We start from the raw sequence: 72089 nt of genomic DNA on the forward strand, positions 1-72089 counted from the left end.
CAAGATTGTTCACTTCAGTGAGCAAGTACAAATTAATCGTGCTTACCTTGCTTGCTGGGTGCTACAGTCCTGTCGGGAGTTTGAAAGGGCTTTGACTCCGTAGGGAGGCACTGTGGGATTGGAAGAGAGGCAAATGTCAGCCATACGTAGAAGCAGCATCTTTGATGTGGTAAAGAAGTAGGTAAGCACACGTACATTAGTAAGTAAGCACACGTAGACATGTGCTTCCCTTGTTTGTGGGGGAATATGGCATTGCTAAGGATATAATGGTGAGTCAAACAGATTGGGGCTGAGCTGAAGCCAGCAGGCCCGCTTCCCTGCAAATTCCCGAAGGTCAGCAGCTGCCCTTGAAATGAGGAGACCGAAGAACGAGGCCTGGAATGCCTGACTCCCTGAGAACCGGTCGGCCTGCCTGTCAGCTGATAAATCGTGTCCTGGGCCATACACCTTGCTGCAGCAGCACGGACCGCCCTCTCCCCGCTCTCCTGAAGACCCCCAGGCCCCGGGCAAGCCCGCGATTTCCCTGGGCTCCTTGCTAGACCATGGGGTTTCACCCGGGAGCTCCCCACTAATAAAGCCATTTCTGCTCTCCCTTTGTCCTTTCAGTTATATTTGTCCGCCTCCCTGTGCCTCCGTTTACCTCCCATTCGTCCTGTGCCTCAGTTGTCTTTACAAAAACAATTTGGCGCTTTCTCACATAGAACTTCTGCACCATAGGGAGGGAGACATAGACCTTACTCCATGATGCCTTTCAAATGTGTTCCAGCAGAATGCAAACCTTAGGAGAGGGGAAGCTGTGTTTATTCATTGCAGTATTCACAGTGCCTAGAATGCTCACCAGATCATCAATAAGTGTTGAACTTGTAAAAATTCTTAGCAAGTGAAAACACAGAAAGATTGAGAGTGCACAGCAGGGTATCTCACTTAGCCTCAAGGGTTCAGGGTTTCCCTCAACAAGAGATAATGGAGCCAAGATCTGAAGGATTAGTAAGAATTCACTTGGAGGAGGGAAGGCAGAAGTGTTCCCAGGAAGAGATGAGTGCTCAGGAATGGAAGAAGGAAAGAATGGGGCATGCTTTAACAATGGAAAGGCTAGCAGAGGGCTGGAAATAGCACAGAAAGGGAGGAGGCAGAGGCTCAGGAAGTTGACAATGCTGTGGTATTAGCCTAAGGACAAAGGGGAACTTGTAGGCTCTGAGGAAGCCAAGCCAAGATGAGACAGATTTAGACTTTAAAACAAACTCCAGCCTATGAATTCAGAGAAAACCCATTGTATGGTGGTTGATGACATTTAGATGTGAGAGGATGGTGATTTGGGGTGGTCATAGGGTAAATAGCGTGCAGTGCATGGATGAATCGAGCATCAAGAACTAGGCAAGATTTTAGCAGAAATGCTGAGTGACAGAAGAAAATGATAGTAGATTGGTGCACTACTGAAAAACCATCTGTATGCACCCAACAGGCCACCAGTTAAATGAAGAGAAGACAATGGGGGTGGGCAGAGAAACTAGAGTGCAGATAAGTGAACAATCACAGCACAGTTAATGAGACTGTGGGCACAGTGTGCAAAATGTAATGTCATTGATTTGTGTAGGAATTATCAAATGGGAACCTAACAGTATAAATCCAACTTTCACTGAAAACACAACAAAATCTTAAAAGAGCACCAACCAAATCTAGGTAAAACCAACAGGGTTTTGTGATGAATTAAATGTGAAGAGGGAGATGATGAATCGAGCTTAACTCTGGCATTCCTGTTTCTGGCTAAATAGATGGGGGTATGTACACTGAGAGAAGGGAATTCAAAGGATCTTGCTCTAAGCACCTTCTGACAGGGGAAGCCCTTGGATATGGTCCAGGGATCCCTCTGTCATAAGATCCTGACCTAAGTGTGTTTCCTTCTTGTTAGTCCTTTCATCTTCTATCTGCTTTTATTCTGTTGTGCAATGGCTGCCTTCAGGAGCATTACCAGGCAAGCTATTGTGGAACCCAGGAAGGTTTGTGGGACAAGTTAAGACGTTCCAATCTCATGGTTAATTAAATGGGTTAAAGGCCCACAGCAAGAAGTGAAGGGGAAAATTTCCTTAAGCTCAAATCTGTCAAGCTACTTTACTCTTTTTTGTTTAACACCTCCTTTGTGTTTTATCTCATGTAGCTTACTTCCTGTTTATATTTAACATTTCTTTTTCATTTAGCAGCGCTTATGGACTTCACCCATTCTGCTATTTCTTTTCTCTTTCCTAGTAGAGTGGAATATTATCAAGAATAAAGGAAAGACACATCATCTACTTTATTAAGAAAAATCTTTTGAGTTTCATGCAATATCTAGTGCAGAGCCTGGTGCCTTATAAAACTCACTGCTGTTGCCATTCATAGCAACCCACTAAGACACAGTAAAACAACTCCACAGGGTTTCTGAGGGTATAAATCTTTTTAGGAGCTTCATCTTTCACTGGAGGAGTTACTGGTAGGTTTGAACTATTGACCTTGCGGCTAGCAGCTGAATGCTTAACCCAGTACACCACCAGAGCTCCTTACAATAAATAATAGTTTTATGTCTATATTTTGCATGCAGGCATGTCCTGTTTAAACAAAGGTATGGCTTTTAAAAAGGCACATTAGGTGTTTACTTACTTTACACAGCATTGTTTCATTTGACAAATGATTTTCCATAATAAGTTCTCTTGGCGTATTTAAAACATGATTTAGCTTATAATAATTATATTTATATATATAACCTCAGGAAACACGTATGCAAAGTATAGCAAAGATATAAACTTTGTTATCCTATGCTAGGATAAAAAACACCTAAAAAATGTTGAAGCAACCTTAGGACTGAGCAGAGGCTGGAAGAATTTTAAGGAACATGGTTTAGAAAATAAAAGATGCCTATGTTGCCTTGAACAGATAATTGATGAAAACATTTGTCAAAGACTCTACCCCAGATGAATTAATTTGGAGACTCTATCAATGGTTGTAAACAGAATATTAATAGAAATCTGAACTTTGAGGACGGTGTTGATGAGGATGCTGAAGAAAATCAATAATATGCTATTGGAAACTAGAGGAAAAGAAATCCTCCTTCTATAGTGTCACAGTTTGTGGGAAGCCAAGACTGTACACAATGAACATTAAGTATTCAACTGAGGAGATTTAAAAACACAACGCAGTTTTGCTGTGAATTAAGTGACGGTTTACAGAGCAGATCAGTTTTACATTCAAGTCAACACATTCTGATTCAACTCGGCATTTTAATCTCCCTGTGCCCTCACTTACCCTACCTACTTCCTCTCTGTATGTCAAGTTCCATTTCTCCATTTTTCTGAACCTCTCAACTTTGTCTTTTGTCAAAGGCTAGCCTTGTGCTCTCAAGTGGTTGATTATTCTAACAGGATTGTGAATGCAGCTTCAGACTTGGAGAGTAAGGGCCACAATGTTGGGCTTTCTAGAGAACAACATCAGTGATGCTCATAGATGTGTAAGAAAGAACTTCATTAAGAACTAAATCTCATCGAGGTGATGGGGAGGAGTTGAAGTAGAGACCCAGAGTCCATCCGTAGGTCATTGGACCTTCCCGCACAGAGGGGCTGCATGAAAGGGAAATACATCCAAGGGGCAGTTTAGCACTGACGAAACACACAACACTCCTCTAGTTCTTTAATCCTTCTTCCCTCACAATTATGATCTGAATCCTACCTCTTAAATCCTGCTAGACTGGTGCACATACAGCAGCACACAGGAGAGCTTTCAATACATGGAACTCAGGACATACAAACCCCCTCAGAAACAGTAATGGGAGTAGTGATTCCAGGAGGGAAGGGGAAGGAAAGGGGGAGGAAGGTGGGGAAGGTGGAATTGATAGCAATGATGGTAGAATAACCCCCCTCGAGGGGGACTGATACTAGAATAGTAGGTGTAGGGATAGAATGGGCAGTGTAAGATATGTATAAATAATGATACATACTATATTAAGGGTTCACTTTGGTGGCAGGGGAGGGAGGGAAGCAAAAGAAGAACTGATACCAAAGGGCTCAAGAAGAAAGATAATGTTTAGAAATTGTTGATGCCAACAATTGTACATGTCCTCTTGATATAATGGATGTATGGATTGTCATAATATATGTAAGAGTCCCCAGTAAAATGATCTATTAAATTAATAAAAGGAAAAGAGAGAACTTTATATCCAGGAAGAATTTTGTATTAAGAAAGAGTGTTATGATAGCCGTAAGAGCTCCCAACAAAATGATTAAAAATTAAAAACAAACAAACAGAAAAAAAAGGAAAGCAGCCCAACCCAGTCTAACTCAAGTCCATGCATCCAGTGGGTGGATGAAGGAGGAAGGCAAAAAGGGATGCTGGAAGAGCACCGGCCATTGGGTGCAGAGTTGTGTGGATCCACGGTCAGCAACACATGGCATGGCGCTGACAGCTCCCAGGGATGGCAGGCCACTTGGGCCACCCCCAGATGGGTCCAATGCAGAATCCCAGCAAGAAAGAAGGCAAAGGGCAAGAGATAAAGAAATTCCTAATGTGTCTCTTATGTAAAAGCCACACCCCCAAGGAGGCATATCAGGCTGTGACTTGTTTGAGAGCTTGGATTCCAACCCTACCTCCACTCAGGTACCATCAAGTTGACATAAAAACTAACAACTCCAGGGGATCCCACCCAATATCTCCATCTGACCAGCAAGCCTGGTCTCTTTAGATTTTGACTTTGAGTTCCACCGTTTCCTCCCACTATATCCAAGAGCCTTTTTAGAGCAGTTGGTAGTGGTAGTTGGGCACTATCTAGTCCTTCTGGTCTCACGGTTGTTTGAATGATCCCTTAGTCCACTGAACTGTTTCCATGTGTGTTTTGGTTTTCATTGCTCTTCTTTCCACTGGATGGTTAGAGACCAATAGTTGTACCTTAGCTGACTGCCTATAAGCTTTTAAGATCTCAGTCACTATAAAAAAAGGCACAGGGAGGGAGGGGAAAAATTGAGGAGCTGATATCAAGGGCTCAAGTAGAAAGAAAATGTGTCTTAGAAAGTAGAAAGAGAATGATGATGGCAACAAATGTACAAATATGCTCGACACAATGGATGGATGTATGGATTGTGATAAGAGTTGTACAGCCCCAGTAAAATGATTTAAAAAAAGTCATTATCAGTTTCACAAAAGATTCACTGAAGAGATTAAGGATGCACAGATCCCATCAATCAAGCAAGACAGCTCCCAGGACCCATAAGGATATTATTTTCCATCAGACATCTCTCAAAAGCAAAAACAGAGATGGGATCACCTGGGAAGGATTGGTAGTTAAGCGTCTTGACCAGTGGTGTAAATTCCATTCACATACATGGGAGACTCATAATGTCCTTACACATTTTATACCAATGGAAACACTGCCAGATTAGATTGAAGGGACAGGGGGGGGGGGGGAATGAAAGAAGCCTGTTGGGCCTCAAAAGAATTAGAAACAGGCCGATAAAACTACTCCCAAATGAAAATGTGGGCAACCTTTCATGGAAAAACAAAGGACGTTTTAGGAGGGCAAATGTGAAACAGGAGAAGGGGAATGCTATAGGATGTGGGCTCTGCTTGTATGTGATGAACTCTGAGTAAGTCTACATTCTGTCTGGTCCTGATTTGAGGTTTGGTGCTTCCAAATGCTGTGGGGCAGACTAGACAAGCTTTACTTATAAGCAGTTTATACAATTACAGCTAGAAGTATTGCTGTTATTTTGATATGAGAAGCAAGTGCAAAGATAAGTAAGAAAGGTATTGTTACAATATCACGGGAACACTTATTAAACAAAAAATCAAATCGTGACGCTATTGTTTCTCAACAGATCCTCCATCGAGGTCTATATACCCATGAAGACAGCTTTTCCATCTCTCTAACCTTTTCCAGAAGATTGCCGTGCTCTTCAATTTATACCACATCAAAATGGAAGTTGGGGTGTCATTTTAATATTCTTTGAGTCTCAAAAAAGAATTTGCAAGGGCCAAGGTGATCAGGGCTTCAGGGTAGATGCAGTAATGTTCCCCAGCGAGTCTCTTAAAAGCTCTTGATATATGAGCAGGATGAGCAAATGCATTGTTGTCGTGGAAAAAATTCCCTGGGGCAACTTTTCTGCCCTTTCGTTCATCAATACAGCTTCCGATTTTCTTAAAAGTTCTTAGTAATAAGTCCTCATGATTATCCTGTGTCCTGAGAGACAGATCGATCAAGCCAAGGAGCCCTTCACACAGCTGCCATACCCTTTGCAGCTGACCTTTCTGTCTTGAGTTCAACTGGCCCCGGAGATCCCCTCAGCGATAATGTTTTGATTGGACCTTGCTCTCTGAATCATACCGGTGAATCATCTCCATTAGTTTTACTCTGGCTTTAAAGACTGATGGAAAGATCAGTTCTTTGAGCTAGCTGATCTTCAAGCAATGCTGTTGACTCCTAGCCAGCCAAAAGCTTGTCCAAGCCAAGATGTTCACTTGGAATTAAAAATGCCAAACCATGTGAGGTCTCAGCTTCAGTAGCTCTCATTCCAGTGGCAAGTCTATGGTCTTCTTCCATCCGTTTCTGGATGTCAGCCACAGTCTTTATGATTATCATTATTGTTCTCTCTCTTGGCTAATTTTTGAGGTCTTCCTGACCTCTTTAAAATGCTTGTTCCCTCTAAAAACTGGTGCCTTACATGGGGCAGCCCCTTCATAAGCTTGGTGCGGAGTTTCAATTATTTGGGAAGATGCCCACCCACGTTTGGTTCAAAAATTGATATCAGTCTTGATCTCAAAATCATTTTTTTCCATGACACAAAAAGCATCCTTTAAAAAACAAATGGCACCCTGAGGAGATAATGACAAAGAACTTATTTGCATCCATCCACTGACGTCAGAGAAATGCTTAAACAGGCTTTGTTTGGAATAAGTCCGTGCATGTGTGAAGTGGGACCCTATGAGCAATATTTTTTTACTTACTCGTGTTCAAGACTGGAAATAAAGTTATACTGTGCCTTATTCTTAAAATAGGAATAATAAGAATGAAAGCTATTTATATGCTTATCTATTCATGACTAAAATGTTTCACCTTTAATAACAATTTGAAATGGAAGTATTAACCCATTTTAACATTTATATTTTAGTTGTGTTCTTTTATTCAAATTTTTTTCCTAGCGTGTTTTCTAAAGATCCCATAGCTAACAGCTTCATGATGTAAACCACCAAGTAGATCATGGAGAGGAATACGATGTCGTAGTGAGGTGTTTAGGCTAGAAAAACGTGGATTTGGATCCCCCTTTCTTGCTGTGTGACCTTGGGAAGTAACTGGAACTCTGTACTCAGGTTTCTCCTCTGCAGTGTGACGTGGAGACAAACAGCGTACCTACCATCCAGGGCTTGGAGGAGGAAATTAATAATGCATGTGGAATTGCAGCACATTGCTGCACATGCGGTAAGATTTCCGTCATTGTGTCCATTGCATTGAGGACAAAGACACCGTCTATATTTGTGTCTCCACAAAGTGATCGTCTTCAGCAGACTCAGTGAAATCACAGTGAACGGAGAAAAGGCGGGGGAGAAAAGGTCCAAGCCTAGGTTTCCAGACTTATTTGGACGACTACTCTCCTATTAGGGGAAACAACTACTCAGTGGCCCTATCCCACCACCCTGCCCCCTGCCCCAACCTCCTGCAATACAAGCCTTGTTGGGCTAGAGCTCATAATCCAGGACAAAGTGCAGGCAGTTTGCAGTCCCCTTGGATCCTGCTAGCACCCACCAGGGACCAGCATCGCCCGCTGGGGAACAGGGACCCAAGTGAAACAGTCACAATGTATAAAGGAAGGAATTAAAGAAAATGATCCCACTTAATAGGAGCCTGTTACTAAGACTTGCAAAGGACCCCAGGGTTTTGCAACAATCAGTTCATTATGAAAAGTTTTGTTTGTTCCTTAAGAGGACTTCCGAGACTTTATTAAATTACCTGATCCTACTCTGTCACATGGGGTCACTGTGAGTTGGAAATGACTCACCAATTTCGAACAATGGCCAGGAACACTGTCAAGCAAGCTATCCCAGAAGTCCGAGAACAAAGATTCATAGACCAAATTAAGCTTGCTCAGAATTCAAAGTCAGACGTGAGAGGCAAGATCATGCATAGGTAACACTACCGTTAGCTGGCCGAGAGAGACGCTCCATACAGCCTATCCTGTGAAACCCAGGATTCAGGTACTGTCTGCAGTATTGGCCGGACTCAGTGATGGTGCTGGGGAGGTCAGTGCTGAGGTTTGAGGGAGGGGGCCAGCAGATGAAGGGGTCTGGAGCCAACACACCCTCTTGTTCAGATGAGGACTGGCAGGACAAGAAGGCCCAGCAATAGCTACCCGGGAAGAATGTGCACTGTGGTGATGGAATGACAATTCCTTGGTGCAGCAAAGGACCTTTCTCATCAATACAGTTTTCAATTTTCTTAAAACTTCTCCTTAATAGATCCCTGCAAGTGACCTGCGTCCTTTGTGGAAAATCTATCAAAATTACCCCCTGGAGTCCCCGAGAAGAGGCCTCACCATCTTCAGAGCTGACCTCAGCCTTGAATGTGACTGGCCCAGAAGATGCCTTCAAAAGTCAATAAGAACATTTGATCGGGCCTTTTTCTTGAAGGCACCCTGACATAACTAAGACAAGTATATCGCTGAGAGAACTAGTCTGCAGCCAGTCACGGACCACAGAGACACGTTTCAGCGGGTGTTGTGTGGGATAAACCTGTGCGTGTATGGGCATGAACACCAGTAGCAATACTTTTTGAATTATCTTCATATAAACTGCCCTGGGGGCACAATGGTTAAGCCCTTGACCTCTAACTGCAAGGGTGGTGCCTTGAGTCCAGCCAGGAGCTCAATGACTAAGCTGAAGAGAGATCTGGAAACCTGCCCCCTTAAAGAAAACCCTATGGGGTAGTCGGGCCACACGGGGCCGCTACGAGTTGAGGATGGACTGGACAGCAACGGACAACAACAGAGACTTGTGTGGAGCGTGAACACATCTTTTCAAGACTATGTCAACATCGGTCTCATCCTACTTGAATTATTTAATGTCAGTAAAGGAAAAGGAAGACCAGAGTAGTAAAGGCAGAGTGGATCAACGGTTAGTATTCTAGATTTTAGAAAACTCTGGACGTTTTAATTATGAGATCCATCTTTTTAAAAAAAACGATTGAATCATTTTATTGGGGGCTTATACAATTCTTATCACAATCCACAAATACATCCATTGTGTCAAGCACTTTTGTACATTTGTTTCCCTCATGGTTCTCAAAACATTTGTTTTCTACTTGAGCCCTTGGTATGAGCTCCTCATTTCCCCCCCCTCTCTGTTCCCCCCTCTCTCATGAACCCTTGATAATTTATAAATTATTATTATTTTGTCAAATCTTACACTGTTTGACGTCTCCCTTCACCCACTTTCTATTGTCTGTCCCTCAGGGAGGAGGTTATATGTAGATCCTTGTAATCGGTTCCCCCTTTCTCCCTCACCTTCCCTCTACCCTCCTAGTATCGCCACTCTCACCCCTAGTCCTGAAGGGTTTATCTTTTATCTAGTTTACAATGAATCAACTCTATTTTCTTTTTTTTTCTTTTTTTACATTTTATTAGGGACTCATACAACTCTTATCACAATCCATACATATACATACATCAATTGTATAAAGCATATCCATACATTCCCTGCCCCAATCATTCTCAAAGCATTTGCTCTCCACTTAAGCCCTTTGCATCAGGTCCTCTTTTTTTTCCCCTCCCTCCCCACTCTCCCCTCCCTCATGTGCCCGAATCAACTCTATTTTCAATGATTTGTGTATTCATTTAATAGTAGATTTAAATATTTTCTATGTATCAAACATTTTACTAGGTATTAGGAAGCATAAAGCTCAGTTGCCTACTTGTGTAGCAATGTGACTTTGACTCTCCAAGAAGCCACATGGACCTACCAAGATGCAGCCCTGGGTGCTGGAGCAGTCGTGTGGAGACCGCTGCCAACACTGAGATGCTTATATGTTCACTGATTCGACTTTTCTCCTGCAGTCGGCATCATTGTGTCTGTCTTGTGAGATGGAGGAGGACTGTGGATTGGTGCCGGACATATGGGTTAATGTTGGGCGTGTGGGCTTGGGCAGCACTGGGTCTGGATGTTCTCTTGGATGTGCACGTATCCTTTATATAAAACTCTCTCTTATACATGAGTTTCTGTGGATTTGTTTCTCTAAAGTACCCAGACTAATACACGTGGCTATCTATTGGGCTGCTCACCACAATGCCAGCAGTTTGAATCCGTTTCTCTGAGGTAGAAAGATGAGCCTATTTGCTCCCCTAAAGGTTTAAAGTCTCAGAAACCCAAATGGTTTCTCTGTCCTCGAGGGCTGCGATGAGTCAGAATCGACTTGACGGCAGTGAGTTTGGGTTCTAATGGACCAGTCGCTGTTGAATTGTATGTCAGAGAAGTGCTCCCTGGGGTTTCAATGGTTGATTTTTTTGAAAGACATCCCCAGTTTTTTCTTTTGAGGTGTCTCTGGGTGAATTCGAACTACCAGTCTGTAAGTTGGCACTGAGCACCCTTTTATCAATAGATGAAGTCTAGTTTCTGCCATCTTGAATGTGCGCTGCAACTTGTTCTGTCCTCTAGAAGGTAGCAGAAGAGACATTGTGGGAATTTAAGCTCTGGGAGTCACTGAACTTGCAGCTCTCAGTCTTTCTCTCTTGGAATGATGCTGCTGTCATTGGCGGGAAAAAAACATGGTTTACTTCCTTGGTGACAAGAGAGCACATGTAAAGAGAAGTGACAGGCAGTACTGACTTCCTATTATACAATTGAGGCTATTTAGGGCCATCCAGTCCTTACTGAACTGCCAACTGATAATTGCATAAGGCCAAGGCCAAGTGCAGACCTGAAGAAGAACCACATGTCTGGTCCAGTCAGAATTACAGACCATGGCATTAATTGTGAGCTCATAAAAGACTGTTGTGTTAAGCCATAAATTTGGGGGTTGATTTATTATGTTACAATATATAACTGAGGTTATAATATTTCCCTTCACTATGATTCTGGACTACTTTACCAAGTATTGCAGATTTATATTTGTAGCAATTCAAGTATTTGAGTTTCTCATATTCATATATTGCTTTTTTGTCATTTTAGTACAGGTTTTCTGGAGAGTGTATGCAGCTTCTGAACTTTTACTAACACAGGTTTACTTGAGTTTAGATCCAGTATCTGAAGAGATAGTACTGTTGGGTTTATTTTAGACTCCTTGATAGAAGCTGATTTATATCACAAGTTGAGAGGGAGGGACTTGTATTTGTTCTGAAGTATTTCATCTGAACTCCACCAAAGGCCAATTGCTATAAAGAAATACCTCCACCCTGCATTCTTCGTTACCCTAGTCTGACACCCAGCCCCTCCTCCCATGGCACAATACTTGTCTGTTGGGTCCAATAATTCATTGAAATTGCTATGCAGATTCTTAGACAACACTCATGTGTATGGGATTTCATTAGGGGAGCTCCTCTGCTCTGTCTCCTGGTATCAGTGCTGTGGCCTCTGGGCCTCTGTTGCTTCCACTACATTAGGCAGGTATCTCACATGCCATCCACTGGCGGCTCTTCTTTCTTGATGGTTACAAGATTCCTGTTCCTGCTTCTGAAATTATTGGAGCCTCTCCCCCTTTTTTATTTACTAAAGACGTCTTTACTCAAAACGTCGGCAGATGACTGTGCCTGTCTTAGGTTGTCAAGTCCTGAAATTGCCCGTACCCGTCATCAGTCACAGACCTCCAGGCGACTATGACCTGTCTTAGGTTAGGAGACTCAGACTCGATCTTACCCGTCTCTGGATATCCAGTCTCCGCCTTACCCCTCTGTTTGTGGAAGGGGCAAAGTGAGCAGATGCACTTCATGAAGCTTTGTTCCTAAGGCCATAAATTCAACCATAACCTTGCGCAGTATCATAGGGAGTATGCATAAAATCAACAATATGCCCACTCCTGCTGTGACCATGGACACAGCATGTGAGGGAGGCCTCCGAGACTTCCCAACAAAGGGAAAGAATCTCGAAAGTGCTGGAGCCCATCCTCAGCCACCTTAGCGGCATCAAAATCAAGAGACTTAGCATCTGTTATGGCTAATTTTTCTTGATGGAATTGTAATAAATCTAAAGACTCATTAGCATTGTGCCAAATACCTTGAAGATGATTCTTCACTTTAATCCAGCTCTGCTGACTGCTGCTGTACTGTTCAGGTGTAACACAGATCCATGTATATAGAGCATGACACTGTAGACTAGACCTGGCCTTAAGCCCATGCACCTCGTTTCCTAAATACATGACCATGTCATAAAGAGCATTTGCTTTTTGTTCTAACTTCCTGTCTATATCTTCTTGAGTACCCAACACATTAGTCACGTTTTTGGATAATTCATTTACAAAGTGGGCAGTTTGTATGTTTTGTGAAAGTACAATTGCTGCAGTAGTAGCAGTAGCAACTAAACTTAATATAGCTAAAATACTTGCTATAAGCAAACCTACAAAGTGCTTAGGTCTGGTTAATGCTTTTTCAATCTTCTTCTAATACCTGTAACCCTCTTTCTGAATACCAAGGCCCAGTAATATTCACTGGAAGCAGAACAAAAGAAGGTTGATACAAAATGGCGATGACAGTACCTTCAGTAGTCCAGGTAATACGATTAGACAAATTTCAATTATTACAAGACATGTTAAACTTAGAATCATCATGATGTATAGTAATATTTCCTGCCCAAAGTATATAAGGCGATGATACTCAGACAATAACTTCTCCCTGCGGTCTGGAGGAAGGGCCCATAACCTTCACATCCCTCAAAGCAGCCTCTATTTTCCACCATTGAGTTTCTGGAAAACCCGAGTCTGACCACCCAAGTCCTGCAGACAGCCCCATTTCCCATTCGGCAGGATTTTTTTTTATTAATATTGTCCTGGTTGCCAGACCATTCGATGATGTATCTCTCTTTTGTGAAATTATACCAGATGGGGTTGTCTGTGAGACACGATCTCCACAATACTGTTTTATTATTCTTTTGAGTCTCTAGTCCACAAGGGGAAAAAGACTACGGAGTGGGTGAGATTACATTTCTTTCACTTTGTACAGGGAGGGTAATGCATACTGCTTGTACACTGCTTTGTTGTCTGGTACACCCATATGCATACATCACGGCTGATATTTTGACTCTTACACACACATAGGGGAAGTCCCACGCCATGTCCTGAATAGATCTAATTCGAGATGGTTGTGGCTGCATATGTCTGGTGCCTGGCTGTCCTAAAGGACGTGAGTCATTAACCCACACCTTGATTTTTGGACCTTCCCAGACAGCAGGACGTAAGAGGGGTGGATCAGGAACATAAGCCTAGTACTGCTCACTGTGTGATGTCCCCAGAAGCACTCCAAGGCAAATTCTCATCTGCACGGTTTGCAAACCGCACCAACCAATCCGGCAGCCACCGTGCTCCATCAGCATCCTGCGGAAAAACACAAACATGCCCTCGTCCCCATATTAATACTGGGTCGGAGCCATGCCTTGAGGCAAAACAAGCCAATGATATCTCTTCATAGATTCTTTGAAGTTGGTGGAAGGAACACTAAAGGCAAATCTTTTACAACCATTTGGGTCCAAGGGGATGGCATAAAAACAGTCTTTAAAGTCTAAAATGATCTTATATGTATTGGCTGGAATAGCAGAGGGGGAAGGGAGCCCAGGCTGCAGGGCTCCCATAAATTCCATAGTATCATTAACCCTCCTTTACTGTTTTTCCTTGCAAAGCAGCTGCTATAACAAGCCCCCGAGTAAAGGAAGGTCTAATGTCCAAGCATAGTCTGACATAATCAGACAGGTTGCCCGTTTTTCTAAAAGGTCTCAGCGCTGCCTGGCAGGCAGTATTTGCATTTTCAAAAGCCAATTGTTTCCATTCTGCGGGGGCAAACACTGCAACGGAAAGTGTATTTAATAAAGATTGAATGAAAGGAGCGGTTGGGCCACATTGGGCACAAGCAACCTTGAGTTCTTTTAGTTATTTGAAAGGAATTGGAGTATGATCTCTGACCAGATTACCCTGGGCATCCTATCGCTCAATCACAGGAAACAGCATACTGAACTCCCCTACATTCTCTCCTTGTTCTGCAGCAGCATGCACGGCAGCACTAAGCATGGGTCTTTTCCCTGGAGCCCCAGTCACAACTGGTGCCACAACTGGCAAGTCTTCTGTAAAAGGATTCCTTTCACTGAATGCACTCTGAGGCTTCTGAAATACCTCGGCCCCAGTAAGTTTTGGCACCCATTCCTGGGACTCTATCAGAGAGTGCTTTCTATTAACTTGAGTCGCATCTCCCTCATTTTTGCTGCTAATGATGCATAAGCTTCCTCCCAGCCTGCCACCTTTGCTTCATCCTGGCAGGACTCCTGAGTCTTTTGCACCGGGTAGTGACTCTCAGGTTGAAGCACCTCGGAGGTGGCAAAGATTCCTAAGTCCTCATCATGATAATCTGCCACCTTGTCCTCTAACTGCTCCACATCACCAAGACCAAGGGGTTCCTCATCCTCGCTTTCAAAGCCTTCAAGTTTACCTTTCAGATGCATCAGTGGTGGAGGAGGCAGAGGCTCAAAAGAAACTTTACTTTCACTTTTGTTAAACATGCAAATAGGTTGTTCTCAGGCTGGAGTCCCTCATGCCTAGGGTCCAGGCTATCCCTAACTAAATTCCACAAGCTAAACGTGTCTATGGGAACTTTGTTTGGTCCATTAGCAGTATAGTAATCTTTTTGCCAAATTTCAATATTTACAGTCCCATCCTCAGGGAACCAAGGCATACTTTAACCACAGAATCAAAAAACTTCTCTAATCTTTGATAGCTCACTTTTGCTCCTCTAACTTTTAGCATATTTTGAAGCATATTACAAAAATCTGTTTGCTATTTCCTCGTCCCATTTTCCTCCCAATAGCTACTCACTGCACCACCAATCTCTTCATGTACACCTTTGTAATCCATGGTGTCCTTCACTTTGTCCCGTTTTCAGGTCCCTGTGCTCAGGTGCCACCTTGTCGGAGCCAGCCGACGAGTTGAACTGTCCTGAAAGGGGGAGTGAGGATTAAGGAAAAAAAGAGAGACAGAAAGTATTGGGAGGGCAATAGTGAATACTGAAGCCCCGAGTTTATTCCACATTCTCCTTTTATCCATGCAGAAACAACCCGGGGTTAATTATCTCATTGTTAAGCAAGCACATTTGATACACATAGCAGCTCTATCTTCTGCCAAGCCAGACATCCTTGAGAAAATTAAACAACCTATTTTCCCAGAAGTTTAATACCTCCTTGTTTTTGTTCTTAACAGTCTGTTGAAAACGTTAAGCCACAGAAGAAATCAGCAAACACTGACACATAGGTCATGAGACTTCTCAGCCGTTTCAAGGCCGAGTCTTAATGGCCTTCGACATGAAATGGTTCACTTTAATGCTCAGTGGAATCACAAAACTGACCCATGCACTCGTTAGGACCCACTATACCTTATTTACATGTTCCCACCCATGCACTGGGTGGGAATTACAAAGACTATGGATATTTTTAGGTTGTTAGATGTCATGGAGTCATTCCGACTCATAGCGACCCTATGCTGAGAGCACTATGCTTCCCAGTCTTGCCCCATCCTCTCATTGTTGCAGCGATGGTGTCCATTCATTTCATCAAATGCCTCCCTATTTTTCCTTCCCTTCTACTTCTTTACCAAGCATGGCGTCTTTCTCTAAGGACTAGTCTCTCCTGATAACATGTTCAAAGTATACTAGATGAACTTTCTCCATTGTGCGTCTAAGGAACATTCTGTCTATCCTTATTCCAAGACAGATTTATTTATTCTTTTGGAAGTCTATGATATTTTCAATACTCTTGGCTAGCACCATAATTCAAATGCATCAATGCTCTGCAGTTTTCCTTATTCAATGTCCAGCATTCACATGCATATGAAGTGATTGAAAATACCATGGCTTGGGGTAGGCATACCTTAAACCTCAAAGTGTCATGTTCCACAATTTAAAGATGTCTTGTGCAGCAGATTTACCCAATGCAGTGCTTTGATTCCTTGACTGCTGCTTCGATGAGCATTGGTTGTATATTGAAATGAGATTAAATGCTTGACAAGTTCAATCTTTTCCCATTTAGCACAATGTTACCTTTTGATTTATATGTGAGGATTTTGGCTTTCTTTACATTGAGATGTAATCCATGTTGAAGGCTGCAATCCTTGATCTTCATCAGCAAGTGCTGCAAGTCCTCCAAATGTTCATCAGTACCTCTCTGTTCAGAGGGGTGTGCCCTCTTACCAGGTCTGTTCTTCAAATGGAAATGGGTGAATTTCTAACTTCTAAAGGGAAATAAAGTTTCCAGATTAAGAACATACTCTGAAGCTTAGAAGGCCCTCAAAATATGACTGAGGAAGAGCTGCCTGCTCAAGTAGAGTTGGCCACAATGACATGGGTGGAGGAAAGCTTTTGGGACTTTTCTGTGCTGATTGGACAAGACTAAAGATGAGAAGAAACAACTGTTCCTACTTGAGCCCATGGCTGGAAGAGCCAGCACAAGCAATTTCACTTCCCCACAGAGTGTATGAAGTTGTGCTCTACTACCCTTTAAAAAAAAAAGATTTTATAGTTCAAGCTACCTCTCATTACCCCAAAGAAAATTTTTCTTTAGTGGTGCGTGACAGATTGCCATTCCATGATTATACTTCAGATAAAACTCATGATAGTTTCACAGGTGCTGTTCTCCATTTAAGAAGCAGCATCTTGGATTTTCCTCAAGTAGGAGTTTGTCTTCATACCTGAAGAAGAGCTTTTCCTGATGGCAGAGCGTCTGCTTCTTTGGTGTTAGGGTGGGTGATGTAGGACATCAGTGAAATGAAAGCTAGGCTTGTATCTAGGAGATGAAAATATTTAAGTTTCTTTGTGTAACATGATGTAGAAACTCTCCTTGGCTCTCAGTGATATATTCTTTCCTCTTCTTGAAGCTTGTGTTATATTTCTCCTTGATTTATGGTAAGGATAGAGGCATTGTAATGTTTGAAATTCATTAGCTCATATTTCTACAGTGTGTGGCACAAGAGAGAGTAGATGCTTGCATACTGCTTGTCTTTAGTTGTTTAAATAAGTAATTTATAAGAAGAATTGAAATGTAACCACCAACATATAAGACCCTCGTCACCAAGAAGTTATGTAGTGGTGTTAGTGATTCCTGTGATGGGTGGAAATTTTTTTCCTTTAATCTATCAACCACTTTTCCTATTTTACTTTCAGATTCTCAGAACTGGGTATTTGAGCAGAACAAGGCTAATTAAAACACCAACTCTAAGTACAATGCTATACGGAATAGCATTACAGCAACAGCATTACAGTCGTCATTTTACTGTCACTCTATTGAATGTTTATGAAATGCTAAACTAGTTATGGTTAAAAAATGAAAATAGCTCATATAGTGCAGTTTTCACAAATAGGGTGCAAATTGTATATTATATGGTTTAAAAAAATCCAACTATGCCTCTCTTGTGCCTTGCTCTGAGAACTTTATTCTATTACACTCTTAAATCTTGCCAGTGGCAGCCATATTTGTGCTACATGAACCCCACAGAGTGGGCTTTATAATAATCAATCATTTAAGATCAAAAGGACAACATTTTCCCAAAGACAGAGTTCAGATGATTAGGAAAGGAGGAGGATTGGCAACAGGAAGCTGGAAACAGGGAGAAAGCAAATAAGTGATGATACACTGAGGGAATTGATTGCAATGGATGAGTCCAAATAAAATGTGTAGGAATTGTTGAACATAGAATTAAAAAATCATTTTATTGGGAGCTCTTTCAGATCTTCTCACACTCCATCCATTCATTGTGTCAAGCACATTTGTACATGTGTTACCATCATCATTTTAAAAATATTTTGTTCCTACTTGAGCCCTTGGTATCAGCTTATTTTGCCCTCTCCCCCACCTTCCATCCCTCACGAACCCTTCATAACTTATATATATATATATATACATATATATATATATATATTTTCATGTCTTACACTATCCAATGTCTCCCTTCACTCACTTTTCTGTTGTCCGTTCCACTGGGAGGGGGTTATACGTAGATCTTTCTGATCAGTTCCTCCTTTCTCCCCCAAACTTTCCCTTACCCTGCTGGTATTGCTACTCTCATTATTGGCACTGAGGGGTTTATCTGTCCTGGATTCACATCGATATGATTTTTTTGTTCTGGGTCTCAGTACCTCATTATCACACAGGCTGGTGTGCTTCTTCCATGTGGGCTTGGTTGCTTCTCAGCTAGATGGTCGCTTGTTTATAATCAAGCCTTTAAGACCTCAGATGCTCTGTCTTTTGATAGGCAGGCACCATCAACCTTCTTCACCACATTTGGTTATGCATCCATTTTGTCTTCAGTGATAATGTCAGGGAAGGTGAGAATCATGGAATGCCAGGTTATTAGAACAAAGTGTTCTTGCGTTGAGGGAGTACTTGAGTAAAGCCCCTTGGGTGGGTTATTGCCCTGTTCCCCCGCTACCTAGGTCTTTTTTCTTTTCTTTTCCCTCCTATTTAGTTGGCTGCCATATGTATCCCTGGATTGGGTCTGACCCCTGCCATACTACCTGGACCTCACCCCAGGAATATATGTACATAGTAGCTTTCCCGCTATGCTCCTTTTGCATTTTTAAGCTTACCTCAACAGACTCATGTTGTAGTTGTCTCTTTTTGTGCTTGGCTTACTTTGCTATGCATAATTTCCTCCAATTCTTCTCATGTGGCAATGTGCTCCATGCATTCATTACTGCCTTTTAGGGACATGTAGTACTCCATTGTATTATGTACCATAATTTTTCAATTCATTTGTCTGTTGATGGAAATTTTGGTTGTTTCCAACTCCTTGCAATTGTGAACTGCATCGTGGTGAACATTGGAGCACAGATGCCTGACCGTGGTTAGTTTCTTGCCTCTTCTGGGTATGTGCTCAGTAGAGGGATTGCTGGGTTGCATGGTAGCTTGATTTGCATCTGTTTTAGATATCGCCAAATCAATTTCCATAATGGATGTACATACCTACAGGTCCATCAGCAGTGGACGAGAGTTCCTATCTCACCACAGCCCCTCCAACATTTGTTACTTCCTGATTATTTGAACTGGGCTATCTTTGAGGGTGTTAGGTGGTATCTAACAGTTGTTTTAATTTGCATGTCTCTTATAGCTAATGCTTGGGAACATTTTTCCATATATTTATTGGCCATTCAAATTTCTGCCCTTCTGAAACTTCCCTTCACGTCTGTGCCCACCTCCTCAGTGGGCAATTAGTTTTGTAGATTTTTAGTAATAAGGCCTTTGTCTCATGTGTCATTGCTAAATATGTTTTCCCAGTCTGTGGACTCTCTTATTACTCTCTTGGTGAATTCTTTTGATGTACACAGGTGTTTTATCTTCAGTATATCCCATTTGTCAATTTGTGCCTCCTCTGTGTTTGTGTCCTTCCCTATTTCTGATAGCCTATGTATTGCCTGTGCCAAAGTTCTCAGGTTGGTCCCAATTCCCTCATAGGTGGCCCTAATTGTTTGGAGTTTTACTTCAAGGTCTGTGATCCACCTTGAATTTATTCTTGTGCATGGAGTGAATAAAGGGTCTTGCTTCATTTTTCTGCAGGTAGATATCCATTATTTCCTTGTTGAAAAGGGCATCCATTTCTCATTTGATATTTTTTAGGCCCTTACTAAAGATCAGTTGTCTGTATGCTAATGATTTTATTTCTAGGGTTTCCGTTCTTTTTCATTGGTCTGAGTATCTGTCGTTATACCAATATCACACTGTTTTGACCCTCTGACTATATAATAGGTGCTAAAGTCAGGTAAAGCAAGCCCTCCCACTCTGCCTTTCTTCTTGAGGAGTTCTCTGCTAATTCTGGGCTTCTTCTGCCTCCATATGAAGTTGGTAATCAGTTTTTCCAATTCTTTGAAGAAAGATAATGGTATTGGTATTGGGATAGCATTAAACTTATATAGTACCTTGGGCAGAGCTGTCATCTTTACGATATTGAGTCTTCCAATCCACAAGCATGGGATATTCTTCTGTTTGTTGAGGTCACTCTTGGTTACTTGTAGTAGTGTTAGGTAGCTTTCCTTATACAAATATTTTGGTTTTTTTGAGTCAAGTATATTCCTAAATATTTCAATTTGTGTTTGTTTATTGTGAAAGGTATTACCTTTTATTTATTGTGAATGGTACTACCTTTTTGATCTTCTCTTCCGTGGACTTGTCCGATGTGTATAACAGTCTGATAGTCTTCTGTTTGTTGATCTTGTGTCCTGCTACTCTGCCATATTTCTCTATTGCTCCAGCCCTCCCCCTTTGGAGTTTTTGGGGTTTTCTCCATATAAAATCATATCATCTGTGAATAATGATAGTTTTATCACTTCCCCAGGAAAATAACGTTGTTGTCTTTTCTTTGCCTTATGTTGTTAGCTAAATCCTCCAGTATGATGTTAACAAGAAGAAATAAGAGTGGGGACAAAGGCATCCTTGTCTGGTCCCCTTTTTTCAGTGGGATTGTTTTTGTCTTTTCTCCATTGACTACCACGTTGGCTGTTGGTTTTTCATATATGGCTTGTATTATATTGAGGAACTTTCCTTCTTGAGTCTCTTAAAAAGGAATAGGTGTTGGATGTTGTTGAATGCTTTCCCACATCTATGAATATTATCATGTGGTTTTTATAATTTTTCATGTCAATGTGGCAAATGATCTAATGGTCTTTCATATGTTGAACCATCCCTGCATCCCTGGTATGAATCCCACTTAGTCATGGTGAATTATTTGTTTTATATACTTTTTTATTCTTTTGACCAGTATTTTGTTAAGGATTCTTACATCAATGTTCATTGGGAATATTGGTTTGTAGTCCTCAATTCTTGTGAGATCCTTGTCCACTTTATGTATCAGAGTTACACTAGCTTCATAGAAAGATGTTGAACATAGACTTGATGAGGGTAACTATTCACCTAATTCAAAATAAAAACGTTTGTTTATTTTTTTAATGAGTCTTGATTTCTTTCCTTCTTTTTATTAAATCATTTTATTGGGGGCTCATACAACTCTTATCACAATCCATACATACATGCATGGTGTGAAGCACATTTGTACATCTGTTGCCATCATCATTCTCAAAACATTTTCGTTCTATTTGTGCCCTTGGCATCAGCTCCTCATTTTATTCCCCTCCCTCCCTACTCCCCCCTCCCTCATGACATCTTGGTTTCTTAAAATTTTGATTTTCTGCCCCTGATGCATTGAAGGAAGCCCCCTTGGACCAAGAGATATTGATATTAAAAATAATATCTACCACCGTTTAAAAATATTTTATTTTAAATTGAAGTTCCCTGAGATAGTTTTAAATGTATGCAATGAAGAGCCTGCGTGAAAACATAGAGCCAATGTGGTAGCCTGTATGAAATGTATGTTCTCCGTGAAGCCCAGCTGCAGAGATGGCTCCTTGCCTCTCTTACTTTAGGATGTGGTTGAGTACGTCGTAGCTTCTGTGCAGCCTAGGAGGGGCTAGCAGACACACGCCCCTGGAGAGGCTGATGCACCGATGGACATAACCATAGACTGTGGAACTACGAAACCACTACTTCAGTTTGTCAAACACAAAACTGGAAATTTAATTGAGGATCCTTTTGACATTTTGTCTCGTGATTATTGTTTGCTTCAGGTAGGCCTTTGCAGGGGAGGGGCCATCTCCACGACGTCGGAGGGAAGGAGCCTGTTCATCAGGTTCAGGCCCTTTCCTCCCCGCTGCCCCTTTGGAACCCTGTCAGTGACGCGGTTTGGCTCTCATGTTGAGCAGACACTTTGGTTCTAAAGGTAAGTTCTGTGACTGCCGCGTTACTGAGGTCAAGGACCGTGTTGCTTTATTTGTGCACCCCATGTCTGACACTGGATTCAGGATCTACTAGGTCCCGAATAAAAATTTACTGACATAAAAGATTGGATACTTGTTTTTCTCAGTGGCAATTTGAAGGTACAAAAAACATAGCACAAAATCAGAAACGAAAATAAATATTACATGACACAATTTGTACATTCAAATAGATGGGCTTGTAATAAAGTTTCTTAAGTAATAATTATGATGACGGTGTTCTGTGATGCAATTTCTTGTCTCTCGAGGCATGAATTCCTCATTATGGGAAACAGAGATCACAGCAGTGATTCTCGGGGTCATTTGCTGACTCTTTTCGCACTCTGGAGTGTGCTTTAATTCTGAACAAAAATGACTAGCCCTGTTGCCACCGGAACATGCGTCCACCGCTTTGTCAGAGGAGCTTGCATAGCATCCATATACATTTTTAATGCACGGAAATATCTGTTCCCCATCCAACTGTCACGTCTTGCTTTGGGTATAGGTAGCAACCACTTGGCTGAGCACAAACCATCTTTTGTGTTGGATGCTTGGAAAAAGAATGCAAACAAAGAACATTCTGATTTTATTTCTTCTAAGATTGATTTGTTGGCGGTCGATGGCATACCCAATATACTTGGCCAGCCCTAAGCTTTGAACACACCAATTCATTTTCTGCTGTCTCTTTTTACGCCCAACTCTCTCATGCACATGAGGTGGTAAAAAAGGCCATGACCCAAATCAGGTGCCCCCAAGTCATCAAAGTGACATCTTGGATTTTTAAAACTTTAAAGAGATCTTTTGCAGCAGATTTTCTCCATGCAATTGCTTTTTATTTATTGTTTGCAGGCTCCAGGAATATTGAGTTTTGACCAAAGGTCAAGGGGGTGCATGCTGTTAATTTATTCAGTTATTCAACAGATACATCCTGAGTTCCAAGTTTCTTGTTAGGGGCTGGATTTAAGAATGAGCCAAGTTTATTGTTAAGGGCCCTCCCAGAAGTGCCCAGGATCTTGCAGGATGTAAGCATGTATGTGCTGCTTTGGTGGCCAATAGCAAGAGTCACACTGTCTGCTTTTATTAGCTCATTTACTTAGCTGCCACCCTGGGGTGTGAGGTGAACGCAGTAGGGTCAATATCAATCCTTAAAAAATACAGGCTCATCATCCAGGCCAGAGTGGTAGGAAAAAAAGGTTAGGCTACATCTTCCATTCCCTAGCTATTGTGGCCTTCCAGTCACGGATGGAATTGTGTACGCCCAAATAATTCTTTATTGAAGATGATGAGGCTAATTAATGGAATAATAATAATGTGTTGGGTACTAACATGCATCATGCATAATCTAATTGATAGTCAAAACTCTATGAAGAAGATACTGATGTCATCCTCATTTTACAGATACAGAAATTGACTTCTGAAGAAGAATCTTAGGTATCTAAGCGCTGGTATCAGAGAAGTAGCCCAAGTGAGTGGCTTTAACAAACAGAAATGCATTCTCTCAGTTTAGGAGGCTAGAAGCCCGGAAGAGCAAAACTTCCATTCTCTGTTGGCTCTGGAAAAACTCCTTGTCTCTTGTCAACATCTATGGGCCCAATGACCCTTTCAGATCTCCATGTAGCCTGGTATCAATCTTCTCTGGGTCTAGGAGGTTCATAGTGCAGAGAACCTGGGTTCAAAGAGCATGCTCCACTCCCAGCTTCTTTCTTGGTGGTAATTGGGTCCCTCGTTCTCCGCTCACTTCTTTCTCCTTTTATTTCCTGTAAGATAAAAGGTGATAGAGCCCATATCCCAGGGGCACTCCCTTCATACTCAGATCACAGTTTAGACCCGATTAAGGATGTTGCATCTCGCCCTAATCTCCATACATCTGATCACATGAGATCACAGGATGGGAAATGATTTGCATAATTGAATAACTGAAAAGTCAGTAGGAATAATGGCCCATCCAACTTGGTTCATGGTTTGTTGTTGTTGCTGTTGCTGTTGTTGCTGTTGCTGTTGTTGTTGTTGTAAGGTGCTATCGAGTTGGTTCTGACCCACAGCAATTTGATGCACAACAGAACGAAACAGTGCACAGGTCTGGCCCTTCCTGACAATTGTTCCTATGCCTATCCCATGGTTGCAGCCACTGGGTCAATCCATCTCATTGAGGGCCTTCCTCTTTTTGCCACACCTCCACTCTACCAAACATGATGTCCTTCTCCAAAGTGTTCTTGCATTGAGGGAGTACTTGAGTAGAGACCCAATGCCTGTCTGCTACCTTAACACTTAATATTGAAATATATGTACATATACCTATATGCTTAGAGGTCCTTATCCTTATAGGATAAATATATGTATTAACATATGTGCAAGCCTATTTTTATACCTCTATAAATGTCTTTTGCCTCCTAGTTCTTTCCTCTATTTTCTTTTACTTTCCTCCTGTCCCACTATCATGTTTAACCTTCATTTGACCCTCACTACTTTATCTCAACTACACTGCACTTGATCAACCCCCATCAGACATTCTATGTCCTGCTCGCCATTGATTTTAGATCTCTTATTGCTCCTTTGTACCTAGGGGTGTTGGCTCTCCCCTCCTTTTCTCCCACCTCCTCCTCTCCCATGTCCCCCCAGAGCCGTCAGCCCCTTTGTTATCTCCTAGAAATCAGGTATCCTGTTTATCCTATATGGATACACAAGAGAACAAGAAAAGGAAAAAAGAGAAAAAAACCCCTCAACTAAACACCCCCCAAAACAAACAAACAAACAAACAAACAAACAAACCCAAACAATTCTATAAATCATTCCAGGTCTGTTTGCTGACCCTTCTGAATGTTTTCCAATCTGAGCTGGTGATGTGCCACGCCCTGCCCACTGATTCTGAGGTCTATTTTCGGGGTTCCTTGGGTACTTCATGTTTTGCTTGTCTTGCTGTTCTGCTGCGCTCCCTTCATGTTTGGGTCCGGTGTGAGGAGGGTCCAACTGGGCACAATTCCCACTCTGCATCTCCAGTGCTGTGCCTCGTAGCCCGGTGGGTCAATGAGGGGCCATCATGTCTCCTGGTGGGGCCAGCCCCATGGTCCTCTCTGTGGGTTGGCTGCTCTGATCAGGAATGTCGCTTGATGGGCCAGATTGGGGTTTCTCTCTATCTCAATGTCTCTCTCCCTCTCCCTCTCAATGTCTTTCTCTCTCTCTCTCTCCATATATATATATATATATATATATATATATATATATATATATATATATATATATATATATATATATATATATATATATATATATATATATCCCTCTCTCTTCTGGGGAGGGGGTGGACTTAGCTGAGACTGGGGGGCCCTGCAGCCCTTTCTGTTAGTTGGTTGCTTCATGCTTGTGTGTTGCCCTCGAGGTTTGGTGCCCCAGGTGGAGGTCTGGTCCCTTTCTCGCTTTCCTGTGGAGACATGAACAGTACCCTTCCCCTGTGTGGGTTAGTGCCCTGTTTCCCCACTATCCCTGTCCTCCCTCCCCACCCCTTCCCCCTCCTTTTTAGTTGGCTGCTATATGCATCCCTGGGTGAGTCCACCCCTGCCAGAGTGCCTGAATTTTGCCAGGGGAAGTGATGCACTTGTGCCTCCTCCCCTATGCTCCTTTTGAATTTTTAAGCTTCCCTCAGTGGCCTCATGTTGTCCTTGTCCTTTGTGCTTGACTTACTTCACTGATCACAATTCCCTCCAACTCCTCCCATGTGTAGATGTGCTTCATGCGTTCACCACTGCTTTTTAGGGATGCGTAATATTTCACTGCATGTATACACCAGAGGTTTTTTGTTTTGTCTTAAAATCATTTTATTGGGGGCTCATACAACTCTTATCACAATCCATATATATATCTATGGTGTCAAGCACATTTGTACGTTTGTTGACATCATCATTTTCAAAACATTTTCTTTCTAGTTGAACCCTTGGTATCAGCGCCTCATTTTTCCCTTTCCCTCCCTCCCCCTCCCTCCCTCATGAACCCTTGATAATTTATAAATTATTGTTTTTTCATGTCTTACACTGACCGATGTCTCCCTTCACCAACTTTTCTGTTGTCTGTCTCCCTGGGAGGGGGTTATATGTAGACCATTGTGATCGGTTCCCCCTCTCTCTCGCCTTCCCCTTCCCCTCCTGGTATTGCTACTCTCATTATTGGTCTTGGGGGGTTTATCTGTCCTGGATTCCCTGTGTTTCCAGCTCCTATACCAGAGTTTTTTTATTCCATTGATGGAATTTTAGCCTTTTTCCAATTCCTTGTTATTGAAAACTGTGCCACGATGAACAGTGGAGCACAGATGGAGCACCAGGTGCACAGAAGGCTATGGATGACGATGGAAGCCCCCTCCTCTTGCGGCCCCATGTGGATCAGGACCCCAGTGAATCCCCTCTGACTAAGGATCCAGGATAGGAACAACCGTCCTATCAGAGCGAGTGCATTACAGGGTGGATTAAGATGATCAAACTATTGAGTTGTATGATATGTGAACTACACGTCAATCAAACTGTTAAAAACAAAAACCGTGCCACAATGTGCATCCGATTTCCCCACCAATACCGTTAATAAAGTCTTATTGACTGCTCTTTCTGTTGCTGAAAGAAGGGCCCCACCTCAGCCATTCTCATGAAATCTTTCTGTCATTGAGTCCCTTCCAACTCATAGCAGCTCCTAGTAACCAAGAATCTACCATAGTCTCTATGTACTTGTCTACTCTGATATTTCCTGTGAATGGGGCCAAACAATGCTTGGCTTTAATCATTTAGCATAATGTTTTTGGGTCATGCTTGTCATTGCATGTATCACAGCTTCCCTTTTATCAATGACTGAGTAATGTTCCCTTGTATAGCTATATCACATTTTAAAAAACATTTTATTAGGGGCTCATACAACTCTTATCACAATCCATACATACATCAATTGTATAAAGCACATCTCTACATTCTTTGCCCTCATCATTTTCAAAGCATTTGCTCTCCACTTAAGCCCTTTGCATCAGGTCCTCCTTTTTCCCCTCTCTCCCTGCTCCCCATTCCCTCATGAGCCCTTGATAGTTTATAAATTATTATTTTGTCATATCTTGCCCTATCAGGCATCTCCCTTCACCCCCTTTTCTGTTGTCCGTCCCCCAGGGAGGAGGCCACATGTAGATCCTTGTGATGGGTTCCCTCTTTCCAACCCACTCACCCTCTACCCTCCCAGTATCGCCCCTCATCCCCTGGTTCTGAAGGTATCATCCACCCTGGATTCCCTGTGCCTCCAGCTCCTATCTGCTCCAGTGTACAACCTCTGCTCTATCCAGACTTGCAAAGTAGAATTCGGATCATGGTAGTAGGGGCGGGGAGGGGGGAGGAAGCATTTAGGAACTGGCGGGAAGCTGTATTCTTCATCAGTGCTACATCGCACCCTGACTGACTCATTTCCTCCTCTAGATCCCTCTGTGAGGGGATCTCCAGTGGCCGACAAATGGGCTTTGGGTCTCCACTCTGCACTTCCCCCTTCATTCACTATGGTAAGACTTTTTTTTGATGATGCCTTATACCTGATCCCTTCGACACCTTGTCCGCGGTTGTGTGAGCATCATAGAATGCCAATTTAATAGAAGAATGTATTCTTGCATTGAGGGAGGGCTTGAGTAGAGGCCCAAGGTCCTTCTGCCACCTTGATACTAAACCTATGGCTATACCACATTTTGTAAATATTTATTGATGGAAACTTGAGTTCTTTTCCCTGTTAGCAATTGTTAGCAACACTACAATGAACACTCATGTTCATGTACTTATTTGGGGCCGCGCTTTTAAACCTCTGGGGTATGTACCTAGGAGTGATCTTGCTGGATCATACGATGATTCCAGGTTTAGTCTGTGAGGAGTCACTGCACCGTTTTCCACAGTGGCGGTACCATTTTCCACTCCCACCAGCAGTGCACCAGGGCTCTCATTTGTCCTCATCAATTCAGCACTCGTTAACTTTCATTTTCATAATAATGACTGTCCTAATCAGTGTGACATGCTACCTCTTTGTGGCTTGGCTTTGCATTTCCTTAGTGACTAGTGACCGTGAACATCTGCTCCTGTGCTCGGTGGCCATTTGTATCACCGCGTCCTTGTGACGGGAAGACTAACACGGTAGAGTGGCATGCTCAGAGAGAGGGAGTGAAAGGTACAAGTGCACGCAATGACCTTTGCTTGTTTAGTAATTTCCCCTATCAAAATGAAGAAGCCCTGGTGCTTCTGCAATGATGAGGTGCTCAATTGCTAACTGAAAGGTTGGTGGTTCGAATCTACCAGCCATTCTGTGGGAGAAAGACGAGGCAGTCTGCTCCATAAGGTCACAGCCTTGGAAACCCTGTGGGCCAGTTCTACTCTGCCCTGTGGTGTTGCCATGAGTCAGAACTGACCTGACAACAACAGGTTTGGGGCTACCGGAATAGAGTTCCCTGTGTGTGAGGACCTTACTCCTTGCGTCGAGAATCCATACTGGCATACGATGGTCACCATGAGCTGTCACTGAGTCATGATGACCCCATGCAAGCTGTATAACAGGACAAAATGCTGGCCAGTCCCAGTGCCATTTCAGGGTTTGTTGTGGACTATTATGCTTCATAGGGTTTTCATTGGCCAGTTTGGGGAAGTGGATTGGCAGCTCTTTCTGCCTAGTCTTTGTTAGTCTGGAAGCTCTACTGAAACCCATTTAACCTTACAGCAACATGCGCTGATGTGTGTGCTGGGTGCCCATGAGGTGCACTGCCCTTGAACCCATAGCAAGTGAGAATTCTAACCCAGAGTCCGTCTTGCTCACTAAGCATTTACTGTTCAATGGAATGAGTGAGGCACCAGTGCCGAACATGCCCACTGTCTCTGGGGGCTCTCCCCAGCCTTGGGAGACATGCACGGCTTCGAAGGAGGGACTCTAACAAGTCCTGCCACTGGAGCCTGGAAAGCCAGCAGCGGCAGCCTGGGCTGATGGGTGGAGGAGGGAGGGTAGCTAAGATTATTTTTTTTCCAGTGGAAAATTAAATCTGCTCAGCAGGCGTCTGATGAGAAGCTGGGGGCTGATCTGAAGAGGATGCAGCTGGAGGGACCATCCATCTGGACCTCGCGGGCCTCTGGAGTTTGAGAAGTTATTCTTAGCCATCTTTTCTTGCGTCTTTATTTTCTCTTCATCAGCGCCCTCTGGATTTTGCAATGGGAGCCCTTGCGCCCCCTCCGTCTAGAAAGCAGTGGTTTTCCATATAGTAATTCTTTCCTTCTTTAGACTGCCCAGAATGGGTAGGTGGTTCTTTTTGTGCTCCGACATTTTGCACATTGCCTCCCACCCGACTCCTCCCCTCTGAATGTTTGTGGCTGGTGGACACCAGCTCTGTGAGCTGGGTGGTTGGCTCGGATCCCCTGGTTTGTTTATAAAGAACGTAACCATACCGCTATCCTTGCTAATGATTTGTTCCCAGTAACATCTAATAGGAGTACACTTCCCGCCCGCCCTCCTGCCACCCCGTGTGTCCTGAATTCTACTGGATTAATTTAATTTGAGGCTGAAGAGGCTGCAAAACCAAGGGCAGGTGGCTGAGCGCCAGTCCTCGGCTCCTGCGTCATAATCATAGTCACTCGCACTGACACCGTGCTCTGTGGCGAACAAAGCACTTCCAGCCTCACTCACCAGCGCGTTCCTTCCTCAGCAGAGCAGGAGCCAAGGCCTCTGAGCTCAGTGACATGTTCAGCCACAAATGGCTGCGAGGAAGAAAGGATGAGATGGGAGCCTGATTACCTGACACCAAACCCAAGATATTAAATCACCAAACACTTTAAAAAGCAAGTAAAAAACAACCTAAAAACCCACTTATCTGGATTCCTGCCCCTCCCCCGAAAAGAATTTGTTCCAAAGGATGACATTGACTCTGCAGCTCCGGGAGATGGACATAACTGATCAGAGCACACGGGAGCAGATGAAGTGGCAGGAGGAGAGAGTGGAACACAGCCTGGCCCACCAGGCCGTGAGGATGATGTTCCTGAGTAGAGCAGCCAGTCCACAGAGAGAACAACATGGCTGGCCCCACTGTGAGAAATGATGCCCCTCAGTGGCTAAGGGAGATACAGGGGACAGCACCGGAGACACAGTGTGCGAATTGCACCTGACCTGATCCCACCACACTGAGGCAAAGCACTGGGGGAGTGCAGCGGAACAGCAAGGGAATGGAGTGGCAAGGTCCCCAGGGAATGCTGAAAGTGGACTTTGGGGCCAGGGTGTGGTGCCCCGACAGTCTGGACTGGAAAACGCTCCTAAGGGCCAGCAAACGATCCCTGAACTAACTACAAGCTTTTATCTTGGGAAGTGTTTTGTTTTGTTCTTTGTCAGTGGTTTGTTGTTGTTGTTGTCAGGTTGTATACTGTTGCTTTGTTTTCCTCTGTCTTGTTTTCATGCATGTTAGTGTCTCCACAGGTCTGTCTGAATAGGACAGGCTGGATGAACTATCTGGAGGAAAAACAACGGACCGACAGTTCCAGGAGGACTTGGGGTGGGGGGTAGGGGGGGGGAAGGAAGTGGTGTTAACAAACACAGGGACAAAGGAACAACATGGGACCCCAAATGGTAGAGAGCGGGGAGTGGCAGGTCTGGTGGGGAATGATCAAGGGTAAGGTTGCTTAGAGAAGAGGTATACTCTAGCCCAGGTGGCGACGAAGCACGGTAGTAGGGCAGGAGGAAAGTCAAGGGAGATGGAGGAAAGAGCTAGGAGTCAAAGGGCATTTATGGAGGTCTAGACAAAGACATGTACATGCAAATATATATAGGAGGATTGGGAAGTAGATCGATGTGTCTATATTTATAGGTTAAGTATTAAGGTGGCGGAAGGACCTTGGACCTCTACTCAAACACTCCCTCAATGCATGAATACTTTCTTTTATTAAATTGGAACTTTATGATGCTCACTCTCCCGACACAATGGCTGGAGCCAAAGTGGGTGAACAAGTAAATGTGGTGAAGAAAGCTGATGGTGCCCGGCTATCAAAAGAGATAGTGACTGGGGTCTTAAAGGCTTGAAGATAAACAAGCGGCCATCTAGCTCAGAAGCAAAAAAGCCCACATGGAAGAAGCACACCGGCCAGTGCGGTCACGAGGTGCCAAAGGGTATAAAGGCATCATGCAAAAAAAAAAAAAAGATATATATGTGTATATGTATATATATATGTGTGTGTCAATATACCATATTGAATGAAGGGGGAAGTGTAGAGTGGAGACCCAAGGCCCAAGTGTCGGCCAATGGAAATCCCCTCACAGAGGGGGTCAGAAGAGGAGATGGGTCAACGAGGGTGCGAGGTAGTACCGATGAAGAACACAGCTTTCCCCCGGGTCCTGGATGCTTCCTCCCCCCAACTACCATGATCCGAATTCTACCTTGCAGGGCTGGATAGGGCAGAGGTTGTACACTGGTGCATATGGGGGCTGGAGGCACAGGGAATCCAGGGTGGATGATACCTTCAGGACCAGGGGTGTGAGGGGCGATGCTGGGAGAGCAGAGGGCGAGTGGATTGGAAAGGGGGAACTGATTACAGGGGTCCACGTGTGACCTCCTTACTGGGAGAGGGACAGCAGAGAAGGGGGGGGAGGGAGACTCTGGATAGGGCAAGATATGACAAAATAACGATGTATAAATTACCAAAGGCACATTGGGAGGGGGGAGCGGGAAGGGAGGGGAAAAAAAAAAGAGGACCTTATGCAAAGGCCTTGTGGAGAGCGAATGCTTTGAGAATGATTGGGGCGGGGAATGTATGGATGTGCTTTATACAATTGATGTATGTATATGTATGGATTGTGATAAGAGTTGTATGAGTCCCTAATAAAATGTAAAAAAAGAAAAAAAGAATATACAAATGTGCTTTACACAATTGATCTATGAATGAATTGTGATAAGTTGTATGAGCCCTAATAAAGCAATTAGAAAAAAAGAAAAAAAGGAATGACGAGGGCAACAAATGTATAAGGGAGCTTTGCTCAATTGATGTATGTATGTATTGTGATAAGAGTTGTATGAGCTCCAATAAAAATATTTATTAATTAAAAAACAAACAAACCCACTTATCACTTACATAGCACCTAGAAGCCACCGCTTTGGTGTGAAAAGAAGGACTGTGTGTGTGTGTGTGTGTGTGTGTGTGTGTGTGTGTGTGGTCTCCTTTATCTCTTGGCAGCATTTACTTAGTGTACCAGGTAAGTATCTCTTGATTGTAGTAAATGCAAAACCTTCACTGCCATAGAGTCGATTTCAACTCACAGTGACCCTACAGGATAGGGTAGAACTGCTCCTGTGGGTTTCTAAGACTCATTCTGCCCCCTCCCCCGACTTAAAACAATTTTATTGGCACTTCATCCACATATCATACAAGTCAATCACATCAAGAAGAGTTTGTACAATCATTGCCACAATCGATTTTTGAGCATTTCCTTCTTTCTTGTACTTGCTATTAGTGGCAAATATATATGCAATGAAACATTTTCCAATTAAACTACCCAACCAATCTTTTTTTAAAAAATAATTTTATTGGGGGTTTGTACAATGTTTATCACAATCCATACCTCCATCCATTGTGTCAAGCACATCTGTACATTTGTTGCCATCATCATTCTCTAAACATTTGCTTTCTACTTGAGCCCTTGATATCAGCTCCTTCTAAGACTCACTCTTTACTAGAGTAGAAAGCCTCATCTTTCTCCTGCAGAGTGTCTGGTGCTTTTGAACTGCTGACCTTGTGGTTAACAGCCCAACATGTAACCCACTATACCACCAGGGTTCCTTTCTCGATTGTGGTGAGTCTACAGTATAGATGGATGAGACAGTATAAGGGGACTTCAAAAAAGTTTGTAGACAAATGGAATGAAAAGATACTGGAGATTTTCCACAAACTTTATGAGGTCCCCTAGAATGTGAAATATTCAGGGTAAGTACTTTTTGCTGGCTTTAAGATAGTATTAGAGCTGTGGGGATAGTGTTACACACCCAGGAACGTACAGATCCAGTGTTATCACCCATCATCTCTCCTTTAGAGCACTGGTTATCAATCTTCCTAATGCCGCAACCCTTTAATACAGTTCCTTAGGTTGTGGTGACCCCCCAACCATAGAATTATTTTCATTGCTACTTTATAACTGTCACTTTGCTACTGTTATGAATTGGGCGACCCCTGTGAAAGGGTTGTTCGACCCCAAAGGGGTGGCGACCCACAGGTTGAGAACTGCTGTTTTAGAGGTTTCAAGGGATGGAATTCAAAGTCATAAGAGAGCAAGTCAAGGTACAGATGAGAATGCTCAGCACATGGATTCCAGGACAAATAACCCCCTCAGAACAATACTGGGAGTAGCGATACCATGAGGGTAGGGAGAAGGTGGCGGGGGACGACGACAAGGGGAACTGATAGTAATGACTGATGCATAATGCACCTCTCACCCCAGGGTGACAAACAACAGAAACATAGGTGTATGATGTGAAAATAAGTTCATGAGGGTAGGAGGGTGGGGGAGGGAGGAAAAAAAATGAGGAGCTGATACCAAGGGCTCAAGTAGAAAGCAAATATTTTGAAAAAGATGATGGCAACAAATGTACAAATGTGCCTGATACAATGGATGGATGGATTGTGATAAGAGCTGTAAGAGCCCCCTATAAAATTATTTAAAATTTTTGATAATAATAATAAAATAAAGAGAAAGTAAAAAAGTATTGCTACAAAAGAATAATAACCCTTTCATAAAAAATATCAAAATCTAAGTCTATAGACTTTTGAAGGTGTGTTTCCATCTCTCTAACCCTTTCCTAAATAATTCAGTGCTCTTTGTGACTTACTCCACATCCAAATGGTGGCTTAGACATTCTCAAGGGACGGAGATCAGGTTCCTCATAAGTCTTCTCTGAGGTTTGAGGACGGAAAGGAAGTCTGCAGGGCCCTGACCACGGTACTGGGGTCAGGTTTCCCACGAACTTCTCACAGGCCAGAGAAGGAGCAGGTGGGTACATTGTTGTGATGGGGAAGTTATCATAATTTCTGGGCTTTTTCTCACCAATGCAGTTTTCTTATTCCTTCTTCCTAATAAGTCCCCATGACCATCTTGTGTCCTTTGAGAAAAAAATCTGTCAAGGTTACCCCTTGGGCAATATATTTTACTAGTTGGTAGTCTAGTTTGTTAATTGGTTGTGCAAATCATGATGCTCTAATGCATCCGAAACAAAACTAAGAACAAACCTCTCACAAAAAAAGGGACCGTTTACTTTGTTACCCAAGGCATTGAACCAGGCACAGAGAGGAGAGCATGGATTCATGCCTGGGAGCAACCTACCTATTAGCCCAATGCAGCCACTGAAGGTCATGGGCTTCAGCTGATGGATTTAAAAGCCCTATGTTGTGGGGCGTTAGAACGGCAGTGGAAGCAGCCCTGACAGTGCACTTGGCAAGCGCTTGGAGGTTAATCACAAGGTGACTGGTCTGAGCCCACCCAGCCGCTCTACAGGCGAAAGCTAGGTGATCTGCTGTCATACAACAACAGAGGGCAAGGGGCACCACTGCTAATGTCAGATGGGTCTTGACTGAAATAGAGAATTCCGGAGAGATGTTTACCCATGTTTTACTGGCTCGCTATCGATATTCAATTGTGTTAGTAGCAACAAATTATAAATAACACTTCAAAGATTATATAATCAACTCACTGCCAATGAATCGATGCCAACTCATAGTGACTCTTTAGGACAAGGTAGAACTACCCTTGTGAGTTTCTGAGACCGTAACTATTTACTAAAGTAGAAAGCCCCATCTTTTCCCAAGAATGGATATATGAACACTTAATTATACTCATACACGTGGCATCAGAATTTGAGAAAAACTCATTCTTATGGATTGAATTATGTCTCCTCCCAAAATATGAGGGTGATTCAAGACTTCATGGAAAATGGAATGAAAAGATAATGATTTTTTTTCATAAAAAGAATCAACTTAGATAGAGACTGGTGGAACTCTGAACTCAGCCACAAAGGTCTGTCAGGGGAACCATAGGCCAGTGAGACATGCACATCTCACAAGAATCAGTCAGTTGAAATCCAAAGGGCAGCATTTGCCCAAGGACAAAGTTGAGAAGGTTTAGGAAATAAATAGGAATGGAAACAGGGAGAAAGTTACGTATGTCATGTTTCATGGAAGTGACTGAAATTAATGAGATGAAAAAATTTGTATAAATTGCTGAATGGAAAGTTGATCTGCCCAGTAAAATTTCATTGAATTCACATTGAAAAGGTTAAAAAAATAAAGATAATGGAATGTTAAACCAACCTCCACCCCCCCCCCCCGCCCCAAACAATTAATACGGAAAACCCTCTGGGGGCACTTCTACGTTGTCAATAGTGTCTCTATGCATTGGAATCAACTTAATAACCTTTCAAAATAACTCCAAAGAAAAGGAGTGTGCGAAGGTAGGGCTAGCCTGAGAACAGAGCTGACATCCACGCATACTCTAAATAGATGTGTGGTTTAAGACAGTAGCCTCTGGGAGCACAACTCTGCCATCCCGTGTGTGAGCTCGGGCAAACTATTTAGACCTATTACGCCATTCCTTAGCACCGTCATCCATTAAATGTATATCTCTCACTGTAATAATACCGAATCCTTACAAGGCATACAAATTGTTCAGTAAATGCGGCATCGGATGTGGAGGAGAGAAGACTCACTAACAACTTGTGCACTGCAGAGGACTCAGTCTTGCTTGCTGAAATCAAAAAGAACTAGAAACACTTTTGATGGGAATCAGTATGGAATGTACCTGCACTTAACGGAAACAAAGACCCTCACAGCTGGACCGGACCGCTAAGCAACGTTAGGATCAACAGAAAAGATCGAAACTGTCAAGGATCCATGCTTGGCTCCAGAATCAGTGCCCATGGAGGGAACAGTTAAGAACTCAAGTATCGTATTGCCCTGGGCACATCTGCCAAACACCTCTTTCGCGCGCTAAGAGACAAAGATTACTTCCAAGACCATTTCAATCGCCTCAGGTGCATGGGAAGGCTGGATAATGAATGAGGACGACTGACACATTTGCATTATGTTGATGAAGAACGTTAACTAGACCATGGATGCTAGAAGAACAAAGAAATCTTTGATGGAAAAAGATACAGCTGGCACGCTCCTTAGAAGCAAGGGTGGTGAGATTTTGTTTCATGGACGTTGACATGTTATCAGGAGGCACTAGTCTCTGGAGAAGGACATTTACGTTTCATAAAGTAGAGGGTTGGTGACAAAAGGAAGACCCTGAAAGGAGATGGATTGACAATGTGGCTGCAACAGTGGGATCACCTAACCTAACAACGACTGTACTGGGTGGTGCAGCGTGTGGCTCTGTTAAACACGGGTAGCTAGGAGATGGAACTGACTCAATAACATCTAACAACAAATTCTACATTATTTTTGCCTCCTAGCTATACTTTTGAATTCTTCAGTTTAGCTACAACCCGAGGAAACCTTTAATGCTGGCAGAAAGAATATGGAGAGAATAATTCATAGAACAAGAAACTACCATGTTCTGCCAATTTTTCCTCTTCAGAACTCACCACTTGCCCAAATGCCCAGGTTCAACCTTTTTCCATCTTCACACCCTCAGCTGGTCCCAGTGAGATGGAATCCTGGGCAAAGTAGCTAGGACTCTGCTGGATACGAATGGGCCCTCACATTTACTTGTTGGGTGATGGAGCTTTAATTTTTTTTCCAGATAGCCAAATCAATTCAAGTGCCATCCAGTGGAAATGTTCCTGAAAGTTTTGCTTATCTCATTTGCCTTCATCTGGTTCATCGTGGGCCAGTAAATTTAAGAAGACAGACCTTAAGACTCAAACACAACAGATTGTGTCCCCACTCAATTGTGGGCTAACGTCTCTCTTCCAATCTTTAGAGTTCTGTGAACTGGAAGACTTTCATTCTTTCTTCTTTTTCAATGTGTATGCTTTTTGTTTCTCTTTCTTGCTGTAGTGCACAAGTAGAAGTAGCAAGAGCAGACATCTTGATCCCAATGTATCTTTCTTTCATTTAAATGTTTTTATTGTGAAGATTTCTGGAGCAGATCACGTTTCAGTTAACAATTCAGACCCCTTCTGTTTCATCTCATCAGTTGCAATTATCCACACTGTAACACTCCTTATCCCACCCCACCCTCCACCCCCCATGATCCTTCTTTCTCAGCCCCTTTTAACTTTGTCCTCTGGGTAAATGCTGCCCTTTTAATCTCTAGGTTGATTTTCCTAGGATGTTCATATCTCAACCTTTGTAGACAGAGCTCATTTTGGGGTTGGTGAGAAAAACAAAAGGGAAACAACTCATATTGTGCACGCACTGAGTGACCATGTGCTATGTTTGTGAATTTTGTTTTGTTGTCTTACTTTTCACTTCATATTATTTATGTTGAGTTCAACTTAAAATAGGAGGTTCAGCATGTAAAATGCCTGGGTAATTCCAAAACACAGAGAATTCATAAATTACTTTACATGTATTTTAGAACCGAGCCAAGGGTATATCCTTAGAGTGAATGATAATTTTTTTCTCTCCCTTTCTAACTTTCCTGTATTTCTATTGCTCTCACTCTCTTCTTCCTGCCCTCTTCTGTTCCCAGTTCTGTAGCCATCTCCTCCTGGTAAGTCCAGAAGGGAAATTTATGAAGGGTACTAACCAGGAAATGATGACACCAGCTTCTAATTCCTTTTCTGCCATTTACTAATCTGGGTCACCTCTCTGGGTCTCAGCTTCCTTAGGTGTAAGAGGTTGGGGTCAGAGTTCTTGAGATTAAAGAAGCTCTTCGTTTTCATTGGCGTCTCTGGGGCACAAATGGCTAACTGAGTCAGATGCCAACCCAACGTTTAGAGGCTTGAGTTCATCCAGAAGTGCGTGAGAATAGAGGCCACTGAGCCACTTCAGGAAAAAAAAGAGCCACTGAAAAGCCTGTGGAGTGAAGGTCTATTCTGACATACATGATGTCACCATGAGTTAGAGTTGACTTGATGGCAAGTGTTTTATCTTTTAATTAATGCCCCCGCCCCTTATTCTGTGGATTCCTCCTTTGCTAGCAGATGAGCTATTAGCTCTGGAGAGCTGGTCACTTGAATAATCCCCAAGATTACATCCCCACAGGAGAACTGATGATTGACTGTGGCCCTAATCACAGCCTGGTCCCGGGCTCGTATCACGTTACTCAATAAACAAGGCAAGCACGGGCTTGCTTGTGCTTACTTTACTAATCCATAGAGAACAATTTCATTTTTTTCACACCATGCTAGGTGTGGCTGGCACCTGTCTCTCTCCTAATGCCTTCTGACAGAAACAAGGCCTCTTTTGAAATTTACCATCCTTGACAGGCACCATTTACCCAGTAGGAAAGGTAAACATGCTTACATGTGAAACTGTTCACTAGAGATTAGAAAGTAAGCACAAGTAAGTCCATGGGTTGCACTGGGCTGCTAGCCTCGAGGTTGATGGTTGAGGCCCACTGGCTGCTCTTTGGGGGGAAAAGGGAGGCTGTGCACTCAGGCAAAGACTTACAGTTTCAGAAGCCCTAAGGAGCAGTCTACCCCAATAGTTTCACTATAAGCCATGGCAGTGGGGTACCTTCCTTACTGGGTAATTAAGCTCTGGCTTAGCTATTCAGATAAATGCTGGTGCCTTGGCTGCTTCCTGGAGCCACCAGCCAGCACAGAGGCTGCGAAGCTGGCTGGAAAAGCAAATGGAGTGTTCCCAAACACAGCGCCTGGGAAATGCCCGTGTCCCCAGGAAGAGGTCACTGAAACCTTTTACCTGGTGGTGCAGTGCAGAGTCGGGCAAACCAGGTTTTAAATCCTAGTTCTGCCCCTAAGGGCAGCCATATGACCTTGGGCAAGTTCTCTGGGTGAGCATCATTTTCCTGCTCCGTAGAATGAGTGATGTAGTGTCTCTACCGGGTCGAAGGACGAAAGACCTTCCAGTACCTGGTACACAAGATCCTTTGTAAATACTGGTACCAGATGTCGTCCACCCCCTTAGGACAGAGTCCAGCTGCTATAATCTTTCTGGAAGCCGACTACTATCTCCGTCTCCTGCAGAGGGATAGCGGCTTCAAACCTCCGCCTTGCTATCAGCAGTAGAGCTCTTTAACCGCTGTGCCACAGGGGTCCCATCGCTGGGAGGACCCCGTGTGATGACCATGCTGTGCCCTTCATCCAGGGGATCTGCGCTCAGGCTCAGCGCTCCTCCGCATGGCCAGGAGGCATTGGCTCAGTGCTGAGTCCCAGTCCTGCCAGGGAGCCTGGTTCAGAGATGCAGCGGATGGAGATGCTGATTAAATTCCCTGATTGAGACGCTTCAGCATCCTGGCCCGGCCCAGGGCAGGAGGGCCGGACGGCACTATTTAGCACAATCTGTTTGGATCACGAATTATTGGTCAAAACTGCCTTTTTCAAGGTCTTGTCCCCTCTCCTCACCCCTCTCTGGCCCATCTCTCTGGGTTCCGTCCAAAGGAGAAAAGTGAGCAGTGTAGGCTTTCCACCCCATCTCCATCCACGGGAAGGTGACAGGCGGCACAGAAGGGGCTCCTTTCCTTGCAGGAGACCCGGACACGCCCCCTCCCTCCCCCCACCTCCCCCTGTCCCTCTCTAGGAGGGTAAAGTCTCCGCTCCGGGCCGACCCAAACGGGCCCCCATCCTTTATCTCGACAGCTCGCAAGTGCTCTGCTGGCAACGGCGACTCAGCGGCCCTGGGTGTATTTTTCCATGCTTCCCGTTTGCACCTGGTAAAAATAAAAGGAAACGAAATCCAGGAGGCCCGGGGTTGAAGTGTCACGCTGTTTGAAAAGCCGGGCAGCGGCGGCCACGTGACTGCGAGTAACCGGTGGAGGGTGAAGTGGCTGCCACTCGGAGTTTGCTGCAGAGCCGCCCCCTCCCCGCGGGCGGGGGCGCTGACGTCACGGAAAAGCCCGTCCCGGGCGCCCGGCCCGCTATAAACGCCGGGCCGCGGCGGCTTCGGGCAACCCAGCGCGGGCAGGGCGGGCAGGGCGGGCAGGGCGGGCGCCACCCCAGCGCGCTCCAGGATCCCCGATCGCGGCGGGCGCGGACGGACGCACGGACACACGGACGCCCACCAGACCACAGGCCCGTGCAAGTAAGCGGGCGGCCGGGGAGGGGCGCTCCCCCCAACTCCGCCCGGAGCGGGCGCGTTCGGGAGGTGGGGGGGGGAACCGCAAACTTCTGTCCGAGTGGCGCCCCGAACCGGGCACCGCGCGGGCTGCGGAGCTGCAAGCGGCGAGGGCTCCGTGGCCCAGGCCCTGCCTCCGACGGCGGGGGTCCAGAAGGGGGGGACACTGCACGGCGGACCCGCCGTTGCCCCCGAAGGCGCCGTCTGAACCTCCGGCGGCCAGGTGCGGGGCCGCGGGTGCGAGCGCGCGGACGGGACGTGCGGACTTGCCAGCCAGGTGGGGAGCGGAACGCCAGTCCTGGGGGAACGGACCCCTCGCAGGGGGAGCGTGCCTCCCGGGAAGTTGTCGTTCAGTTTGGGGGCGTCTGGAGGCTTCGGGTTTGCTTCGAGATGGGGGACATCGGAGTGGACGCTCCGAGCCGCCGAGGTGCAGCCCGCGGGGAGCCCTCTCTCCGCAGGGGGGCTGCGAGGGGCGCGAGGACCCAGCCCCGCGAGCACCCGCCGGGGACGCGCTCTCCTCCCGGCGCAGCGCAGCCAGGCTGTGGAGCGCATCAAAGCAACTTTTACTAAACATGGAAGTTCCAATAAGTGCGTGGCCAGTCCAGCGGGGCGGATGACGTCATCGCCACGTGTTTCCCACCCGGGCAACGAAGCCCCCGGGACGCGGGACGCCCCGTGCCATTCAGAACCCCGTTTCCACCAGAGCGCCTCACCTGGCCCGCTGGTTCCCCAGCTTCGTTCACTTGTTGCCTTGCAAGCCCCACTGGCGGCCTCTGCGCCTGTTCTGAAAGCAGGCTCCCAAGGCTTCTGCGGGATGGAAGAAGCCCAGGGGCAGTGGGCACTGTTCATGGTACTTTTGTGGTTTTCTTTTTCTTGCTCCCAGCAAAACATGGTAGCCTAGGAAGCCTGCTTGAGGCGCTCGTTGTTAGTAGTGTGTGCGTGTGTGCGTGTGTGTCCAGTTGAAAGCCTGATTCGTTTGGGATAGATTCACTGGTTTTCGTTATTGGAGGGATACTCCGGTTCTCCCCCCACTGATGACTAGTCATGTATGTGAGTCTCCTGAGCTCATGCTAACTCACACGGCATATTGGCTTCTCTGATCTTCAGGACCCAGCGATGACTCTGAATAATGTCACCCTGCGCCGTGGCCACGCAGGCCTGCAGCCCCAGCAGCAGCGCTGGAGTATCCCAGCCGATGGCAGGCATCTGATGATCCAGAAGGAGCCCCACCACCACCACCACCGCCACTCTGCTGCCCCTGAGGACCACTGCCGCCGGAGCTGGTCCTCCGACTCCACCGACTCGGTCATCTCCTCGGAGTCCGGGAACACCTACTACCGAGTGGTGCTGATCGGCGAGCAGGGGGTGGGCAAGTCCACCCTGGCCAACATCTTTGCTGGCGTGCATGACAGTATGGACAGCGACTGCGAGGTGCTGGGAGGTAAGTGACCTGTCCGTCCGTCCACAGTGGTCCAGGCAGAGAGGGAGAGCAGGCGCGTATTTATCTGCAGAGCTGGGAACTGAGATGATGCATTCTTGGCACTGAGTCCCCAGCAAAGTCTTGGCACGGCCGTTGGGGCAAGAAAATGAGAACGCTCACAGATGAAGAAGGCCAAGATCTCTTGAACTTGGGCCAGATAGGGCAGTTCTTAGATTCTGATGCCCAAAGCCAGGGGGCAGGCTGGATGAGCCCGTAGGGTCAGGGTCTCATTGCTGATGGAAGCTGACCTTGACCTGGGCTGGGTTTCTCCCCCTCCTTACCTCTGCCCATCTCTTGAGTGTTCATTTTGAAAGGAAAGCCTGAGAGGAGGGTGGGGTGCAGCAAAGGGGAGGTCTTCCCATGACTTGTCCTAAGAGGAACCTTCTTCCAGGTATTCAGACCTAGGCTTCGCCTTGTATGCTTGGCGGTGCTTAAAAGCAAACCACTTTGGAAACTTGTTAAGATGGTGCCTCTAAATGTCTTTCCCACCAATAACACAAGTCTGGAAAACAGGCCCAAGTCTATATTTGAAATAATACAATTTCTAGAATACACAGTTGAAGAATAGTGTGTGTGTGTGTGTGTGTGTGTGGCGGGATGTCTTAGGCAGTTTTTTCTTTTTTTTTCAAAACGGTGTATAATTTCATTTAGAGATTTGCTAATGTACACCTTGCCTATCTCCATAGCTGGTTTGGGGTGGTGTGGTTTCATTCATGGATGCATGAGTTCCTTGACAGTGTGTACAGCACAATCGGAATTTCTGAAGTAGCTTAGAGATCCTAATGGCCAGTGGTATTCCTCCAGTGTCTTTTTCAAAGCTCTGCAGTCTTAGCATCCATGGACAAGGGGTCTGGAGGGCACCAATGGCCACTATAGAAATGAAGTTCAGTGTTTGCCTGTCATGGCAAGTGTCAAGTGCCATGGCCTGTCCTTCCTTTCAGTCCCTCCGGACTCAGTGACCCTTGCGGCAGGGAGATGCCTTAGTGATGACTCAGGTCCTCCCTCCCTTGCTGTGTTTTGAGTCAGTGCCTCACCACTCACGTTTTCTTCTTCTTCTGCTAAACACCTTTCTGTATTTCTTGACTATCTCTGGTGTCAGGAAGTTAGTTCACTCCTTTGTGAGGCAGCTCAGGCACCTGGGCTGTAGGTGATGACTCACTGAAGGAGCATTGATTTTTTTTGCCTCACTTCTGCATTCTCAGGGACTGTAGTTAAGTCAAGAGTGCTGGGGAGAAATGAGACGGTACTATGCATGCTGATCCCTTCTCTATTGCAAAGGCTGAGGGGTTGGCTGTTCCTAGACAAGGAGAAAGGGAGGCAGGAGCTAAGTAACCCTGTTGGCATCGTGGGTTACGCATTGGGTTGCTAACCACAAGGTCAGGGATTCAAAACTACCAGCCACTCCATGGGAGAAAGATGAGGCTTTCTACTCCAGTAAAATGTTACAGTCTTGCAAACTCACAAGGGCAGTTCTTCCTACCCTGTTGTATATATCCTATATCCTGAGGCGGCATAGATTCAGTAGCAGCGAGTTTTTAGAATGATGAGACAGAGATTAGAATTTGGGACTTTGGAATCTTAGGGTTTTTAAAAATTCTATAATATAAACCCAAAACTTAAAACACAAATCAATTCTGATTTACAGTGACCTAATAGGGACAGAGGAGAACTGCCCTTTGGGTTTTGAAGCTGTAGATCTTCAAGGGGGCAGAAGGATTCTTTTCTCCCAAGGAGCAGCTGGGGGTTACAACCTTTTAGTTAACTTCCAAATACATAACTATGTCACAATGGGATCCTTCTATCATACAAAGGTGCATGTAAAGATACTGGAGAAATTCCATTAGCTTCTTAATTCCTTTCCCCCCATAGATCTTTTGAAGTCCCTTTATGTATCCAACCAACAAATTCACTGCTACCTCATCAAGCCCAACTCACAGTGACCTTACAGAACAGAGCAGAGCTTCCTCTGTGGGTTTCAGAGATGAAATTTTTTTAGAAGTAGAAAGCCTCATCTTTCTCTCACAGAGCAGCCAATGGCTTTGAACTGCTGATCTTATGGCAAATCCAATGCATCACCCACTCTGCCACCAGGACTCCTCTCTTACACATAGGCCAGGAACTGTCCTATGTACTTCCCACATTAGTTTTGGATAATATTTAATAAAAATTAGACCACGTTAGAGTTGATATCCCATTGTACAGGTGAGCACGTAGAGGATTATAAAGTCAAATGCATCCCCAAGGGTGAAAAAGCGAGTATGTAGTATGACCGGGTTTCAACTCTAATTGTCTTTGACCCAAGTATTGCATTCTTTCACTATACTATGCACCCTAGCTCTACCTCCCAAATGCTGCACACATATCGCCCTTGTCACTTGGTGAGCCTCTGGGGGACTTGAACAGATGCAGGTGGCTGCCTCCCTGCAGAGGTTCCAAGCCTGCAATGGAGCTCCTCCCTGTTCTAACTGCCAATCAAGGTGGGCTGTGGTAATCCCCTTGAAAGAGTACAAAGGGGGTGCTGTAGATATTCAGAGGAGAAAAGACTCTTTCTAGCTGGGGGTACCAGAAAGCCTTCACATAAGACCTGGTCTCTCATTTGCATTCAAGAACAACTAGGGGTTGGAAGCCCTATGGCAGGCAGGGAAGAAGGCATGTCCTATGTGCACTGGGATTAGTGTCCGATTCGATGAATTTGAGCCCCCTCCCCCTCTGACATTGACATGGCTGGGTGCCTTTGACTCAGCTACTCCACCTCCTCAAGCTTCCTCATTAATAAAATAGGAATAATACCTATTTCCTAGGAGGAAAAGAAATAGACAACCTACATTTAACATGTGACACAGTGCCCGACACATAGGAAGTGCAGAATAAATGTTAGTTACAGTTGCTTCTGAATCTACCATTTCCTTTCTATGTGTTCATCTTCCAAAGCTGTTAGTTTCATCGCTTGTTGGTTTCCTTCCACTCTGGTCACTCTTGCCTGGGGCCTTCAGAGACCAAGCAGATGTTACAGGAGCCACGAGAGGAGAGAATGGCATTTCTAGATAGGGCGCTTCTTTCAGGGTTGCTGGGGCTATGCATGCTGAAGCTGTTGAGGTTTGGGGGAAAGCGATGCTGGAGGTTCAGAAGCTTTAAGAGCCTCCTTCAGCCCCATCAGCTGCAGAGAGAATACACCCTGGCTTCCATCTCAGGAGAAAGACAGGGCTTTCTACTCCTGTAAAGAGTTATAGTCTCTTAAACCCACAGGGGCTGTCTGCCCTGTCCTATTGGGTCGCTATGAGGTGGCGTCAACTCCGTGGCTGGGAGTTTTTGCTTTTCATCTTAGTGTGGGAGCAGTGAAAAATCTCAAAGCCAATAGGCCTCACATCGTGTTCTTCCAACCTGAATCCGTTGTCACTGAATCCGCTCTGTCTCATGTCAACCCTGTTTGTGTCTGAGCATAACTGTACTCCCAAGGGCTTTCCGGGGCTGTTTTTCAGAAGTAGATTGACGGCAGGGCTTTCTCTGGAGGCATCTCTGGATGGACTTGAGCCACCAGGCTTTCTGTTAGCAGCTGCAGAGCACATTACTGTTTGCATTGTGCAGGGCCTCCCCACAAACCTTAACCCAGAGCAAACCTCTCTGTGCACTTGAAAAGTCTGCAAGGTGGGTGGCAAAGAAAGCAAGAGCAACCTAGAGCTTCCTTGGGTTATACAGAGGCTCATCCCTAGTTAGTGGATGGCCTCAAATCAGAGGCCCTGTGCTGGAGGAAGATCCTGGGGCATGCTGCCAGATGCGACATATACATGGAGCAAGGTGAAGGTACATTGTCCAAGGCTCCCAGGTTCCCAGCACAAAGCTGTATTGGTAAGCGTTAATGCCAGACAAAGCATTTTGACTTGACTTTCATGACTGTAATCCAGAATCTTCTTTTTCTTTAGACTTGTTCTGCTAGCTCTTCAACCAAAAGAGCATGAGTCTCCTTTCCTCTGTAGACTTTAGTTGCATGAAGTATGTTTTTGTTTGAACTGCTTGAGATGCGAGTGAGTGCTTGGTATATGTTCCTTTTACTTGCTTTCCGGGAATAAGTGAAGGACTGAATATAGAATGGGGTTTGATTGAGAGGAGTATTTTCTGAATGTGGGAAGTGGGTTCAGAGAAAAGAGAGAAAGTCTACAGGTTTTAGTAAGGGCCAGTCAACCCCTTGATTTGTGCTGCCCAGGCTCTTCTGACTTGCATACATTTGTATAAACTTGCAAGTAAGGGCCTGAGGTCCTACCCTCCACTTAACCAAAGTGGGTGTCCTCCTGTGAACATAGTCACGCTGCATCTGTGGAGGCCACAAACACGCTGGGCATAACAGATTCTTAGTCCAACCAGTGGGCAACAGTGACCACTGATTAAAAGCAAGACCCTTTAGGAGGTAGGGGGCCTGACTCAAAGACCAAGCAGTAGTGAATTTTCTTCTCATTTGTCCGCTTTCCCTTCCTGATTGTTCTAGTTACTGGATGATGACACATTAAGCCAGGAGCATTGCTTTTTATAACCCCCTCACTCAAAAACCAATCACTGCCATTGAGTGGATTCCGACTCATAATGATCCCATAGGACAGAGTAAAACTAACCTGTGAATTTCCAAGACTGTAAATCTTTATAGGAGTAGAAAGCTTCATCTTTCCTATGAAAATCCCCACTCCTTTGAAACACGAAATGCCCCGGTTGTGCCAACACTCCAAACCTGACCCCTTGTTCCTGTTAGGCACCTTCTAGTTGGTTCCAACTCATGGATGCTACTATTAACATGATTTCAAAAAACTGAGTCTCAGCGAGTTGAAGTAAGTGGTCCAGAACCACATAGTCCAAAGGGATGATATCCAGATCCAAATTCTGGTTTGCTTGTGCTCACAGTCATTATGACAGGTCTGTGACAGGTTAATGGATTGGTGGATGAAGTGTTTATTTGAGCAGTTCCTATAGCATATGGCCAGCGTGCTTCTTAGAGCTAAGGATGACAAGACTTGAGTCCTTTGGACTTGTTGTCAGGAGAAGTTCCTGGAGAAGGACACCATGCTTGGGAAAGCAAAGGGGCAGCAAGAAAGAGGGAGACCCTGACTGATGCCGTGGCTGCAATGGTGGGCTTGGGCACAGGAGCCATGGTGACGATGGCCCGGGACAGGGCAGCGCTTCCCTCTGTTGTGCATAAAGTTGATGTGGAACCCACAAGGAACAGCACAGCGTGCCAGGCACCGTTCCAGGTGTTAGGGGAGATAAACAACACTTCAGTGGGAAGGGGCGAAGGCATAGAAAATCTTCAAGCGTGTCCATGAACCGTGTGGCAAGCTCACTGGTGATCCCGTAAGGGTGCCAGATGAAACAAAGGAGGGAGGAAGGGCAGGGGGAGGAGGGTGCTATGACACTTTAAAGTAGGTCCCTGGGAAAGCCCTCGCCCAGAAGCAGATAAGGGAACAAGCCTTGCAGGTAACCAAGGGAAAACATTTCCAGGCAAACTGATTTGAAAAGTCATCATGAGCATCAATAGTGCTTAAAGGCTGAAATTCAAAACAGGAAGGCCCCTTGTGAAAATCGAGGGAGTGAAGATAGGCTCAGCTGTCTGGGCTGATGGGAATCCATCCCTCGTGCAGAAACCTCCACACAACCGCAGCGCTTCCCCAACCAGTCCCCGCACTGTCTTTTTCTGGGGCTGCTGGGGCTACGGGTGCTCCTGTCACCCTTCACCTCCACTCAGAGCCGGAGAAAGTTTCCAAGACTCTAGAGCAGGTGGCCGTCCTCCTGCGGGGTTCACGAAGGCACTGGTCGCTCTCTATTGCTAGAGAACTCCAGTAAAAGAAGAAAACGGCATTCTTTAAGGAAGAAAGCTTCAGCACATATGAGGACAATCTCCAGATTATTTGTCTGCGCTTCTTCAGAGAAGGACCGCTGGTGGCGTAGTGGTTATGCTTTGGGCTAGTAACGTAAGGTCAGCAGTTCAAAATAACCAGCCTCTCCGAGGGAAAGGTGAGGCTTTCTGCTCCCATACAGAGTGACGGTCACGGTCACCAGCAGGGGCAGTGCTGCTCTGATAGGGTGGTTATAAGACAGAATCGACTCCCAGGCAGTTTCTCCAAGGAGACTTGTCTCTGAGCTTCAAGCTGCTAAACTTGCCAGGGACTGTTCAGTCATCGTTCACTAGGGAGAGAGGGGTTTCCATGGAGGCCTATGGAAAGAAGGCTTCCCGTCCCCCTGGGCAGTTAATGCTTCTTACAGCACTACCACTGATGGGAGTCCAAATCGCTTAAGTGCATGTAACCTCATATACGGCTTTCCTATATTAAATACCCAGGAACGATGAAAACGAATGCCTTTCACTTCAAGCTGCCTGTGATACCCAAGTAGGAGATGTAGGTGTGCTGCTTAGGAAGTACTGCAGGAATACATGTAGGTTGCTGAGGATGGTCAAGCACTCGTGCTTTTGCCAATATCTGTGTACTTAATAATCAAGTGCATATTTGATAAGTTTAATTTTCTACGTGAGCCCCCTGAGGGGGCTGCCTGCTGTTTGCTACATGCTCCTCTTCTATCAAAGGGCTGTGCTTTTGCCTGACCCCAACATCCCTGTCGTTTCTTTTCTAGAAGACACCTATGAGCGAACCCTGGTTGTTGACGGAGAGAGTGCAACAATTATACTCCTGGATATGTGGGAGAATAAGGTAGGCAGACTGCAGCAACCGGGGGATTTCTTCAGGGCCTTCCAGCAGGCAGTTTGAGAGGAGGGCGACCTCGCCATGCAAAGGTGGTCTTCCAGACCAAGTGGGCTCATTCTCTGGATGGAACGCATGCACTCCTGAAGGAGGGAACTCTTCTAAGGAACAGGCCATTCACAAATGGGCTCTGGACAATAAGCAAGTGACCATGCTTTTTTCCCCTCTTTGGTTCTATTCAAACACACACAAAAGTACATTTGTTTTAGGGCGAGTGTAAACAAGTCTGGATGATTATGCTCCACTCGATCAAACCAGCTGATACAAAGTTGACATTTTCAGTCCCAGTATTCAGTATTTACTTTGGAAGGATTTAGGGCTTCTTGAGGGTATGTGATTGGTTTATGCCTCATTGAGAACCCTCCTTTCCTCACCAAATATTTGTAATTTATTACTTAGGAAAGGTAAAAGGGGGTTTTGGGGGCTTCAGAAAAGGCTCATTAAGAAAAAAGCATTTTTATTGACATATAATTCATGTATCATACAATTTAAATGTGGACCTCTATTAAGAGTTGCGCAATCATCATTACAGTCAATTTTAGAACATTTTCTTCATTTTTGTACTCATTTCTATTAGTTCCCCATCTCCCCTCAACTTCCCCTGCCATCACCCTAAGAAACTATTAATATAGTTAATGTCTCTATCGATTTACCTATCTTGGATCTCATATAAAGAAAATCATACAAGGACAAACCAAAACCAAACCTCTAACAATGACAAAATAAAACACAGAATTAACCTCAATCCAAAAGAAAGTAGAACATAATAAAAACCAGAATAAATTAAAAGGGAAACTAAACGATAAGCTGTTGAATGTTAACCTACCTATATTTGTACCTACCTACAGCTGAGCTATACCTATATCTCACTTTCTGATGCACTGAAGGCAAGACTATACCCACCCTGGGCAATGGGCTCTCGGATTCACCAGCGGCGGAATCCCCATGGGGACTCTGCATATGAACTTTGACTTTCACTGTCCTCCGTAGTCGTCTGTAAACTGAGTGCTCAGAATTTAAGTTCTAATATAATTCTTTCCTCTGATCTTGGATTTTATATTTACAGTCCTTGGATCACACAGGCTAGTGTACTTATTCCATGTACACAAAGCTGGTGCCCCACTTAAATGACTGCTTGCTTTGAGACATGCTTTTAAGACCCCAGATGCTATTCTTTCTGATAAACAAAAGGTTCCTTTTGGGTAGTTTAAGGTACATAGAAACTGGGAACATTGTTTAGCAGAGTAGTTGTGTAATGTAGCAACCCAAGCTGTGAGAGAAATTAGAAAGCGACATGTTTTTTTTGCCTAAGTTTATGCAGTCAACCAATTTTTGGTTGGCCATCAAGACGTCTTATCAGCATGGAGACGAGCACCATTACTAGGTGGGTGCGGGGCTGCAGCCTGTCCAGGTGAAACGGTCAGTCAAATGCTTGCCTACAAAATTTCTTTGCAGTTTTTCAACAGAAATGCATTATTAGTTCATGAAAGTATCTCTACAGTTAGTTATAAGAACAATAACTCTTTAAATGTATCAATATACCTAGGAAGCTAAAACCTTATGCTAATTTACTTTGTGAGCCTTCTAATGTGCTCTGGTCTGAGCTGTCACCATGCCCTGTAACAGCTTCAACTCACCTGCTTTCATCTGTGCCGTGCAAGCGCCCTGTGGAGTTTTTATTGCCGCGGGCGGTGTTCTCCCTGCTGCGTTTGCATGGTGTGGTGCGGGTTTGCATTGAGGGGGATAACATCCTGAGTTACTACACACGGTGACACCAACCCTTCTGGTGCCACTGGGTAAGACAGATAGGTTCTGGGGAGCCAGCAAGCTGTGTTCTTCTTCTCCACAAGGGTACTTACGGGTAAATGTACTGTTTCTCTTTAAAAGCACGCCTCATTTAGCAGGCCGACCTGCGCTCACACAAAGCCTTTTCCTTTCATCAGGGAGAGAATGAGTGGCTCCAGGACCACTGCATGCAAGTTGGGGATGCCTACCTGATTGTCTACTCCATCACAGACCGCGCCAGCTTTGAGAAGGCGTCAGAGCTGCGCATCCAGCTCCGCAGGGCCCGGCAGACAGAGGACATCCCTATCATCTTGGTTGGCAACAAGAGTGACTTGGTGCGGTGCCGAGAAGTGTCTGTCTCAGGTAAAAGGAGGGGTGGCAGTACCATCGGGCAATCTCTGGAACGCTTGCGTTTTCCTTGATGCAGGTGCATTTCCTTCCCGTTGGCGAGGCTGGAATGGGGACTCATGAAAATGCTACTTGGGGCTCTGATGTTACTGTTGGATAAGCGTTGGACAGCTAACCACAAGGTTGGCAGTTCAAACCCACCAGCTGCTCCTTGGGAGAAGATGAGGCCATGTGCAAGACAGTAACTGGATTAATGGCTTCTTGCGGATGGTGCGGGCAAATGGGCAGCTAATAACAATTAAGTATAAGAGAGGAGAAATTGTTCTAAAATTGATTGTGGTGATGGTTGTACAGATATGAATATGAGTAAACTATGGGATTGTATGATATGTGAATTATATGCCAACAAACTGTTAAAAGTGTTTACAGCTTTTTGAACCATAGGAAGCCAGTTCTGTTCTGTCCTGGCGGCTGTGTGTTGGAATACACTCAGGGGCAGGGAGTGTAAGACTCCTACTTCCTCCACAGACGGGTCTTGCTGGATGTTGCTCTCTTTCTCATCCGGCCCATCTATGAGCTTCCAAATCCACCATCTACTTCTGAGAGTTCTCTGGAATTCCTTTAGGGATGAGATCCTGCTCAGGGCTTTATTGAACATATCCAGCCTTTTCTCCTTTTGTCTCCAGGGAGATCCCAGTTCTCTAGGAAGATCTCCAAATTCCTTAGTCTTTAAGGAGATCTCAAAATTTCAGGGAACAAGAAGTAGCATCTTCATACAACAAGGAGAGGGAATGCTGAGTTAAGGGAACCACGTAAAAACAGTTTCATTGGGAATATGAATTCTATTCTGGTTGCCTCTCATCCCTGTGGACCCAAGAAACAAGCAACCCCTCTCTCCTAAGTTCTAGTTAAGGCCTCAGGCTGATGGTGTCAAATACAAGTCTAGTTTTTCATACTTAGTTTAGGGATCCTTCCTGTTTATGTATTTCGTGAGTACTTGAGTACTTCTGGGCCTGGTAGAGAGTTGGAGGAGACTCAGTGGTGCTTCGGGTTACTCGTCGGGCTGCTAACCACAAGTTTGGCAGTTCAAACTCACTGGCCACCACACTGGGGAAAGATGACACTTTCTGCTCCCATAATGAGTTAATTGTCCTATAGGGTCCCTATGAGTTGGAATTAACTCAATGTAGTGATTAGTTTTTTTGGTTTTGGCTAATACAGATTTAGTCCTAGTACAATTGTTAAAAACAACAACAACAACAATGACAACAACAAACAACTATGTATCTGGAAAGAAAAAAATTGAAAAAGACCTAAATGTACACTAGTTTGGGAAAATCTTACTATTAGGAAATGATTGTCTATAATAGTCTTTTTTTATCTCACACAAAATCTTGAACAGACGGTTTTTGGACATGTTGAAATATGAAATTATAACTGTTTATGGAAAGTTCATTTGTATTCTTTGCTAGCAATATTGTACATTTGTAAAATTCTCAGACTTAAAAAATGTTTTTTTTTTTTAATTTTAACAATTTATTGGGGCTCATACAATTCTTTTCACAGTTCATATATATACATACATCAATTGTATAAAGCACATCTGTACAGTCTGCCCTAATCATTTTTTTCTCTTTTCTTCTTTTACATTTTATTAGGGACTCATACAACTCTTACCACAATCCATACATATACATACATCAATTGTATAAAGCACATCCATACATTCCCTGCCCCAATCATTCTCAAGGCATTTGCTCTCCACTTAAGCCCCTTGCATCAGGTCCTCTTTTTTTTCCCCTCCTCCCTCCCCATTCCCCCCTCCCTCATATGCCCTTGGTAATTTATACATCGTTGTTTTGTCATATCTTGCCCTATCCGGAGTCTCCCTTCCCCCCTTCTCTGCTGTCCCTCTCCCAGGGAAGAGGTCACATGTGGATCCTTGTAATCAGTTTCCCCTTTCCAACCCACTCACCCTCCACTCTCCCAGCATCGTCCCTCACACCCTTGGTCCTGAAGGTATCATCCACCCTGGATTCCCTGTACCTCCAACCCTCATATGCACCAGTGTACAGCCTCTGTCCTATCCAGCCCTGCAAGGTAGAATTCGGATCATGGTAGTTGGGGGGAGGAAGCATCCAGGATCCGGGGGAAAGCTGTGTTCTTCATCGATACTACCTCACACCCTAATTAACCCATCTCCTCTCCTAAACCCCTCTATGAGGGGATCTCCATTGGTCGACACTTGGGCCTTGGGTCTCCACTCTGCACTTCCCCCTTCATTTAATATGATATATATATACATATATATACATACATATATACATATACACATATATACACATACATACACACACTTACATCTTTTTTTTTTTTTGCATGATGCCTTATACCTGGTCCCTTGGGCACCTCGTGATCGCACTGGCCGGTGTGCTTCTTCCATGTGGGCTTATTTGCTTCTGAGCTAGATGGCCGCTTGTTCACCTTCAAGCCTTTAAGACCCCAGACACTATCTCTTTTGATAGCTGGGCACCATCAGCTTTCTTCACCACATTTGCTTATGCACCCATTTGTCTTCAGCGATCCTATCATGGAGGTGTGCAGTCAATGATATGATTTTTTGTTCTTTGATGCCTGGTAACTGATCCCTTTGGGACCACTCGCTCACTCAGGCTGGTGTGTTCTTCCATGTGGACTTTGTTGCTTCTGAGCTAGATGGCCGCTTGTTTATCTTCAAGCCTTTAAGACCCCAGTCACTATCTCTTTTGATAGCCGGGCACCATCAGCTTTCTTCACCACATTTACTTGTTCACACACTTTGGCTCCAGCCGTTGTGTCGGGAGAGTGAGCATCATAGAGTTCCAATTTAATAAAAGAAGGTATTCATGCATTGAGGGAGTGTTTGAGTAGAGGCCCAAGGTCCTTCCGCCACCTTAATACTTGACCTATAAATATAGACACATAGATCTATTTCCCCATCCTCCTATATATATTTGCATGTACATGTCTTTGTCTAGACCTCCATGAATGCCCTTTGACTCCTAGCTCTTTCCTCCATCTCCCTTGACTTTCCTCCTGCCCTATTACCATGCTTCATCGCCACCTGGGCTAGAGTATACCTCTTCTCTAAGCAACCTTACCCTTGATCATTTCCCACCAGGCCTGCCACTCCCACTTCTCTACCATTTGGGGTCCCATGTTTTCCCCTTGTCCCTGGGTTTGTTAACACCACTTCCTTACCCCCCCTACCCCCCCACCCCAAGTCCCCCCAAAACTGTCGGTCCCGTTGTTTTTCCTCCAGATAGTTCATCCAGCCTGTCCTATTCAGACAGACCTGTGGAGTCACTAACATGCACGAAAACTAGACAGAGGAAAACAAAGCAACAGTATACAACCAGACAACAAAACAACAAAAACAAAGCACTGACAAAGAACAGAATAAAACAGTTCACAAGAGAAAAGCTTGTAGTTAGTTCAGTTTTTCCTTCCTTTTTTTTTTTTTTTTTTTTTAAAGAAAAGAAGAGTGTGGTTGTAGAAACCTTATTTTCAGTTCCCTCAGTTTGGGGATCTGAGAAAGGCTTGAGTTAAGAATAGGAGCTTGAGAGCTAAATAGGCCTGGATATAGATCTGCTGCTTACAGACCTGTGAACATCTCAATTGAAAAGAAGCCTCCTGTATTTCTTCGTCTATCTTGTAAAGCTAACAGTCAATGTTCACGATTGTGGTGAGCATTCAAACAAATTTATAAAGTACTTAACTCCGTTCCCAGCTCACAGCAAGTATGTAATAACTCACTCAACGGCCATTGCAATTCCGACTCATAGCAACCCGAGGGTTTCTGAAGCTGCAAATCATTATGGGAGCAGAAAGCCTCCTCTTTCTCCTGCGGAGAAGCTGGTGGGTTTGAACAGCCAACCTTGTAGTTAAAAGCTCAACACATAATCCGCTATGACACTAGGACTCCTTAAATAAGCAGTAAGTTGAGGTGTTTATCCAGTACCGTTAATGCCACTATCCTTAATGCAATTGGACCTTCCCATAGTGAATTTGTAGGGGACCAATTACAAAGCCCATCAGTCCTGATCCCAGGAGCCTCTCCTTGTTTTTCCATGCGTCTCCTCATGTCCTGGCAGGACACATGGCCTCGTGTCTCGGGCCCTGTACTGAACTGATTCCAGCTCTCAGCAACCCTAGCAAATAGGCCAGAGGAGTTCAAAATCAGAAATCATCCAGGTGGGCTGCGTGCTGTGTCGCATCCTACTTTGCAGCCCTTCTGACGTCCTTTCTCTTTTCCAGAAGGGAGAGCGTGCGCCGTGGTGTTCGACTGCAAGTTCATCGAGACCTCGGCCGCGGTCCAGCACAACGTGAAGGAGTTATTTGAAGGCATCGTGCGCCAGGTGCGCCTCCGGCGGGACAGCAAAGAGAAAAACGAGCGGAGGCTGGCCTACCAGAAAAGGAGGGAGAGCATCCCCAGAAAAGCCAGGCGCTTCTGGGGCAAGATTGTGGCCAAAAACAACAAGAATATGGCCTTCAAACTCAAGTCCAAGTCCTGCCATGACCTCTCTGTGCTCTAGGTGCCCAGCTTCATGTCACCCTGATGTCCTCCTGGATGGACATCGCCAAAGGCTGTTGGGACCGATTCTCAATCTATATTAGATTGCATACTCACGTATGGTTAGATGTGGCTTCCCCCATGGCAGTTGGGAATGATGGTGTTAGCCTCATGGACAACACGGTGCATGAGAAATGAAAGATCTTTGTAAAAAGTCAGTATTTATTCACAGGAAAAGCCTTGTCCTTGCTACTTGAGCACCAGAGACTCACGAGAGGACCTGCCTGGAGTCCTCTCTCCTTTGGACAGTCGAGAGAGGAAGACCACAGAGAAGGTCTAGATGAAAATCTTCCCATTCTGAGAATCCCCCCCAGTGTTCTGAGAGGCATGTTTGAGGCCCGTGGGTCACAAACAAGTATAGGAGACTTGTCAGGGGTTCAGTCACAGGCGAGCTTTCTACTCAGAGTGTATTCTCCGGGGAGCCAGACTGCAGAACTGAGCTCATGGTATCATGTCTGTTATCTCCATAAAGCTGTGAAAAGAAATGATGGACCTTGCTGGAAACTAAAGCTTAGCATGCAGTTTGTGCTCAGTGTGCCCCGTTGGGAGTCCAGAGATTTGTAGAACTGGGGACTGAGGTACTGACAACAGATGGGTTCAAAAATTATACCTTTACTTGTGTGTTGTATAGTTTTTGTTCTTTTATAATTCCAGGAGAAGAATGTGGCCAAATTCCATTTAGTGGAATCACCTTTTATGTGTTTTTATTTTTTAAATCACCGAGCCATCAAAAATAGTTTTTTAATTGGAATTATTGATAACCTAAAGTGCAAGATGCCAATTTTTAAAAATCATGTCAGCGGTCTGAATTTTGATAAAACACACAACATGAACACTTTCATATTTTGGGTTGATCCTTGTATGCCACAGCTCTGCTTGATCATTATTTTGCAAAATAGCCACCATTTTAATATTTGATAAAGTATATTTATGGACATATTTCTTGATAGGAAAATTGCTCATTTTATTACCATTTCTATATTTTTCAGAATATACAAGTTTTTACCTATATGTCTTATAATAAAAGAAATAAAATCTTTGGGAAAAAAGTCATCCTTAAGTGTTTTTCAGCCTCAAGCAGGATAATGATGATGATTTCAAAATTTTATTATTGTTGTTATTTAATCATTTTATTGGGGGCTTATACAACTCTTATCACAACCCATACACATATCAATTGTGTAAAGCATGTTTGTACATTCATTGCCCTCATCATTCTCAAACATTTGCTCTCCACTTAAGCCCCTGGCATCAGCTCCTCATTTTTCTCCTCCCTTCCCTCATGAATACTTGATAATTTATGAATTATTATTTTGTCATATCTTACACTGTCTGACGTCTCCCTTCACCCACTTTTCTGTTGTCCATCCTCCAGGGAGGAGGTTATATGTAGATCCCTGTAATCGGTTCCCCCTTTCCACCCCACGCTCCCTCCACCCTCCTGGTGTCACCACTCTCACCACTGGAATCATCCGCCCTGGATTCCCTGTGTTTCCAGTTCCTATCTGTACCAGTGTACATCTTTTGGTCTAGCCAGATTTGTAAAGTAGAATTGGGATCGTGATAGTCGTGGGGGTGGGGGTGGTAGAGAGCATTTAGGAACTAGAGGAAAGTTGTATGTTTCATTATTGCTACACTGTACCCTGACTGGCTCATCTCTTTCCCACAACCCTTCTGTAAGGGGATGTCCAGTTGCCTACAGATGGGCTATGGGTCCCTACTCCGCACTTCCCCTCATTCACAATGATATGATATTTTGTTCTTTGATGCCTGATAACTGATCCCTTTGACACCTCGTGATCATATAGGCTGGTGTGCTTCTTCCATGTGGACTTTGTTGCTTCTCAGCTAGATGGCTGCTTTCTTTACCTTCAAGCCTTTAAGACCCCAGACGCTTTATCTTTTGTTAGTCCGGCTCCCTTAGCTTTCTTCACCACATTTGCTTATGCACCCACTTTGTCTTCAGTGATCGTGTTGGGAAGGTGAGCATCATGGAATGCCAATTTTATAGAACAAAGTGTTCTTGCATTGAGTGGAGGTCCAATGTCCATCTGCTACCTTAATACTAAACTTATACATATATTCACAGAGATCTATTTCCATATCCTCATATATAAATATATGTGCATCTGTACATGCCTTTATATAGACCTCTATATATGCCCTTTGCCTCCTACCTCTTTCCTCTATTTCCTTTGACTTTCCTCTTGTCCCACTTTCATGCTCAGTCTTCATTTGGGTTTCAGTAATTTCTCTTCGTTACATTACCCTTGATCACGCCCTACCAGGCCTCCTACACCCTCCTCACCACCGATTTGGATCACTTGTTGTTCTCTTGTTCCTGGGTTTGTTAACACCACTACCTTTCCCCCCACCTCCCCCTCTCCCATGTTCTCGTTGTTTTCTCCTCCACATTGTTCATCCAGCCTATCTTATTTAGACAGACCTGTGGAGATAATAACATGCACAAAAATAAGAGCAAAACCAAGCAACAAAATGAAACAAAACAACGACAAAAAGCCAATGGCTACAACAACAACAACAAAGAAAAGCTTGTAGGTAGTTCAAGGCCTGTTTGTTGGCCATGATGATGATTTTAATGTAGCCTTGGGAGCAAGCATAGTCTGAAGTGAGAGTTCTTATTTTATTTCTTTGTCGGTCTCTGTTTTAGAGGGTCCTCTCAACACAGCATCCTTTGGAATGATGATTCACAGTGATGCAAAGTTATTTTTGGCTGATACAGTGAAGAAGTATTTGGGGTCATCTAAAGGCTAAGTTATGATGCTGACCAGATTGACTTTTACTTGGCCTGGCAAATCCCTGATTGAACAGATGGGCCGAGTTTTGCTCTCTGAAGGGGTATGGCCGCTTGGTTGACTAAAAATCATTAGAGGAAGTTATAAAAGATTAGGGGGGACAATGGAAGTGAGTGATTTTCAGCGTGAGATCTAGCCAGGCAGGACTTAATCCGAATCCATCTCTCTGAGCTTCATACAGTGTGACACACCATATACACTTCCCCTACTATTCCTGTGGAATGTTCTGGTGTTCCCCTTTGACATCTGATCTGGCCCCTATTGTGTACACCACTTCCCACTCAACCTCCCTGTCTGTCTGAGTTTACAATCAGACACAGACTCAGCGTGCTCATCATGGGGGTCTCAGGTGTTGCTAAGGTGACACGATTACATAAAGATTCTGACTGCTGTGTTGAGCAGGCTTCTTCCTCTCCTTTGCCCCACGTGGAAGCCGGCATGCCCATCACTGTGCACTTTGCATCGGTGAGTTGCTCAAGAGGCCTGTGCAGGGAGGGGTGAAGGGTGAAGGTTCTGGCGACGACATCCAAGTCTCAGTCTTGGCCGCCCCATGAACACCAGTGTGCCCTTGCAGCAGTTAAAGAGTAAACAAACTTTACAAAAATATGTTTTTTTTAAAAAAAATTTCTTCTGAAAGTATATACAGGAAAAACAGGCTTGCGTTTGTTTGTTTGTTTTGTCTTGTTTTTAAAGCTCCAACTGTGAAAACCTCAAGGAGGTGGGGTCAGACCTTCTCATCTAACTTTGCTAGGGAAAAGACAGACTCCCTGCCAGCATCAACAGCCCGAGGCTTGATCGCTATGATGTGGAGGTCACATAGGTCTGTAACCCTCCCAACTTTTTACCACTTCCGGCCCGGCCACGGTTCCCACAGCCCTCTGTCACACAGTATCCCCAGACAGTGCTCGCAGTTCAAGGTTTTGGGGGAAGTGACAGGTTATAATTTAGGTTCAGGAGTGACTCAGGATACAGTTCTTCAACGGGGACAGCCATGTCTACAGGAAGGTTTCTCTCTGGCCCTCGGCCCCTTGGTCCCTTAGCCTGGCCCCTGCCTTCCTTAGGCAAGTGCTACAAAGAGCTTTAGCTCCACCAAGAAGTTTCAGGGGGACCTCATTCTGCTAGTAGGTCTTGGCCTGCAGGTACCAGTTCTTTCATTCCCTGAGTCAGCAAGCCTGCTCAAAGGCATTTCTCACAAAAAGGGTCGGTACCCCCACTGTAACCGCCTTGCTCCAGAGGCCATGAAGCCTCATCGCACCATCTCACACCAGTGTCCTGATTCGGCAGCCATCGTTTCCTGGCTCCTTCTGACCACCTTCCAATATCGCTCATGTGAAAGCATGATTTCTCTGTCTTTGGGTCTGGGAGATTCTTGGTGTAGGGATCCTGGATCCAAAGGATGTGCTCCATTCTCTTTTGGGTGATAGTGGAGTCCCACCTATTGAAGGTTAGCAAGATGGCTGTGTTAGTCTGGGTACTTTGGAGAAACAAATCCACAGAAACTCTTAGGTATAAATAAGAGGGAGTTTTATATAAAGGGTAAGTTCACATCAGGAAAACATCCCAACCCAGTACTGCCCAAGCCCACAAGTCCAACATTAGCCCGTGTGTCCGACACCAATCCACAAAGTCCTCCTCCATCTCACAAAACACACAAAATGATGCCGACTGCAGGAGGAAAGCCGAATCAGTGAACGGGTAAGCATCTCAGCACTGGCAGGGGTTTCCACACGGCTGCTCCAGCACCCAGGGTTGCATCTGGGTAGGTCCATGTGGCTTGACCTCAGGGATGTCTTGCAGGAAGTGAGCCTTGCCAGCTGAAGCAGGGATCTGGCTAAGGCAGCTGCACCCTGGTCTGACCATCAGAAAGCAAGAGACTCGAGAACTAGAAAGGTGAGGCTCACAGAACCATTTAGCCCTCTGCCCTTCAATTAATCCCACATGTGTTTATTGGCCAGGTTGGCACAATAAACTACCTCAATGGCAAAGCTGACCAATCCCTTTGATAGAGATCCATACACCTTATTTGCATGGTCCCACCTGCAGAAGGGTGCCCTGCACCTTATTTCCATTATTAGTAAGCTGTCTCCACAACCCCCACCCCCACCCAGAGTCTAGGCCACAAGTACCTTATTTACATAGATCCACCCAATCCTTTGGGAGTTACACGACCCTGGTGAGAAAGGCCATATAAAAGCGGCCCATGTTCAGTGACCTTGATTATATGCTTCACGTGGTGTCAATGTTCTCATCAGCTTCCTTTCTCTGATGCTGTTCCCATGAATCGAATTTCACCCCCCTTCACCGAATGTTAATACCCGTGTTTTAGAGCCCATTTGGACCCCATGTAGATAATTTTTTGACAGAGCGGCATCCTTTGCTTTTTGAGTCAACCTGCTTTTAATGAAAGCATGACCGCAGGGGATAGCTTCAGTTCAACAGCTGAAGCATATCCGCCCGATGCTCTGCTCCTAGGCTTCAGCTAAGTGCCTTGTCACTTATTTCAGACCTGTCCAGTCACATGCCCACAGTTTCAAAGTGTGCCAGGCTCCCCTCAGCTTGATCCAAGGAAGAAAAAAGGTAAGTGGCATTTCAACCTCTTTGTAAATACAGCTGTTGAGTCAGAGCCCATGGTTTTTCATTACCAAGTGGGGGCGTGCTGAAGGATAAGTCACTTCCTCTTGCACAACCTCACTCTTCCCATCGGGCGCTCAGGGAATTCACATTGCCGACTTCGTAGGGCTGCGGTGCGGGCGCCAGGGGGCTGAAGAAGTGTGAGTTACTGCCCCACGGCCACTATTCACAGCGTGTGTGCCTTCACCCACTCTGGCAGTCGCCGGCACCCAGGTGCTATTGGGTGTTAGGATGACTAAGACATTGCCCTTGTCCTCAGAGACCTTGAGTGTAATAAATGGGACTGACCTGAAAAGCCAAAGAAGGAGGCGTTTTGAAGATAAGGAAATGAAGAAATTGTGAGAGGATTCTACCTGGAAGGGGCTAGGTTTGCTGCTATTAGATAAAATTCAAAGAAGGAAACATTATTATAAAATGATTGGAGGAGACATTGAAGAGTAAATTGAACTATTTAAAAAAATCTATTTTGATAAAGTGGAAGCTTTAAAGAAAGATGGATTTTTAAACATCCTACAGTTCTGCTTACTAATACACGAGCAACTCAATCTAGGGAAAGAGGCTGGTGACTGATTACAAATTCATCTGGCCACATTTGTGGAGCTCCTGCCTGTGAAAGAAAGCAGCCTTGCTCATGCCATGGTGGGGGTCTGGTGGGGGCAGGGGTGAATAAAGATAGGTAGGTAAACACAGACATCCGAATATAGTTTAGTGTGTAACCAGGGCCACCGTAGATATTGGAACTAAGACAATTGGAGCCTGTATGAGAATGTGAATTCTATGCTTGGCTGGTGTAGTCATGAATGGCTTCTTGGAGGAAGTGGTGTTGAAGTTGATCTTGAAGGCTACATACATAAGATTTCCAAAAAGCAGTTGGCTGGAGAGATAAGGGACAGGTTAGTTTATGTAAAGGTAACAGTATGGAGCCAAGGCAGAGAGGCAGGAAAGAGAAAAAGCCTGCTTAGAAAATTCACAGAAATCCAGTTTGGCCAGGGGCTTTCTGGGAGTTGGTTTCATATTGGGGCCGGGTTCAATGTACGAGGCTTAGCTTCCAATAGGTCTTGTTTCAAATTCCTACTTGTTGGGTGATTTAGGGCAAGTCGCTTAGCCTCCATCAGCCTCCATTGCTTCATCGGAAACATATCTCATAGGATTTTCATGAGAATTAAAAGTCTAACGGGTTTAATTGTCCGAGAGGCTGGAGCTGGTAAATTGGAAAGCGGAACAGGAATGTGTGACTATAGTGAGACTATCGAATGCACAGCCGAGAAGTCTGAGCTTGGGTCAAAAGTAATGGGGTGCTGGGTACTTTTCCCTGAATTTAATAGCTCCTCCCCATAACCCCATGAGGTTGACAGGCCATTTTGCCAAACACAATGTGACGAATTCCAAGTGGGGTACTTCTAGAAATCGCCTGGGGGGGAGGGCTGGCCCTAGCTGGAAGACAGGAGCTCCATTGAGGACAAGGCAATGGTGAGGCGACCACCCATCATCACAACTAGACCAACATGTGGGTAGTGGGCTACAGGGAGAGTGAAGGAAGTCATCGATCACGAGAAAGCTCTTCTGAGAACATTCCTCTGATGTGTGCGTTGGACTTAGAGCACATGCCAGTCAGGCAGTATTACAGGTTTGGTACAAGGAGCGTTTACAAAGCAGTGAATCCCTGACCATGCAAGGGTTCCAGACTAAGCTAAAGCACTGGCTGTGAGATGACACTGCAGTAGGTCAAACCAAACCAAACCAAAACCAATCCAATGCTCTGCCGACTCAGAGCCTCTGTGAGTTTCCCAGACTGTCCCTGTTGGTGGGAGAAGAAGGCCCGGTCTTTCTCCCATGGAGCTGCTGGGGGTTTCCAACTGCCGACCTACGGGTGGTAGCCCAGTTCTTAACCACTAGACCACCAGAGCTCCTCAAGCACCGAGGACCAATCACGCAAACCATCAAGAACAACCATCAAAATATCAATAGCTGTAGTCTTCGGTCCTGAGACGATGAAGTGAGTTTGATTCACCTGCTTTTCTTGTGCCGTGGCTATGGGAAAGGAGCACAAACCAAGACCTTCAGGTTTGTTTAGCAAAGGAATGACGGCGCCTGCACAGGGCATGTGTGTGTTCCCATGTCTGTGTGTGCATCTATGCTTGGTGACTCTCTGTGTGTGGCAGCGTTCTTTCTGTATATTTGCCTGTATTTGGTCTCTGTGTGTTCCTGTGTTTGCTTGGTGTGTGTGTGTGTATTTGGGGGTGAAAGTCAGAAATCAAGGTACACGCCCCCACATGTGTATATATATTTATATTGAGTTCCGTGATGGGGTAGTGGATTATATGTTGGGTTGTTAACCACAAAGTCAGCAGTTCCAACCCACCCATCACTCCAAGGGAGAAAGACGAAACCTTTTACTCTTGCAAAGATTTATCGTCTCAGAAACCCAGCAGTTCTACTCTGTTCTTCAGGGGTCGCTGTGAGTCAGAAGGTAAGGCAGTGAGTTTGATTTTCTGAGTTATATACACATATGTTCATGTGCAATCATATTTCTAAATCAGCCCACCTTAAAGGTAGAGGCTGATTGTAGTACAGATGATGGATGTATTAAAATAACTATCTGATGGGGCAATGGATCATAGCCTTGATTCTGAAGTGGGAAGAAAGCCACATTAACAAAGTCCCTGCAGGACTCTCAGGAAGAGCACTGTGTGGACACAAGAAAGTGGATAAGGAATGGAGGTGGGAGGAGCACCTCTCAGCTGGTTATTTGAGTCAAAAACACAATCAGATGGTTTGTGTTTTCCTTGCTCAACATCAGGCCAGAGAAGGCAATTAGTTAGGAGTGGAAAGCCCATTAAACCTCCATAGAAACAGCCTGTGATTCATCTGTTTGATTACAAAATGGAGCTGATGCCTGCTCATAATGTGCTTCAATATTTGAAAACAGCAGTGTGAGGAACTTGGAGGATTTGAGGAATGACTGGGCAGAAATAGTCCTGAGCTGTGATGGAAAAAAACTACCTCAAACTAGTAAAAGAGATGTTTTTCTGCCCAGAACGGTAAGGACACAAACGTGAAACCCAAGGAGACAGGTGGGCAGGCAGCCTGGTAACCTCCACAGACAGTTTCATTTAGCATTCTGGGTAAAGGGCCCATTTTCACTGCCAAGTGTGAATGGTCTGGGCCACCACCAATGTGCAAAGGTTGATGGGAACAGTCGTAGCTATTGGGCTGCCGACTGCAAGGTAAGCAGTTTGAAACTCGCAGGCAGTCTGAAGGTTTTCTGCTCCTGTAAAGATTCACAGCCTTGGAAGTGCCAAGGTGCAGTTCTCCTGTCATGTCACCTGACTACATGTCCAAATGGCAGTGTGTTTTTGAGTCATGGTCATATGGACCCTGTAGAAGTAGTGACCTTCAAAGATGACTCAGGTTAGCAACACCAAAAATCTCATTGGCATTGATTCACTTCTGACTCTTAGTGACCCTACAGGGCTGGGTAGAACTGCCTCTCTGGGTTTCTGAGGCTGGAAGTCTCCATGGCAGAAAGGCCACAAGGACTTCTCCTCAGGTTTGAACTTGAAAAAACAAAACCAACCAGCGCCATGGAGTCTTTTCCAGCTCATGGTGACTCCGTGTGGCCAAAGAGAACGGTGCTCTGTGGGGTTTTCATTCGCTGTGAGAAGTAGATAGTCAGGCTCTTCTTCCCAAGCACCCCTGGGTAAATCAGAACCACCATCCTTTTGCTTAGCAGTTGAGTCCTCAGCCATGTGTACCACTTGGATTTCTTTGAAGCTTGAAAGAACTTTAGAAACCAGAGGTCTGCCTTGTTCTCTGGATACCTTAAGAAATCGAGTCTCTGAAAATTTGGGATCTGATCCAAGTGATCCAGTAGCCAAGGTGGGCTGGAACCTGGAGCTCCAGGTCACCAAGCAAGACTGTTTCTAAAAATGTCCACTGACTTGCCTCTCAGGACATGCCTCCTTTCCCAACTCTTCCTGCGTCAGAAAGTAACTAGTCATCTTGCTTGGCCTTTTCCTCTTGGGCCTTGTGTTTGGCCAGGTTGACTAGAGAAACAAATCCGGTGACACTCATAGATGTGTAAGAAAGAGTTTTCTATACAGAAACAATTACATATCGATAAAATATCCTAGCCCAGTCCAGATCAAGCCCATAAGTCTGATATTAGTCCTGCTTCAGACTCATGCAGCCACATGCAATGATGCAGAATGCAGGAACCTCACAGGCTGGTGGGTGCAAAGTCATGTGGATCCAATGGCCAGTGGTGGTGGCTGCACCCCAGGGTTCACAGTGACCGGGGTCAGTCAGCAGGAAAGGGAAGGCAGAGGGGCAGGGTGTTCCCAGGGCCCTCTTTAGAGAAGGCCACACCCGCACGGAGTCACCATCAGGCTGTGACCTGATTGACAGGCTGAACTCCACCCCTACATGTTATATATCTTCAAGTGGACATGAAATTATGTTACAACCATAGGCCTTACCCCACACTTCAGGCTTGGATCTTCTAGAACTCCCACGAGGCCTTCCTTGCCCCAGGCTACAGGCTTCTTCCAGGTGACAGAATTGTGGGAGAGAGGTGGTTCAGTGCTGGTGTCTTACACCTGGAGAATCGAGAAAGTGGAGGTCCAAGCTTCCCACGGTTGTCCTAGCTTTGTGGAGCACTGGCTGAGCCTTAATATCTCTTTGCATGTGCGATATGAATAATGATAGCGGTGGCAGAGGGCTTTTCAGACAACAGAATGAAATAAGTGCTTTGTAATCGTGAAAGGTCATTCGAATCTCAAAGAGCTCATTAATATGCTCTGCACGCGGCAGGCGGCACTAGGGCTTATTTGCCTATCAGCTCCCTTCAGCAATGCATGAGGGAGAACACGAGGCACCTAGCTGATAGGCATGTTGAAAAAGACCTTCTGGAGTAGAAGCCCAGAAGTCCACTCTCCCACCCACCCCCCTACCAACCTCCCACCCCCAGGAAGTAGGTAGATTCTCCCCTACTTTGCTGACAGAGGGACTGGCCCTGATCATGGCCCATTTGAATGTATACGGCCAATTAAAAGACAGTAGCAGCTGGGAAAATGCCAACACAATCTCTTCTGGCAGGACAGAAGGGAACTTCAAATTGTATCTCCCTTATTGTGTCTCTGAGAATCTTTGTACGATGAGGCAATGAGAGATGCTATTCTAGCTGAAGATGAGGATGTTTGACTCAAAAATATCAGGTTGATGGTGACCTAGTCCGTTCCCTTGCTTTTGAGAAGAGTCATGCTTCATCTGACAGGACAGTGGATTGTCCGGGTTATATTTGCAACATAGGAAAGAAGACTGAGATGAACCCGGGGGATCTATCCGCGCAGTGACGGAGAAGATGGTGCAGACTGCGTGGTTGTGTGAGAGGGTAGCTGAAAGATGGGATGGGATGGTGGTGAAGAGGGTGGGTTCTGAAGGTTCCATCAGGACCCAACTGGGTAACCTGGCAAATAACTGATCTTTTTCTTAACCTTTTATTGGCTTAAAATTCACACATCAGCTCAACAGTTCAAGCACATAACTTATTTTAAGGCTTGGCTTCTTGTTTTTATTTGAACGGGGAAAAAAACACCTGAGTAATTGAATAAAAAGAGTTATTACCTTCCTTAGAATTGTTTCCAAGAATCAATGGGAAACTGTGGTTCCAGAGCATGGTTGGTGACTTGTGTGTGGATGTTATCTGTGTCAGGACACAAATGGCCTGGCGCCACACATGGGCAATGACACGTTTCTTTTTAAGAAGAAATTCAATCTAACCCATCTCCCACTTGTCAAGATGGCTTTCTTTTTGGTAGACACCCACTCCTTAGGGTTATTCATAATACCACGGAACTTCTTTAAGGATGATCCCTCTCCCACCTCAAAGACTTTTAAGTCTTTAAGGATTTGTTAGCTTCATGGCCATTTGTGTGTGTGTGTGTGTATGAGAGAGAGAGTGTGTGTATGTATGTATGTATGTATGTATGTATGTATGTGTGTGTATGTGTGTGTGATCACAGGATGGCCTTGGGTGCTCATCCCCATCATGTATTGGCTCTGGGTAGTTCTTTTTTTGCATTGTGCGTTGGCTTTTTTATTTAAGAATAAATTTAAATCCAAGAATGTGTCCCTCAATGGCTGCTTGGATAATGAGCACGTATATGTATCCATGTGTTTTGGAGGTGGTTTTGGTTTCGTTTTGTGTTATATTTTCTGTTTCCTTGCCACTCTCCTTAGCTTTTGATTTTCCCCTTATACTTTTTTTTTTTTAAATGTTTTATTAGGGGCTTGCTCTGGGTAGTTCTTGAGAGGCCTCTCCAGAGCCGGTCTCTGACCTCATGCTCATTCTGGGGCTCTTTCAACATGGTAACCGCTCTCTACAGGCACCCATGCCTCATGGGGCCACACTGACGTCCTACTGACTGGTCAAGACTTTGGCAGGCTTGCAAAGCCTCTGTCCCAGTTGCTGGGACCTTAACCGCATCTGAACTTGAGTGATATCTTTCTTGCCTTCAAAGTTTCAAAGCCTCCAACCCTCCCTCCTCTCACTCAACCAACTGCCATCAGCTTGATTCTGACTCTGACGGGAAAGAGTAAACGACCTCTTGGGTCCCCAAGACTGTGCACCTGTACAAGAGCAGAAAGCCTCATGTTTCTCCCTGGGAGAGCTTGGTGGGCTCGAACCTTTGTGGTTAGCAGTCCAATGCATTACCCACCACGACACCAGGGCTCCTTCTGCCTCCTTTAGGATTAGCATTTGAGCTTCGTTGTTAGAGTTGGTTCTAACCCCTAGGGTCTCTATGTATGAGAAGAAACACTGTCCTGTCCCATGCTACCCTCACAATCGTTCTCATATTTGAGCCCTTGGGTGCATGCAGCCACTGTGACAAGCCATCTTGCGGAGGGCCTTCCTCTTTCCTGCTGTTCCTCTCCTTCACCAAGCACAATGTCCTTCTCCAGGGACTGGTCCCTCCTGACAACATGCCCAAAGTACATGAGATAACGTCTCTCTGTGCTTGCCTGTGGGGAGCCCCCGTGGTGTAGTGGCTGGTGTGGTGGTTACAAGATGGGCTGCGATCTGCATATCCAGCAGTTCGGAAGCACCCCAACTCCAAGGGAGAAAGACTAAGCGTTTGACTCCCGGTAAACAGTTATAGTCTTAGAAACCCACCAGGGGGACAGGGGGAGGCGATGAGTCATCATTGACTCGATGGCAGTAAGTTCAGTTTGGTATCCTTGCCTGTAAGGAGCATTCTGGCTGTACTTTTTCTAAGACATATTTGCTCATTCTTTTCAAAGTCTAGCTCGCCTCTTTTGAGCCACCCAAACTTCAAAGGGAGCCCAGAGCAGTAATCCAAACTTCTTAAGGACCCACTGCAGGTTTGAAGACTCTACGCCTTAGGCCCTGTCCTCAAAGGTTCTGCTAAGTTTCCAGTGGGGCCTGGGAGCAGCTCTCTGAGGGCTTCTGGTACAGCAGGCAGGTCCACTGATGAGCACTGCACCCAAAACTTGGGAGAAAGGCCTGAGGGGGGGAGAGCTCTGTTTTTGGAAATGCAGTAGCTAGTCCCCCAGCTTCTCCAAATTGAAGAGCAAATATCTTGGCAACAATATACAAATTGGCAGCAATATGCAAAGCGTGGTTTTCTAGTTTGTGATAGTCACCGTGACTTGCTGCTGTCAGGGCCAACTTGATGAATGTCTATAAGCACAGAGGACACAGTCGGGCTAGTGGCAGTTTGGCAGGTATTGGCTTGACCTTGGCCAGATGCCTGCTTCGCTAGCTCTTGAGTACCTGCTGGGCTGCAGGCTCAGAGGGCATGGAAAGGTGTGGGGGGCTGGGCCATGGCTTGTCATCCCCAGGGGCACTGTGCAGAACCCATCCCTGATTGGGCGGTCTTTTGTGAGTTTAAGAATGTATACCTTTAAAATTTTTCTGTTGCCAGCACTATCCCTTCCTGTTTCTCCAGATGGCAGGCAGGCATTAGGTCCATCTCACAAATCTCAGTGCCCCAGACAGAGGGCAGCTGTCGTTCGGGGCTTAAGTTCTTGTCTTCCACCTGGGAGACCAGGGTTCGATTCCTGGCCAATGTAACCCATGCAGAGCCACCTCTTACCTGTCAAGGGCGGTGTCTGTGCCAATGATATTACTTGGAACCTGCTCAAGGCTTCAAAGGAAGAATTTAGATAAGGGACAGCATTCAGACTAGAGTCAGAAAAGTGGGGGCTGAATGAGGGAGTTTATGAAGGAAGCAACTTTGGTGTGAAACTCTAAGGGTCTCACCTAATTTGGGAACCTCACAGAATAGTGGTTCTCAACCTTCCTACAGCCATGACCTTTGAATACAATTCCTCATGTTATGGTGACCCCCCTAACTATAAAATCATTTTAGTTGCTACTTCATAACTGTAATTTTGCTACTGTTATGAATTGGATGACCCCCAAAAGGTTCGTGACCCATAGGTTGAGAACCAATGTCATAGAATGAAGAGCCAGGTTTTTGTCCTGCTAATAGGAGGCCTTCCACCATTGGCTGGGTTTCTGGTAGCTCTGATGCTATTGGCTAAGGTCCTGTAACTTACCTCCCCTTTCCAGGTTTGTGCATCGCAGTACCCAAGACTTCGTGCTGCGTCCTTATCATCTGACACCATGAAACCAAAGGGTCAATTCAGCCATTATGCGGGTAGTGTGGACATCCTGTCTTTTCTGGTCCACACCCCTTCTCTACCTCCGTCTCTTCCATTGAAGCCGCCAGGTGTCGTCCCTGTGCTTCACTTCTTCATACTAGAAAAGTCATGGGGAAGTGTGTCTTCACTTCCCTCTGGAGTTAGAATTCCTTCCATTGTCACCCATTTAGTCCCCTTTGCCCAGTTTTGCCCAGATCACACTATGGTGGCAACTAAGAACAGCCATGCACAAGGCAGCAATGGCTGCCAACCAGTCTCTTCTCGGCAGCCTCACCAACACCACACAAGGCATAACTGTCAGGAACTTCTTTCTTTTCACTGGGAGAAAGATTTCTCCCAAGTTGTCTCCCCCAAATGTATGCCAAACTTAGCTGCTTGAGACACGTGGTAAATGACTATACACTTGGAGGTCAACAAAAATAGGTCAGGGGTTATTCTTCCTAAGGGTTATCAGGCATCTAGAGCAATCAGACTGTATACTCTGTCCCACCTTAAGTAGGGTCCACTCCCTTCTGATAAGAATAGTAGATTATTTCCCTGTAGGAAAACCCAGGGAGGTCAAGCCCACTTAAGGGTGACCAAGGTTAGGCCACCATCATGAATCTAGGGACCGCCCTTCTTGTCACATGTATACTCCTAGTCCCTCCCTTTCCTATCATGTAGACACCCCTAGCTCATCCCCTTCCAGTTACACTTATGCCTATTGTATATCCCCCTCCTATTGCTTGTATTGCCTATTATACAACCCCTTTCTATGATGTATGTCTTTACCTGTCATTTGGAGGCATACATACCCCTAAAGATATATAAGCCTTGGTTAGCAATAAATCTCTCTCCTGCCCTCTTGTGTCCCATCTCCACGTGTACCACAAAGAGGAGCTGAGGTGAGCATGCTTTGATGAAATGTGTCTGACTTCTTTATTTTACTCTCCCCTATTATTCTGTATAACTTTACTATAATCTTTATATATCTTAACTGTACAACTGAGCTTACTGAACCTGTGATTTGTTGTGGGGGATGAACTACCACCACAAGGGGGGGTGGTGGAAGAAAGTGAGAAGAAAGAGTTCCTTCTGACCAGCCACTGTTCAGAGGAGCAGGGTAAAAAGAAAGCTTCCCACAGCCAGCGTATTTCAAACCTCTGGCTGGGGAGGTGTGGTTGAAGGTATTGGTTGACTCCAGTGACTGAATTAAGCCCACCTGGGTCTAGTTTGGGCCGCCCAGGTGTACTATCCACCTGGCTTGGGGCCTGAGTTTGAGCTTGCTCAGGTAGGGGGTTCTCATAGGTGTTTAATGCTCACCTGATTCTTTCCCAGTCTCCTCCATGGGGGCCTTTGCAGGCATGGGAGGGACAACAGCCTGGCCCTGTCTCTTGCTACCTAACATCATCACCTCTGTGATTTAGGGTTTTTTTCTTCTATAAAGTGAGGGGGTTGGGCCAAGCCAATTAATTCAAAAATAAACATTTACTGAACTTTGATTATGCACAAGACTCTAATCTAGAGAGAGGTGACATTAAATAAGACAGGCTGTATCCTTTTGAGAAAGGATTTCTGAAACCTTTTACTGCATTAACCCTCTAGGAGTCTGTAAGGTAGTTGTGTTAGTCTGGGTAGACTAGAGAAACAAATTCATAGACACTCATATGTGTATAAGAAGGAGCTTTATATAACAGAGCAATTGAATATTGAGAAAACATCCCAGCCCAGATCAAGTCCATAAGTCCTATATTAGCCCATATGTCCGATACCAATCTATGAAGTCCTCTTCAGACTCATGAAACACATGCAATGACGCTGAATGCAGGAAGATCACAGGCCAGTGGGTGGGAAGTCTTGTGGATCCAGTGACAGTATAAGCATCTCAGTGCTGGCAGGGGTCCACACGGCTTCTCCAGCTGAGGCTCTGGCTTCCATCAGCCTGTCTCCATGTGGCTTGTCAACTGCAATGTCATCCAGGGAGTGAGCAGAGAAAGAGTGTCTCTTGCCTCCAAGGAGGAATACAGGAGTTCCCAGACTCCTCTGGAGAAGGTCATGCCCACATAAAGGCCTCATTGGCTATGACCTGATTGACAGGCTATACTCCACCCCTTCACTCTTAATCCTCTCAATTGACAAATGATGATATAACCATCAGAGTGGTGCAAACAGATAACTGTGCTCAGTTGCTCGCTGAGGATGGCTGTTTGAATGTACCCAGAGTCACCTCACGAGAAAGCAATCTACTTCTAGAAAACCAGTCATTGACATCCTTGGGGCCCACAGTCCTATTCTGACACACGTGGGGTAGCTGGAACTGACTGCAATTGATGAACTTGTCGTAGCCCTTGAACATACATGCTGTACTCCCACATGATCCTTTAGGCGAATCCTACAATCTTGTTGAGAGATGTGTTTTTCTTCACACCACGTGTGGGTCAAGTGACTTATCTAACACATGGCAGGATAGCAGTAGGCTAGTTGTGAAGAGATCTCGTTGTTAGGTGCCATTGAGTCAGTTCTGACTCAGCTTCCCTGTGCACAACAGAACACACCGCCCAATCACAACAGAATACACTGCCCAGTCCTGCACCATCCTCACAATTGTTCCTGGGCCTGAACCCATGGTTGCAGCCACTGTGTCAATCCATCTCATTGAGAGCCTTCTTCGTTTTCATTGCCCCTCCACTTGACCAAGCATGATGTCCTTCTCCAGGGCGGGTCTCTCCTGACAACATACCCAAAGAATGTAAGAAGAAACCTCACCAGCCTTTCCTTTCAGGGGCATTCTGGCCCTACTTCCAAACAGATCTGTTTGTCCTTTGGGCTTCTATGATCCTTTCAATATTCTTCACCA

General features: G+C 45.1%; 1 protein-coding gene across 1 annotated transcript; it reads left to right on the forward strand.

The window, feature by feature from the left end:
- The first annotated feature begins 39981 nt into the window (after window positions 1–39981).
- Window positions 39982–56156, forward strand: GEM (GTP binding protein overexpressed in skeletal muscle). Its single transcript, XM_075549485.1, has 5 exons — window positions 39982–40123; window positions 41264–41597; window positions 48246–48322; window positions 50317–50521; window positions 54803–56156. Exons 2-5 carry the CDS (start codon window positions 41273–41275, stop codon window positions 55078–55080), a joined length of 885 nt encoding a protein of 294 aa, XP_075405600.1. The 5' UTR covers window positions 39982–40123; window positions 41264–41272; the 3' UTR covers window positions 55081–56156.
- Window positions 56157–72089: the final 15933 nt, after the last annotated feature.

Source organism: Tenrec ecaudatus, chromosome 5, assembly GCF_050624435.1.
Source record: "Tenrec ecaudatus isolate mTenEca1 chromosome 5, mTenEca1.hap1, whole genome shotgun sequence".
Taxonomy (NCBI): Eukaryota; Metazoa; Chordata; class Mammalia; order Afrosoricida; family Tenrecidae; genus Tenrec; species Tenrec ecaudatus.

What these genes read in the sequence shown, in the direction of transcription:
- GEM (XM_075549485.1), top strand. Translation starts at nt 41,273, where the DNA reads ATGACTCTGAATAATGTCACCCTGCGCCGTGGCCACGCAGGCCTGCAG. An exon ending in CGACTGCGAGGTGCTGGGAG is followed by an intron (nt 41,598 to 48,245) that starts GTAAGTGACCTG and finishes TTTCTTTTCTAG; the next exon opens with AAGACACCTATGAGCGAACC. An exon ending in TGGATATGTGGGAGAATAAG is followed by an intron (nt 48,323 to 50,316) that starts GTAGGCAGACTG and finishes TCCTTTCATCAG; the next exon opens with GGAGAGAATGAGTGGCTCCA.